This window comes from Struthio camelus, chromosome 9 (assembly GCF_040807025.1).
Source record: "Struthio camelus isolate bStrCam1 chromosome 9, bStrCam1.hap1, whole genome shotgun sequence".
NCBI lineage: Eukaryota > Metazoa > Chordata > Aves > Struthioniformes > Struthionidae > Struthio > Struthio camelus.
Window position 1 is genome coordinate 25,311,016 of NC_090950.1, and position 60,948 is coordinate 25,371,963.

The 60,948-nt window shown below is 45.1% G+C and overlaps 1 long non-coding RNA gene across 2 annotated transcripts; it reads right to left on the reverse strand.

Annotated features, from left to right (window-relative positions):
* Positions 1–28,423: 28,423 nt before the first annotated feature.
* Positions 28,424–55,405, reverse strand: LOC138068183 (uncharacterized). 2 transcript variants are annotated; one of them, XR_011142845.1, is made up of 4 exons: positions 55,267–55,405; positions 50,982–51,028; positions 29,248–29,476; positions 28,424–28,951 (listed from the first exon to the last, which is right to left on the reverse strand). It is a non-coding gene; the product is annotated as an uncharacterized lncRNA (long non-coding RNA). The 2 variants fall into 2 exon arrangements; XR_011142844.1 differs by having other exon boundaries at positions 55,199–55,383.
* Positions 55,406–60,948: the final 5,543 nt, after the last annotated feature.

Genomic DNA, 60,948 nt, shown 5'->3' on the forward strand with positions numbered 1-60,948 from the left:
CTACCTCCAACCCCGGTCAAGAAGATGAGAGATGGGCTTGGCCCCGTTTAGTGCAAGGAGTGAAGATGTCATAGCATACTGCGGGGGTGGAATGGGGGGTTAAAAAGACAAGAAATGTCTTTATTGGGTGGTCAGGTTCAGCTACAGGAAAACAGCAGTACGGCAAGGCACGAGGAGTGGTGAAGACGCATGAGCAAGCAGCTCTGAAGCACAGTGGATTGGGGCGCAGGCCGTCTCGTGGGGGTGCGCCAGGAGCTGTTTCTGGGTCCTGGGCTGTGGGCAGCCCGAGGAAGGCACGCGCCGCTCGCTGTGAGTAACCATGGCGGAATATGTGGCTCTGACTCACGTCAGCGAGTATTGGCCATCAGGCTTGCAGAACTATGCCTTGTTGTAATTAGTGGTCATGTAAGAGTACAGGATAGACCTTTAAAGTGCTAACGGTAGATTTTTTAATTAGGTATGTTTGCACCTGCAGGGTTTTTTCTTTCCATATAGAGGGACTAAGCATTCTGCCCCCTTTCATGACCATAAAAGAGAAATACTAACAAGGGGTGAGGAGGTGGCAGGACCCCAGGCAAGTGTTTGCCACTTGCTCACCGGTGGGAGAAAGAGGTGAGTGTGCAGTGGAAAGAGAAGGGAGACGGGAACCTAATTAAAAGGTTAGCGAGGCACTCTCTGCCTTGCTCCCTCCCTGACCTCTGCTGATGAAGTGGCATTCTTTACAGCATAACCTGTCAGAATATGAAAGCAATATATTGGCCTGGATGTGGCAAGTATCACCACAGAGAGAAAACCGTCACTCTGACGCCCACCAGGCTCCACGAAGCAGCTAATTGCAGCTCTTGAGTCATCTCTACACTTTTCAGTACACATATTTTATTCCAGTCCAGCTGCCAGTTAGTTTTTTTATTTATTTTGTCTCACATCGTTAGGATGTGATTATTGTGTTGCCAAGTGTATTTTCACGGTCTGGAATGATAGTCTGGTGTTGTGAGAGGTGAACAGCTGCAGATCTTGCATGGTCTTAGGTTAAAAGCTCATTATCTGCCTACCACTGCAGGGCCTTATATTTATACTTGAGGTTTCAGAAAACTGACACAGTATAGAGCAATAGTAATAGTAAAATAATAATGAATGTTGAAGCCAGAGTGTCCAGACTATGAGAAGACAAATTGCTTATGAATTGCCCAAAAGACAGAGGCAGATGGGGAAAGGTGGAGACATTTCTTTTGACGTTGGTATGTTAGAAGCAGTATAGAGATCTCAAATATTTATTGAGTAACATTTTTTATCCAAAACCTTGCATAGATTTCATACCGGCCCTTTCTGCTCAGATTTCCTTCAAAGACTGATATATTTCCAATAGGGCTACAGGAAAAAGATTTTGTTAAAATTCACATTGAGATTATTGCAGTTCAGTTCTGAGTATTCTTTTTTTTCATTGCTAGTTCAAACAAACAGGCCATTGCTCTAGATATTTTTCATAGTGAGGCATGTGAAATACACTTTTGGTCATGTAAAATTTCTGGAAAATTTGGGAGCACTCCCGCAGCAGGCTGGTGCTGCCCTGAGAGATTTAGGGAAGTTTTCCAGAATTCTTCCTCCCTCCAGGTCTGTAGCTCACCTCCAGATTTACTGGCAGGTTTTGTAACGAGAGAGAAAGGCTGGCAGGAGGGAGAGTGGAAACAGTGCCATAAAAGCAGTGTTTGTCTTCGCAACCTGTCCAAAAACGGGATGCTCTTCATCTCCCTCAGTCCAGAGAGCTCATTCACCAAAGCGTTGTGAGGAAAAAAAGCATCCTGATACGATGATTTAGAGAACTAAATAATTAAAATAGTATTTTCTGTCATGTTCCTATGTTTTTTTTCTTAGTGTCCCTTATGAAAAACACTGCACATTATGGTGCTGTAAATCCTTATTATCTACATCTTCACAACCAGAAGCTTCCCATTATCCAAAAGAAGGGTGATTCCCATGAGACATGTTAATAGCATTGAAAACTCCTTCTGTTATCTTAAACCTTGATTAATCAACCTTATTCAATACATGATAGCAGGATAATTGAAGCTGTCCCTGTATTAAAAAAGGCAGTAAGTACTTCAGCATCTGTAGCGCCATTTCCTTATTACATAGTTATTGATGCTTCCTGGAAAATTCAGTGAAATCCTCTGTTTTGGGATAATTCTACTGATCTATATTTTCAGGGCATGTTAGTAGGGGGTTCCTGTTTCTAGCACCTTTAGCAAGAGAGCAGGACTGCTGCTTCTTGCAAACCCATCTGTTCCTGCTGCTCATTCACAACCTGGAACCACAGTCTCCTGTCATCTTGCTGTCGTTTCCAAAAGTACTAATTGTGGGAGGACAATATAATGGATTGTTCACTGGCGTATTTCTATATATGAAAAGTACAATTTGAGGATTGGTTCCAGAAAAACAGCAAATTATTTTTATGAATTTAACATAATCATAAACAAATTAAGCCTGATTCTGATCTCACTTTTCTCCAGATTGACTTAAAACTTAACAGAGCTGACTGATATTTTTGGAGCATTAAGTCTCCCGTGACATTTTTCAGCACAAAGGTAATCTGGAGTGAAGAGTTCTGTAAATCTTTTGTTTTTTCCTGCTTCCTTTCTGGGTCTTTTACTTATTTTAGTGGACCTACACAAAAAAATCTTCCAAGACTTTTGCACAAAGAGAATAGCATTATGCTGTTTTTTGAGGGCATGTTGTCCAGCAATAGAGGAACAAAACAGTGGTAGTTCAGGCCAGGATATTTGTTGCCCAGACACTTTTATTTCTGCTCAAGTCATCTTTGTCCTCTGAATCTTCAAGGTCCAGTAGATTCTACTGCACCAATTGACTACCAAGGAAAGCTGCTAGAAGTGTGGCCAGTAATTATTTGCATGTTAAAAATAGATTTCCAGCAATTATTATTTAAAAATAGGTTTTGGCCAAAATATTCAGAAAAAAATTAGACTGCTGCTGAAATATAACTCAGAGGGGAAAGCATCCTGTTTCTTTCCCATTGTATATTTTTTCCACTACAAAAAGAACAAAATGCTTTCTCCTTTTTTCTCACACTTTTTTTCTCTTTTGAGTAAAGAAATGAAAGAATGAAGGAGGAAAAAAGCCCCCTTTCCAAATTGCTGAGGCCTTTCCAGATGTTTTCCAGTTAACATCATTTGAGAATGCCTTCTAAGGCTTGAGGAAATACAGTGATAGCACAAGCAGGATCAGTGACCCCATCTTCGCCACTGCTGGACTCCTCGGCAGATGATTTTTAACATCAAAATGCTAGTAGCACAGGCCTAAACATATGCAACCGAAGTGATCTCCAGGAGCTGACGCAGCTGTAACTAAGGCCAGAAGTTAGGCCATACAACCCACCCGGAAAGCGTTCCTTTCAGAGCGTTTTGAACATGTCAGTAGCGTATCAGAGCGACAGCTTAACCTGGGTGAAGAAAATCCATTTCTGGTGATGTGACGTGCCACTGGCTCAGGTGGGTTCTACTGAAGACAAGTCAAATGTGGCCAGTCCCCTTCCTTTGCTATTTTTTCTCTCTTATTATTAGAAATAAGAATGTTGATTTCAAAGTTTCCTGTCCATTTCCGGCACACTCCAGGGAGGCAGGATATGACCTCCAGCTCATATCATATTTTGGGAATGGCCCAAATCAAAGGTTCAGTGACAATTCACACAGGTTAACAGCAATGGGATAATATCCATTTCTGAAGTGTAGGGTGGCTGCAGCTCCCTGAAAGCTGGCAGAGTGCTCAGGCCATTCATCCCTGTTATTTGTATTTGTGGTGATTTATGTTCCCGTGATCATCACAGCCTGCTGTGTTATGTATGATGAATTTTACTGGAAAAAATACTTTAGCACTTAATAAATATATTGTTTTTGGCTAAGTGTATGGGTAGTGGGGATAGAAAACAACCAGAATATGCCAAGAGTTTTGCCATATCTGAGGTCTTCAAGTTGAGGACAAAAAGAAAGCAGCATCGTGAGAGCTTAGTTCTAAATGATAACTTGAGCCAATTATATGTGCCTCATTTATCTTTCAGATAAGAAGCAATGAGAAATGGTTTTTCTATTTCCATAATCATGCCACTAACTAGACAAAACGTAGTAATCCATAATGAACTAGAAAGAGAATTAAATAAGGAACAGGGTCTTTTGATGACTTGCCAGTTTTCTCTAGCATCATTCATACAGGTTATTGACATAGGTCCAATTTTTCATCCTTGCTTTAATAGGACTTCTATTATTACAGCTGAAAAATGGCAGGCACTAATGTTTGCAGGCACATTTTGGTACCTTAATTTAAGATTTCCTCTGGTTTACATGTCCTTAATTGTACCCACAAGCCAGGTACCCAGCAAATAATGTCACGTACAAGCAGCTGAAAATATTGCTTCTGCAAAACTGGAAGCTGATATCCAACCCTGGCTCTTGATAACCACAAAGTGGATTTTCCTCCCCTCCGAACACACTCAGGTTGTCACCTCTATTGACCAGCAGTGAACTGGAAGTAAATGTATAAGCCACCAGTTCCATATAATATTCTGAGGCAGTTTTTGCAAAACAGCTGGAAACAGAAAATGTCTGTGGAAAATCCATCCTGTCTGTCACACTGGGTGTCTGGAGATAGAAGTTTTGGCCTGTCACAGAGTACAGATCCACTAAATAAAGCACATCATTACCTTGTGCCTCATGCACGAGCGGTGTGCTTGAGAGGTAGCCCCAAGCCACCACAGAAAGCTACCTGACTCTGCTTTGAGGAATTCAGCTGGAGAAGGTAAGAGTATGCCCCATAAATCCTTTGTGCGAATGGGCATTGATGATGGGGAAACAAGAATTTGAAAAGGGCATCGGTTGCATTCGCAAGCAAATTCTTCGCGTTACCTATGGGTGCCTGAATCGCTGCTTGCCCTGCGTGCAGCCCCAGAACGGATAGCGCAGGTGATGCAAGCTCCAGCAGGAACAGGCATGGCCCATCCTGACACTGCTGGAAAAAATAAGCTGCCAGGAGGACAAGGCGGGGAAGGAAACCGCTTTCCTTCAGTCTGACCTCTCGACTCCAGCAGCCGGGCCATGGCCCTAACGGGCTTTAGAGTTATTCCAGTGCTGTGTACTGGGTAGCTGAGTTGTGTCTGACACAGGGCAAAGAGTTCAAGAGAGGTCTCCTTTTCATCGGTCGCTGCTGAGCTAAAGAAAAACCAAAGGGTCCAGAGGAAGAATAAGATCAAGATGTCTGCAGGGATGAATTTCAATGGTTTCTGACAGTGGCATCCCGCACTGAAAAAGGAAAGAGCTGAGTTTGCACCAGCAATATAAATACAGGCTCTCACCCTCTGGAGGGAGCGGGGCAGGGCCAATCCCACTGGGAAAGAAAGGAGGGGGGTAGGCAATGAGATCTGCAATCGTATTAAACTAGGCGACTCCAGTAGTAGCTGAACCAGGTGGCATATGTGCTGCCATCCAGCTGTGTCCTGTTGCCCCCTTCTGTGTATAGCTATATGGTCAGGGGTGGAGCAAAATATATTCTAATCTGACTTTTCTAAAGCTTTGGAAAAGACTTACTTAAAACTACTGTCACTTCTGGGGTTAGTGGGAGAATAGGCAAGCTGGCCTGAGCAAACTTGGTGTTTTCAGCTCTGCGTAGAGTAGTGTGCGCCTTGGCCATCACAAAAAGACTTTCAGCTTTCCATTCCCCCAGCTCCTTTCTCTCAACCCAGACATGTCTGCAACCTCAACAGGCCGACAGAGGAAATCTATTACCGTATGTTGAATAGCATGTTGCCAACTCAAAAGATTTTATCACTTTCTCAGAAGACTAGGCCTTTTTCTGATAAAATATCAATCTCACTTTAAAAAAAATTTCTGGCCCCTGCATTCATGGAAAAAAGCTTGCTTTAAGGAAGAACCCCAATTTATTATTTCCAGTAAACTTCTTGCATTTCTTTTAAAGTGTATTTTCCTCTGGATGCGGACGAGCTCCATGATGGGCCACGCAGTGAAGGATACCTCCGTGGACATCGGGTCCTGTGGCAGTGAGGGGCCCTAGTGCTAAGCTGTAGCTGGGGAATGGTGATTTCCGGCAGAGTTTGCTTCAGTGCTCACTTTCTGCAGAGTAAAAAACTCCTTAGCAGTAGCTCAGCCTCAGGGTTTTTTTGCACACAATACACAGACATATCTGCTAGCCATGGTGGCACGTGGGCTCATGGAAACTGTGGCGCTGTAAGGCATAAATGCGTGACCTATAGCATCTCCTCCTGCTGGCAACATGAGCGTGGAGGCAAGCGCAAGAGTGTCCTTGTAAGATTTAGCGTCTCTTCATGCTTCTTCAGCCAAATCTCAGCTTCTTAGGTCACCTGATTTGAGTTTGGGGTGGACAATGTAGTAAATGTAACAGCAACAAAAAAAGGGATCAGGTTTTTTAAGTCTTTTCTTCGTTATTGCTTATTGATTGCCTTACAGAAAATTCCTGTGGGACTAAAGGGAGAACAGAAAGTCCTTCTGTGGAGTATGAATTTCTTTTTTTTCTTTTTGAGAGCTTTGGTTGGACTTTGCTGCTCTTTCTGAGGGAGAAGCTGCAGGGGGAGAGTTTTCCTACATCAGCTATCTCAGCTAGAACCGTTAAGAGATGGTGTAAAGGGGAAAAAGACTTTTTAAATTATCTATTTTTGACTGAAGTTTCCCTCTCCTTTCCCCAGCACTGAAGTTTTTGGGAGGCCAGGCTTTCTGGGCTGTGCACAAATTGAACTTTGCATGTCTGCACGTGCACATCAGACACAACCAGATCAGCAGTAATTTCACAGTTCTGCCTGCAGTTTGTACAAAACAATGCAACATCACAAGAAAATTCATTATAGTGCCTTCCCTGGAAAAGTATACCAAAGTGCTCTGCAAATAAAACACAGTAAAATGCAATGTGCAGGAGTGCTCTCCACCTGATGACAAACATTAAGCCTCAAGAAAGAGAGAATTTTTATGCTTGAGCCTGTATGCATTTGTTGACTTGTGATTTCCACCCTGACTATGGTTAAAATCCAGATTCAAAGAACAACTTCACAGCGAAGGGGATATCCGTAGACCTGCAGCGTATACTTCAGTTAGACACAGGAGCACACACACACACACACACACACACACACACACAAATGCCTTTGAGGATTTTGAGCAAAAACTGCACCCTGGCAGCAGCACAAACGTCTCGGGTAGACATACGAGTCTCCAGATTATGTGCTCTTTTATAATGTTAACAAAACAATTTTAAAGGCAGTTTAGTGTTTAAAGGGAAGCAGAGTTACTCTGTAGGGACCAGTGTCACACACCAACTCTGCTTTGCAGCTACATGCTGTAGCCATTGGGAGACAGCGCTTTCTCAGGGACACCATAAAGCACTGTCCTTGAAATGGCCTCATCTACTGATTTAAAAAAACAAGCAAAGCAGAGCAATAAATAGATCAAAAACGGTAACAAAAATGCAGAGCAGGAGATAAGGCGGGAGCCTGACAAAGTTCATGGCCGGCGTCGGGTGGGCATTTCCTTCATCTGAAAGGCAAAAGTCAGTCCTGACGTGGTCTGTCCCCAGGCAGCCCCGGGAAGCCGCCTCTCCGCAGAAGCGTGCTGCTGTCTTGCGGGATCCAGTTTGAGAGGGTCTGGGGCGGTGAGAAATGGGACAGCATGTAGCCAAGTCCCAACGTGGGGTGAACGCCCAGCCCCGCACCATGTAGGAGAGCACCTTTGCCTACTCGTTTTTTCCATGAGCATGTTCAAAGCCTCAGCCTCATCACTATGCAGAGCAGTTATTGCTTTTTAATCTTGAAAGATTGTGTGGGATGGCGAAACCATTTCGCAGCCAAATCTTGCAGCGAGGAATAAGGAGGAATAACCTTCCCTTTTCAAGCTGCAGACCTGGGAACTTACTCGTTCCCAACATTGCAGCAGAGGCGTGCAAAATTCGGGTTCTGCTTCTGCATCACTCCGCTAAACCCATCATAGCAATCGCCCCTGGGACCCTCAGACTGACTCATAGGAGACGGGCTCTGAGCCCTGAGCCTTCCACCTATATGCACCCTGTGGTGGGAGATGCACCATGGGTATCACATTGCTTGACCACATAGAAGACTTTGGGGCAGGTTCCATGCTACCTCTGAAAAAAATCAGTAATTCTATGATTATCCTAAATAAAATGTTTGCAAAATATTTTGCGCTCAGGTCTCTAAGCAAGTGCTATCAGGTCTCGTTATAATGCCTTGCTAACTATTCCCCTCCAAGCCTCATCAAAAGTCCTCAACTTTAAAAATAATGACATTTCTCTTTTAATTCATTTGGCGTTACTCAACCACTAAATAGACAGTACGTGGGGATGAAAGAACAGGATGGAGAAGAAACTGAAAAAAATCAGGAAGAAAACTTCTGAATATGTTTCCCCTCCCCCCCCTTAAAAACCTGATCTCCAAACCTTCCATTTCATCTGTGGAATGAAATCACTGCCATTTTGGGTGTGCAAATCAGCCGCTTCTGCCATGGAGCCAGCAGAGATTTAGCACCATCATTTAGCAAACTACTCGTAGATTAAAGGGGCTTGTCCTTTTCACTTTGCCTTATTTATGATTTTCAAATAATAAAACATTCAGGCAGAAATTATGGCTCTGTTAAGCTATAGATATGTCCAAGTTCATCTCCTGTAAATGCACCTGAGGGTTAGAAGTTCATTGGTTTGACTTCAGGAATGAATCTGAACTGAAGCCAAGCAAACATTGGATCTAGACCAGCCTGGGTTTATATCAGGTTTACAATAAATCCCTTTGCTTTGAAAGTTCAGGCAACATGCAGCTCAAACGCAGTCCCTTCTGTGTTTTGCTCTAGGCTTCACAGAATCCAGAATTGCCCAAATGTTTACAGAATTTTAGTAAAAGCTCCAAATTCAACACTGTAATGTGGTAACTAGACCAAACTAAGAGTAATCAGTCTGGAGAAGAGGTAACTGTATCTGGGATCTTTATTAAGGTGCCATTAAGCACCTGAAGAACATCATTTTCATCCTGAGAACAGGCCAGAACAGGCCAAAAACATCAATTTGAGCTGCCAGTTGATCAGGTTGGAGCCGACGTGCAGAGCAGAAGGAAAGGCTGTAACTCAAGAAGGACTCAAGAAGAGAAATGGGTGGAAGGGGTAAGTGTAATCAAAGCAGCCATCTCAAGTCTGTTCTGGCTGCAGGACTGACAACAGCCTGTCTGGAAAAATACAGCCTCTTGCGAGTAGCACTGGGAGGAGGACCCAGGGGTGAAAGCAGATAGTAAATTATAGTAGGTGCTTTCAGTACTGCGCAAAAGCAAACAGGGAAATGTCCCCAGCGTAATCATGGGCCGTATATAAAGCGGAACCGCAGCGAGGGGGCAGTACGTGTCTGGTTGGCATTGATGAGATACCAAAGATATTTATAACACAGCCTAGGTCACCACATCCTGCCAGAAACACTGTGGGAGGCAGGATAAAATTCACCCAGCGGACGTCCCCCACGGCCGGCCCCCAGGGAGTCAACGCAAACAGCTTGCCTGGCCCCCGCGTGGTGCACAGCGAGCGGGGTGGTCTCTGGCACGGCGGTCGGTGGGGACCTGCCAGGGAGCCCTGCGGTTAGCATTGCCCGCTGCCCTCGTCCCGTGGCGAGCATGAAACATGCTGCTGCCTCCGCTGCCGGGGCCTCTCCCTCTGCCCGGCGTGGCCCTGGGGCTGCGGGGAAGGCATTACTCCCTCCTGGCCTGCTTTCTCATCAGTTTGCTAGGTTGGTATACCCGTCCTTGCCTTCCCCACCCTCGCCAAGAGGGTCTGCCTCTTATTACATGACTCTGCCGCAGCTAGCGCCTGGGTCCTCCATCTGGACGGGGTTTCCAGTACTGCTGTTGAGTGCCTCTTACCACGGCACTAGGGCTTTGCCAGCTGTTGATCAGCAAATGCTGCGCTCTCTGGTTAGTCCTAAACCAAGGTTACTTGGTTAATTTTTCCTGAGGCCACGGGGTCAGACCTCAAGGAGTACCGACACAGGCTGCTCCCCCGGCTGGGCACGGCAAAGACGGGCTGCGGCTGCTGGCTGGGGCGCTCGGCAGAGCGTGCCAAGGACGCAGGACACAGCATGGGCTCTGCTACAGGGGCAGGAGTCTGGGGACCTCAGGGTGGCCTGGGCAAGAACATGCTCATGGTTGGACCTGGAGGGGAGCCCGCTGTTCGAGTGGTCCTGCTCCGGGCTATTTTGCAGCCGGCCTCAGCTTGTATGAAGCTCAGGAAGCTGGCGAGGGCTGCAAGGGGTCAGAGCCAGGAGAGAGGATCCCTCAGCCTGGTGAGTGGGGGCCAGCCCAGAGAGCCCAGCATCCCCGGGGCAGGGGGCTTGCACCGGGCAAGCTGCAGGCGATGCTGTGCCGCTGCCTTTCGGAGAATTGAGGGTAGCTGGGTTTTTTTTTTCCGTCTCTGAACTGTTGTATCACCAGCCTGGCTGGTTTTTCACTTTGCCTTCACATACGGGCTCAGTCCCCATCTGCAGCTGCTGGGGCCTCAGTCCTCCTCCTGCTCACGCTGACCGCGTTTGCTCCATGCAGCACAGCGTGGCGGGCAGCCTCTGCAGGGCCAGCTATTTGCAGCAGCACAGAGGCTTCTTATCTGCCAGGCACGCAGCCAGCCTGCCTAGCCCTCTTTCCCTCCCTCTCTGGGTAAGTTTAATTATTCCCAAGGCTCTGGGGGGAGGGGGGAGGGAAGGAAAGAAAAGAAAAGGGCAGTGTGTGCTTGAAAAGAGTCTCTCAATAGCTCCCCAAACTGCAGAGTTTATGTGAGTGTTTGTTTACATACATGGGTCTCCATGGAAAAGCTGCATGATTCATGCATGGAGGAGAGCCCTGGACCTACGGCAGCGTGAGCTGCTGCAGGAGGGACCACCTGAAGGAAACACACTAGCTTCTGGCTCTGCACCTTATCCAATGGCTCAAATTATTCTGCTTGTTCATCCCAACACCTGCCTTTGCTTCTTTCAGCTATTAAAGCTCCATGCTTTGCCATAGCACAGATCACACGGAAGTTAAAGGGACTGCAGCTATCCTGGGGCAAAGTGTCAATTGATAAAAAGAAATAGCACCCCAGCCCGGAGTTAGCTGCTCTGCAAAGACCCAGTGTCCCACAGCGCATGGGGAACTGAGGGCACATCTCATCTGGCGGAGCTGAAATGCATTCAAGATGACTTTGTTCTTATGCTGTATAAGGACAGTCACGCGTGAGAACATGTTGGTTAATCCTGCACTGGTCTGGCATAGAGCACACGTAATGGTTAACACATTTCAAAACATGACTCTCCTTGCCCAGAATAAGGATGACATGGGGTTTAGTATCATTTTAATTAACATGGATTTGTTTACAGTTTTATTCAACTCAGACAAGCCCTTGTGCTACTTAACTGAGTTGCCACGATGCAGTCCCACACAGAGGGAAACCCATCATCTCCAGCCCAGGTATCTCCAGCCCAGTTCCTAGGAAAAGGAACTGCAATTTGGCTGAGATGGTGTTGTGAAGAGCAGGACATGAGGAAAATGCACTGTGACACAGGAGGAAAGGAGATGAGAAAACTGACTGAGTGTATTTCAAGGGTGAGCACAAAATGGGAGCACCACAACTTCCAAGTTTCCTAGTGTCTAAATCCAATGATTAGCAGGGTAACGAGGTTCTCTCAAGGGAATTACATCCCTCAGTTATGCCTAAAACCTCCTAAGCAAATTATTTTCTGTTACTAGAAACATTTACCTTTCCAGAAAGGTGATATCAGGCTACTCTGAAAAAGGCCTAGGTGAAATCACCACCATTTGTTATGGTAGACCCCACATCCCTTTGCCAAGAGTGACAGCAGACATCAGGCTGATCCCTGAGGCTTCTGGAAAGGTGTGAGAGAAGCTGAAAACCCATTTACTGCTGCCAGTGTCCCCCCCAGCCAATAGCTTGCCTCTCAGGAGACTTTACATATGACCGGTCCAATGCAAGGAAATCTCCCACCTCGGTCGCGTTTATATATTTGCAGCAATGTGTCAGAGGTCCTGCTCTCCCTTCACCACCAGGAGCGGGAGTGCAAAGCTGCTGCACCGACTGGCGTTTGAAGCAGCAGCCCGGTGGAGGCGTGCATTGTGGGGAGATGTGCTCCTGAGAGATTGGGTCCAAGTCAGCTCTCCACCAACCCAGGGACTCCCATACAGGGGAGCTCACTGCGCCCCACACAGCTGCTGGACCAGGGTCCCAAGGTCACGGTGAATAAGCCCCAGGAATGGGTGAGCATTGCAGCAAACAGCACTGCTGAGAGAGCAAAGGTCAGGGCACTACTATTTGATACACTCTTGCTGGAGGCTAGAAAGTTTTCTCTTGGTGACTGCCATGCACTTTGCCCCCGTCCACTCTCCTTTGCCAGCCCCGGAGAGGCAGATACGAGACCATGTGCCTATACAGCTCCTGGCGACCGGTCTCCAGAGTAGGGAAAGGGGAGCAAGGGGGTCCTTCGTCTTTCAGCGTTGGGCGCTGTGGGTAGTATAAGGCTATTTTTTTTCTATTTTCCTTCTGTGAACGGGATGAATACCCCACCTCCCGGGAGAGCAGGAAGGAACCACTCTGGAACCATTTCCCTTGATGCAATTCCCTTCAAAATTAGAAATAAACAATAAACTGCCCCTTTCCATTCCCTCAGTAAAGGGGGCCAGCCCAGATGCCGTGATACAATCCATAACAGACCTCTGCACCAAATTAATGAGGCCTTTTCAAATGAGTTCTTTGTCCCTTTGGCATTTGCCTTAAATAACCCAGATTATAATGAATGCAGCTGAACTCCTGGCATCACAAATGGGCCTTCTTGAGATGAAGCTCAACGGGCTGATGAGGGATGCTTTGGACAAGCTCCAGAGACATCATTCGTCAAGCAGTGTGCAGGGTCCTGTTGGCATCCCTCGTACAACCCTCCAAAAGAAAGAGTATCTGGGCCATTCTACATAGACATCGACTGAACTGAACCTAATCGTGCCAAGCCAATGATCAACCATAAGAGCCATAAGATCAACCACCTTGTACTTGTTTATACCCCACAAGGTAGATATAAGAAAGTTGTTACCATTTCCATAATTAGTTGTGTCTAGCGGCCAAGGTTTGCACTGGCGACCTGAGGGATTCCCCTTCCTTTGTGTTTGCAGCTTTGTCTCAGAAGGTGCTAGGAGTCTCCCCAATCCCCTTGACTGATATTTAGGTGTGATATTCTCAGTATCCCTCAGGTCAGGCTTTTGGAACAGGTATTTTGTTCAATTTATTCCTATCAAGCTACTGCAGTGGAAGTTTGGAGTTGTCAGTGAACATTATGGGCTGGACTCTGTCCTGCTTTTTGACGGCTCCAGTGGAAGAGGAGGAGAGCAGAGAGCAATTCCCATTGCCCAGCTCAAGGAATGACCCTCTCCATTGACATTCGCAATTGATTTTGATGATATCTTTCATCAGCCCTAATTGTGCGAGCTATCATTCCCTATTTCTTTCTGGCTTAACATCCTACCTGGAAGCAGAGTCTCTTAGGAAAGACTTGTATCGTCTTCCAAGCCTGCCTACACTTACAGGGTGCCCCCACAGCGGAAAGGGTGAGTATGTGCCAAGAGGGTGTCTGATTAAGTGTTTCACACACTGGAAATTGTAATGAAGTAGTTTGACAGGGACAGTGTGATGTTTACCCAGAGAGGCTGGGCAATCCTCATCCTCAGAGGCTTGCAAGACCTGGATAAAGCTGGATAAAACTCTGAGCAACCTGGCCTGACCTCAGTGCTGACCCGCTTTGAGCAAGGCTAGCTGACCTCCTGTAGCCCCTTCCAACCTGAATTATCTTGTGCCCCTGTGACCCCACGTTCTCCACAGAGCACACTCTGGGAACCCCTGTTCAATCCTATGTAAATAAGGGTTAAGCGCTTAATTATTTTTCAGGGATGGGCCAGCCCTGATTCCCAGTGCCTGCCTCTCATTGCCAGATGACACTCACTTCCCACTTTTGCCAGGGATAACACCATGCCCTTTGTGTGCTTAGTTCCATCGCTAGAAGCCTATTACCTTAGACATGGTGTATCTGTCAGAAATAATAAAAATAAATACTGCCATAGGTTAAAAATGATTAGATGATGGCAGGAGTCATTTTGTTCAAACAAGCCCATCAACTGGAGCAGGAACCTGAATATGCAAACAGCAAATAGCCCTAAATATCCTAACGTATTTTAGAGTGGTCATTTCAAATTAGCACTTGAATCCAATACCCTACTTAGCCTAATTAGAGACAAAGCAAAAGGCGTGTTTGAGCACACAGGTGTATTGAATATGCAGGCTCTCTGGCGCTGAGCGCTGCTGTTCTCTGAACAGCAACAGCAAGCGAAGGGTCTCAGCATCCAGCGCTGATATAAACTGGTCCCATGGAGCCAGGGTGCTGAAAATCTCCAGGTGCGTAAAACTCCACTAAGATGCTTTGCGTTTGAAGCTGAAGGGTTATGATGAGAGTTGTCCTACTGGGAGAAAAGAAGGCACGCTGACAGTTTAGGAGCTTTTTTAAATTTATTTTTGCACAAAACTGATTCGAGCACGCAGGTATCTATTTCAGCGCTGGTGACACTAGGGTTAAAAGCACCACGTGGCTTTGCAAAGCTGCCAGGCAAGACAAAACAGGCATAATTTTCAAACCTTCCTTTTTTAAGACAAAGGGGGCACACCCCCGCACATGCGTGAGGCATGGAGCAAACGCCGAGAAAACATTTGGCTGCATTTGTACATGCCTCATTTTCCGAGATCGATTTAGCAAAGCGCTTCGAGGATTTCATTGTGAATGAAGAGAATTGGTGCTATCGGCTCCATGGAAACCGGCAAGCGGCTGCGATTGGGCGGGCGGTATCCAGGCTCGGCAGCGATACCTCCGAAAGTACAAGTACTGTTAATATTTAACACAGCACAGGGACGTGGTAAAACCTAGCAACCCCACAGCAGTTGTTATGCAATTCTCCATTAATAGCTCAAAGGGATTCAGCATCATCTTAACGTTTTCTCCCCCCTCTACATTTCTATATGAGATTTCTTTTTTTTTCTTCCCTGTTGTTAAACCTTAAAGTGGGAGGACACAAAGAAAGTGGGTATTACATAATATAGATTTATAGGCAAATCGTAGTCCTGCTGTTTTGAAACTGTTGGGGGGGGGGGCCTGAGTAGAAAGCTAAGAGACATGTGATAGGATGATTTTTTTTTTCTTCTCCTTTCTTCCATTTTGTAACTTAACACCTAAATACATTAATTTGCTTCAAGATCTGTTGGAGCTCATCTATTCCTGAGCCATTAAGTAAGCAGGATCTTTGGCAGCTATAATTATATTGTACAGGTCTAACAGGCTATAAAAAGTAGGATTATGCACTGTCATGATCACTCCATTTGAAGACCGTTTTTTAGTTAAGACATCCCACCGGTTTTCCGTGCCCTAGATCAGCACTGGGAGTAATGGTGATCCCCTCAGCATCTGTTTACAGGGATGTAGGATAACCCCAGCAGTGGCCTGGATCTGGGATATGCTCAGCATTGGCATGGACCTAGGCTACAGTGAGAGTATTGACAACCCAGAGCCCTTACAATGCCTCAGAGCAGCCTCCAGGGCCGGGGATGGCTGGATTGTGGTAATGCTTTGCACAGAGGCTGAAAACTCCTGGGTTACAGTGCTCTTGCTCTACTATTTTTTCTCACATTTGATAGTGCAACATAACAGAGATAGGATGACTAAAAATTATGCCACAATATTTCTCAGGAAAGATCTACTGCCTTTATGTTCTTTTTATGTTCTTAAATACAGCTTTGAGTATCTTACCTAAGCAGAGGACAACCCAAGGAGCTAGCTGACCCTCAAGTGTGGCCAGAATCTAGATAAAATTTATCTGCAAAGTTAGTATTACTGTAGTCAGCTTAGTCAGCTGACTGTCCCATGTAAAAATAGGGGAAATTGAGGACCACGTGCACCTTATCAGAGATGCAACATTTCACAAGATGAGTCGTAAGCTCTGGTTTAAAGCGTTGGTTTAGCCCAGTGAAAGGGGACATGACAACTCTGGTTACGGGGAGGAAGGATGTGTTCCTAGCTAAGGGGTTAGACTAGGACCTTGGAAGTGGGGTGCTACAGTGGTGCCTGGAAGAACATCACCTGTTTACGGCCATCCCACACAGTTCTTCAATGCAGGAGGATCCATGCTCTGTCTTTCCCGGAGCAAGCCCTCATGTGTCTCTCCATGCCTCTGTTCTAGGGCTGTAAGATGGAACCAGTATTTCCTTATCTCTTAGCGCTGTTGCAAGGATAAATACAGGCCTATTAGACACTCAGTGTGTAATCACATCTAAAGTTCCTGAAAAAAAAAAACAAATTTAAGGTTCCTCCAAAAAGCAGTCTTCAGCTCCCCGGGAATGCAATTGCACTTTCCTCGCTACTTTCTTACATGGAAGAGGGGCCTTCCATTGGCCTCTGAGCCAAAATTCTTGGGAAGGTCTTAAACCAAGATAACGTATGTTGTCTGGATCCTTTTTTCTTTTTTATGTCAGCAAGCCAACCACCCTAGGAAAACAAGCCATAAATCAATTGAAAGCCTAACCTACAGTTTGCCAATCTGAAAAGCAGACTCTGCCCCAGGAATGCAACTGTAGCTTGCTAAAACAACAGGGATAAAAAAAGACATTCTGTCTTGCACTTTGTAATTCAGCAGAGCTGCAGAGACAGCAGACATACAGCAATCCCCTACAAGCTTCACCATCACCTTAAACCACTGTCTCCTCCTAAATGGTAAACATGCCAACAGCTCCACTTGCCAGGTGCAGTCAGGTTGCAGCCTCTAGCCCAGCTGGAGAGAATTAGGGTAACTCAGGCTCCTATAAAGGGAATGATAGTCCCTCACAGGAGTTTTTTGCAGTTTTCTGCTCTTGTCTTTTAGCAGAATTAGGGCTTTTCTTGCCTTTGCTTAAGGAGGCACTGTTATGTTTTGCTTTTAAGGGGATTAAGGCATTGTGGGTGCTTGCTTCTAACAAGAAAAGAAAGCATGGGGGTTGTGGACTGGTTTGGTGAGTGTGGTACAGAAGATGGTGCAAGCTCTACTGGGGCTCCTGGTTCTTAGGGCTTGGCTGCAGGAGGCCAGGGGCATCCAAATGTGTCTTAGGTGAGTTTCAGCACTCGTGTTAGCACTGCCAGAGCGAGTAGTAAGATCATCTAGGTCAGTGATGGGGAGGAGGTGGGTGATCAGAAAGCTGTGGCTGTAGGGCAGGGTGTTAGATCCAGTAAGTAAGCATATTTAATGTTATGATTGCATGAGCTTTGGCTTCAAGAAGGTTGGAAGTCAGTGCTGTGGATCACTATGCTGTCTTGCTGCATCCTTGGAGGAAGAACTGCCCACTAGGGGCACAAAAGGGAGGAGGAGGTAGGGAAAAGGTGCTCTTCAGAGACTCATCTTTATTCAGACAGCTAAACTTTTAAGGGCTATGAACCTCTAGTTCCTCTGCAACCCTTGTAGCACTTGCATGAGCAACACAGCAATGAGGAAGAAAACTACTGTCCTGTTTTCAAATGTAACAGTGTCCTCAGTGAGGTTAAGGTTCATCAAGTTAGGACAAGTCTTCAGAATAAAACCTTGCCCTAGAAGCCCAAAAATGGGGAAAGTGGAGAAAGAAGCTAAACAAGGTCACAAACCCTAACTGTATCAAAGGGATCTGACTACAAAGCAGTGTGGAAAAGCAGCGGGAGACTTGTTAACAGTTTGCAGTTCTTAATGGGTGACTAAGAGACCAAGTTTGCTACCAAGAAATGCTGGTATTGCTTCAGGACTCCTGACTCTTTTAATTGGGGATCTGAGCTCCTTGTAAAGTGCCGCAAGCTGTGGGATACCTGTTCTTGCATCTAGCTAACAGGAAACTAGGCCAAAGCCAAGAAGCTCACTGGATTGAGGGTTGCTGGGACTGCTGAAAGAGCTATCTGAAGGAAGCAATTATGGCTAACGCTGCAGGTTGCTCCAGGGAGCCCTGTCATTATTTAAATATAAGAAAAAAAACACCCCCTTCTCCTGTCACTTGGACTAAAACTAGCCCCCGGTTAGCCAGAGAAACAGCTTGTATTTTTAATACCTTTTTTGCACTTCATTAGCGAAGGCCTTGAGCATACTATATCATCGGTGATGACATAACGAATAGAAGTAGTTACAGGGCGCTATAAGCAAAGGGGAAATTAAGCTATTTAACACATAGTCAGGAGATGTGCATTTGGGTAGGGGCAGGATTTTTTTTTTTTAATTAAAAACTGGAGAAAAGTGCCTTGCCTCTAATGGAATAAATGCCAAGGTAACTTTCTCTGGCCCTTTGGCTTGTGAGCGCATGAAGGGGAAATGTGCCTCCTTCTCTGATACTGCTGTGTGCTATAATAAAAGCATGAGTGGCTAGAGTTAGGTTGTCATGTAGAGAGTGTTAAGTTAGACCTGCCCCAGAGCTGCAAAGTGACCGGACACTGAAGTACAGCCGGTTTTGTGTCTTTTCTGAAGTGCAGTCCAAATGTGCTATTGTTATCTTCAACTGCACCCATTTCTCTATCCCTTTCCAGCCTAATTGCTTTGTATTCTTGACTTCTGGTTATGGAAAGGGTTAAATAGTTTGTTAGACTGTAAATTGTTCGATTTACAGAAAATAAGTTTAGACTTTTTTGTGTTGTTTGTGACTGGAAAAGCAATCCTGATTTCTGTTACAGTGGTTAATATTTGGAAATAATCTTTAATCATTTATGCAAATAGACCTTACCCTATCCTTTCCTGGGAATTGCTCATTTCCTGTATGTAACATACACTTAATTACTGTCCTATGACTTGTCACCTGCATCTTGGGCTTTTTCCTCTGTTTTTATGGCTGGGTAATGGAAAGTTTTTACAAGGCAAGTAAGGTAGTAGAGAGAGTATAACAAATGCCATGGGCTAATGTGAAATTAAGGATGATTTTTCATTCCTTGGTCTTTTTCTGCTTATAGACATTTTCAAAAATAAATCAAGAACAGGCTTAAGAAAAACTCACAGACGCATGAATGTGCTTCCCATTCCTGTTGAGGAGCAAAGTAACCTGACCACACTGAAGAGTGAAAACATGTTCTCAGCTGGTTGCGCTCATTATTCCCAACTGGAACTGGTGACGCCAGTCTGTGAGCAAACCATAGTAAGAAAAATCTTTTTTTCCACACATTCATTGCAACTTGCCTTTTCTTTGGAGGCAGTGCCAGTGCTCTGCATATAGACTAGAGATCTCTTGATGTTTTAAATAACGCAGTATGCTGTGGAATGTAGCGCTGCATTGCATTTGCCTGCTGAGGTGCAAGAAAGACCCTTCTCCACTATTTATTTTAAAGGATGGGATATGAAGACTAGATGAAAATTTCCTATGCGTTTAGTTAAAGATTTGGAAAATAGCAGATGCTTCTAGCATGCTTTGAGCTAGCCCATTTCATGTTATTCTATACTGTACTTTCCAGCTAAAAGGATGCAGTTCTCAAAAATGGCATCTGAAAGCTTTTATAAATCCTTCCAACTGCCATCTTGGAAGATGCAGAAAGCCACAAGGTAGAATGGAAAAGTTAGAGGTCAGTTAAAACTTTCTGTAACAGACTGCTGTAACCTGGCACTGAGACACTGAAGGACTACTGCTCATTTCAAAGCAGAATGTGAACAGCATATTCCCTGTATCTCTGTCTCAATTTGTCTGCCAGCCTAATAACTCTTTAGACCTAAATATTGTAGCATGATGGTAATTAAGCCTCCAAGTCTGAGTGTGGTTAGCTTTGAATGTTGCTTAGAAATCTGATGGAGTGGCAGAGATCAGAAATCAGTTGTAGGTTCAGCAGAGACTGATCTTAGCCTCCTTCAGGAAAGAGAAGGGCATGAACATGTAGCTCTTACACTGGTTAGCATAAAGATATTAATAAGATCAGTGTGAAGGGCCATTTATATCCTGTTTTTATTCAATGGCCTGTGCTGGGGCACTAGGGAAGAGTATTAGAACAAGAAAAAAGCAGTGGGACACCATCTTTCCAGCTGCCAGTAATCTGTGGCACTCGATTTTAATGTTTCTCAGTGAGCTTTTCTTCGGTGAATTGCATAGCTTTTTGAAATCATTTATACTTCTGGTGTCCATAACACCTTGTGGCAATCGTGAACTGTTTACAAAGGATTAACGCGTGAGAATAGAGATATAGGCCAACTGCGTTTAGATAACATGGAGCAAGTTCTCGCAAAAACTTTCTTCTCCACCTTAACAGGAGAACAGACGTCAAATGGTATCTGGCTTGATTCCAAAACAAATAAATGATGCTCATGTTCAAAAAGGAAATGCTGTTGTCCTGAAATAGTCAAGCATTGTTCTCAAACTTCCTGCAATAATCTGTGCCTTTTTACCCAAAAAGATTCTTGACTGTGTAGATCCTAAGACATCAGCAATTCCTGAGATTTCTCTGATGTCTATCAGCTATATATTTGTAATGCTTACGATTTTTTTTTAATCCCTGTTTTCTTTGAGTAATCCTGTGTCTCATATACAGTGCTCAAGCATATAGTGTCATGTGGCATTTGAGAGTATGAAGTGGGTATTCTGTATAACCACCTGGTTGAAATATCCAAAAGGTGATGTTTTTCTGTAAAGCTTCTGCTTGCCAGTCTGCTTAGCATCAGGGAGAAGTACGAACTAGAGAGAAGCTACTCTGGTGATGAGGGTGGGAATTTGTTAAGATGGAATTATCCAGATCCTCTTTTTTCCTATGCCTTGTTGGGGTGGAAAATATTGCAGGAGGAAATGGAGGGCTACAGGCGAAACTGTCAAGCCTACAGATCAGTCAAAGCAGGTCAAAAAAGAATATAATATGGTAAAGTAAATAGTTTGAAAGCTGAGGCACATGAGGAAAGGTATGGTAATGTCAAGAGTGAACAAAGAAACGATGTGAGTAATTGGGAACTGCATTGTTTAGCTAGTCGTGTCTGGGGGCACACAGTCTCTCAGAAAGGTAACTGGAGGGAAAATTATGGTGGCAAAACCCAGTGAAAGAAAAGTGTGACTGAGAAGGCAGAATGGCCCAGAAACACATGGTATGGTGTCCAGCATGCTACCTAGCTTTGACTGGTGGTGATCTGAAACAGCTGCTCAGAAGCTTCAGAGTAGAACAAAATAGAGAAAATAGTGTAGTAAAGGGGAAGGAGGGGGGCCGATATGTCTCAAGCCTAATGGAAAGCTATTGTTCAGTTCAGCACTGTCCCTCTGCAACGCAGGAGGCTGAGTAATGGCAGGAAACATCATCACGTAGGATAATTACATGTGATCCATGACCACCCGCAAGTCCATACTGGAATGAGAATGCAACACCACAAGACATGGACACGCGCCAAAAGCGTTGGTTATTGTCTCGAACTGGAAGTAAGAGTAGAGCAATAACCTTTAGCCCATAGAGCATGAATCCTGATGGCAGCAGCTCATTTTGTCTACTGCTATTTATTACTCTAAGCGCTCATTGCGTACAAACCAGGGATAAACACAGTTCGGGAGCTCACAGGCACAAGGAAAGAAGGACACGTGGGAAACCTGCATTCGACCCTGGCATCTATTTTATCTTCTAGGAGGTGGTGCTTTTTTCTTTAATTATCCTCCTCCCTTCTAGCTTTTACTCTTCTGTAAATAAGTTAGTGACTAGTGTAAAGAAGGTATGTGACAGATCCACCCTGATCAACCTTTGCCTGCGATTTGCTTTTACATGGCTCCTCTTCAGGTTTAGATCCATGCTGTGCTTGGGTGCCTGCAGGGAGATCATTTTCCCAGAGCCTAGCCAACTTACTAATTAAACCTGTGTGAGGCTGCCCTTGGAGGCCCAGGCCAGGAATTACAGCATAGCGCCGCAGCATCTCATCTTTTGATGAAGGAGGGCTCGATCCTGCTTTTGTTCTTTGCTCAGGAATATTGGCCCAGGCCAACTCTGCTGTGGGAAGTCGGCTGCTTTGCCCGGCTGTTTCCCTGACTCTTCAAAGAAAGTACTTCCAGATCCTCGAGCGCTGTTAACTAATATGGTCCTGTGTTCCTGCAGCGGCCAATGACAATGCTTGTGTGTCACTAATAAATTGAAGCATATGCAGCCAAAATATATTACAGGATTTGGAGGTTAATTTGACATCCTTGCTGAGGGGTAGCCCAATCCGCATATCTTATTTAAGTTATGCTTACAAATATACCATGACCTATGAACACTTCTATAATGGATTTGAGCCAGGAATGAGTTTTGCTTCACTGAAGTAATTATTTAGTCATTTAATAGGGACTCATGGTTTTGCTCAGCTGGGAACTATGTATAATTAAAACCATGGTCCCTGCCCCAAGAGGTTTCCAGTCTGAAAGATGAAGCAAGGGCTGTGCCAGAAGAAGTTGCGGGAATCCCATGTGCCCAGATCAGATGTTCAGAAAATTACATTTTTCAAACTGTGAGCTCTTTGTATACAATAGGAGGCACTGGCAGTTTGAGGCTAGTATATATTTAACACAGGAATTCTGCTTAACGTGAGGCCATGCATTGCATATAACTACCCGAGCCAGGCGTTCACTCCAGTCACCCCATAGAGATGGCCACGGCCTGACCACCAAACGATACATGCTTGCAGTCCCTCACAGGGCATTTTAAAAGCTGTTCTTGATTAGGTAGTAAATGGTGGATTTCTTCTCTCTGTCCTGCTTGCAAACATGTGGCTTTTGCTACCTTCTCCTTGGCAGCAGCCGAGCCTGTCCTGCACGCCTCGACCCCGCTGTCTGCCTTGGCTGATTACGTGTTCCTCAAACTCTTTGAGCCCCCAAAGCATTTGCTCAGCCCTACCAGAAAGCGCACCTACTGCAAACCCGCTTTACCTCGTGTGAGGAAACTGAGCACCAGCCAGCAGCAAAAAACTGGTGGTAAGCATGGGAACGGTCATTAATGTTGCAGCCAGAGCTCTTTGCCTGGTTTCTGAAAACATCTCCGGCAGATGCTGGTAGGCCAATGAGCCTCCCCCAGCGCAGCACGAGGCGGATCCAGGAATTGCCGTTTATTCTCTTTTTGCAGATGACTCAGTGGCCAGTGCTGCTGCTGGGCAGCGTGCCGAAGGGGACCAAAAAGTGCTGAGCCAGAGCTTCCTCCCTCAGCAGCCTCACAAGCCCGCGGCCGGTCCCCTTGACGGGCAGAGGAAACACACAGCTGCTGTTACTGAACACAGACTCCAAAAAAGGGTTTATTCCACTGTGAAGTTACGATGGCCTTGACCTGCTTTGCAGCCACCGCGACGCTCTGCCAGGCTGCCAAATCGAGTGATACCAAACAGCCAAATCCACCCAATGGCAGCAAAGCAAAGGCACGGGTTCCCGTGGGACCGGCTGTGCTTCCTGCCTCGGAGCAACGTCAGGTCGCGGCTTCCTCCTGATCCTGGCTGGGCTGCAGCAGCTGCTCCCCTGGGCCAGCTCTGCCCAGCCTTGGAGAAAACAGCACCCAGGACAGACAGACCTCCGAATGCTCTTAACCCTGCCCAAATCAGAGCAGCAATGAGCAGAGAGAGCGTGAGTTTAGTGAGCTTCCCCAAATACATATGCTTTGCAGCTGCACAGCCGAGGAACGGTTGTGTCTTCTTGGACATGTTGAAGGACTTGTATGCCTGAAAGCCTGGCTGTTATTTGTCTAATTATATAATTTGGCTTAATAAAAGCTATTACCTCTCCATACAAATACTGTGTCTCTTTGAATAGGTTGGTGTTTTTCCTAACAGAACGAGGATGCTTCTTAAACAGAAGTTTGGTCATTATTGTTATTAAAATAGAAAAGGAAATGGAGGCTCATTCACAATGAGTGATATTTATTGCTCAATTTAATTGCTTAATGTAAAGCGCATGACTGGGAATCCAAAGGGACAGATTTGCAGTTAGGGCACCCTCCAAAGCAAAGCCACACATGGTGAAATTGTATGTTGAAACTCAAGGTTGGAAATGGCCCAGGCAGATGTGAGAGGGATATCAGCCATTAATGAAGGGCCTGGGAAATCCTGGCTGGAGAGTTTTGTCCTGGAAACCTGGGCCTGTGAGCTGAGGCACCAGTATTGGGGACGGCCACTGTGTCTGCGGGAAGTCGTCCACCCCATGAGCACAACGGAGCCTGGCAGCGATGCTGCTCTGGGCGGGCTGGCCGAGACCTTTCCAACCCAGGCAAAATTTCCAGGTGGGGGAAAGGAGCTGTGGAGGGAAGCCAGGCAGGTGGTGGCCCCATCCTGGCCACGGGAGTCGATGGTGTGCGCCCAGCTCAGTGTCACATTTCTGCTCCCCTGTACCCTCACATTTGGAGGGTCTGCTGCTGCTCCAGCCCTGATAGCTTAGGCAGTGGGACACATACACACAGGTTTTGCAGCCTGAAGATGAACATGAGATAGTTTAAACAAGTATTTGTTGCCCTGCCCCTCCCCAGTGAGCGATGAATCCAACATTTCCTGCAAATGATTCAGCAACATCTGAGGGAACTTGGAGCTGCCTTGCTCCTAGGCCTGTCCATAATAAATCCAGCCACAATGGCAACGAACTGATTTTTAGCATGCCTGGAAAGCTGCTTTTATCAGTGGCAATACCTATGATGTGGCTTCAGACTGTGCCCAGCTTTTGCATGTTGAATCAGGAGGTGCATGTGACAGCTTTGCTGCTGACTGGTCTTCTCCAGCATCGCTGCAAGCCTAGGCAGTTGTCAGAGCACTGCTATGTAGACCAGGAAATTGGAGAATTCATGTCAGGTTCTTCAAGAAACTGGAGGAGATCCCCATGCCATGGTCTGCCAGCTACCAACAGAGATACCTCACCAACCCTGAACCTGCCTTCTTCAAAGAAAAATCCGTCCAAAGTCCTTTCCGCGCAAGTGAGGACTTTCTCTTATGACACCCTGAAAAGTGCCCTTTCATGATTAGGTAGTAATCGTGACAACCCTAACAAGGGTCTCCCAGGTGTTCGTCCTTGGCTGCATGCCCACAGCCCCCAAAAAAGGCGATTGGACCCCCAAGAGCCTCCTGACAGCAATGTATTCAGTTTTAAGTGGAGTCTTGTTTTTCCTAATGTAACCATGAAGCTCTGAGCTATTCCCATTGCTCTCTTAATAATCAGCTGTGGTATGTTGAAAGGCATATTTGTCATGTCTCAGCCAGTCTGTTGGAGAAACAGTCACAGGTCAGGTTAGTTACCTAATTTATGTGTCAGGGGCTGCAGGAATGAATCAACAGCATTTTTTTTGCATTTTTCCAGACAGTAGCTTGATATTCCCGGCATGTTGAGCCCTAGGAGTTCCCTTGCTTTTGTGATCATTTGCAATCCCTCCCTATTTGGCTGATGTTACAGCAATTCAAGCAGAAAAAAAAGTGCTGCCAGCACAGAAAGCCAACGTCTCTGTTGCAGATGACCCTTTTTAAGCTGGCTCGCTTGCACAGAGCCTACTGGCAGTGGGTGAAACCAATGCACGAGGCACATCCAGAGCTATCAAAGCAACGCACACCTCCAGGTGGGCTAGCCGTTTCAGTGGTGGGGGCAAAACACCAATATGGGGTGGTCCCATGGGCCGGGCTGCATGGGCAGTGCCTGACACAAGGGCACCGGAAGTAGATGCGGGCATTGCTGTGGCCATGGGTGTATGTGACTTCATGAGCGCACTACACTGCTGCATACACAAATATGCATGTACACCATCACATTACATGCAGTTCCTTCAATGTAAATGCACTGCATGTGCATGCAAAAGGGTGGGAAATTTTACCCAGGTAAAACATAGCTTGCCAGATTCAGACCACCCAGGCTTTCCTTGTCCCATTACAGCTGGCGAGAGCTGGCTCACATGAAAACTGAGACCCAGGGAGCACTGATTCCAAGCTAACCCATCCCCAGGAGCAGGATTAGAGGCTGCCCAGCACGGCGGCATGGATAGTCTCATTGGGACCGAAAACAATCACATCCTGGAAATTTCAGGCAGAGCTTTTCCAGCATATGAATCTATGTTTGTTTATTTATGTCCTGCCATATGTGTTTCTGGAGATGGATAGGAAACCATTCATGAGGGAAGCAATATCTGAAACAAAAAACAGTAGGCTGTGCAATTCCCTAAACTCTACCGGCTCTGTTTGAAAACACCTCCTGTGTAACACTCGGTAAAGCAGGTGCAGTAGCCTGGCTGCCAAGGAGAGCCCTGCAGAAAGGGAGCCCTCACTGTATGTGTGCAAAAGAGAGAGCAAAGCACCTTGACGCTCTCATTTCTTGAAAAGGTTTGCTTGGGGATTCGCAGGGGGCTGCCAGGGTAACCAAGGTTTTAGCATGCGTCTTTGCAAGGGTGCCTCTGCATTAGGTGTAATGCAGGGAAAGGGTTCAGTCCCTGCTTTTCCTGGAGGGGTGTGAGGACGCGCTGTGCCGAGAAGGGGAGCTGTGCAGGGCATCGGCGGGCTTGGAAACACAAATCACTGTGGCCCTCAAACAGGAAACATAAAGCAGAGACAAAGTGAAAGACATTTTACAAAGCGCAGTCCAGCGGGGGGGATAAAACCCAATGTGTGTAGAGAGAAGCGGTCTGAGCCCCCCAATCAGCCGTGGAAAAAAGGATAAAGTGGATAGGAAAGAAAATAAACCCTGAGAGGCAGAGTTTGCTATCGTGAGGAAACACAGAGGAGCAAATTATTAGCTTGTTTTTTGCGAGATGAAATATGGGCCATTAGTTGCCTCTGGAAAATACTTTCCAATCCCTTCTGTGCTGCAGTTGTTTTGCGAAAGGGCTCTCCCACCACTCTGCCCTTTAACGGGCTGGGGGAAGGGAAACGCCCTGCGGCCCAAACCGAAGAGGTTTGAACTCGAACTCGTTTATTTAGATTTGACTTTTCTCTTGTTGGAATCCCTGGACCTAGCCCAAACCTCAAAAGTAAGTTATAGCCAAATATTTTTAAGGTTGGTAATGAGATACCAAAGCATTGCTTAAAAAAAGAGCCCTATCCCAAATCCCCCTGTAGTGTGCAAGTCAGACATTCAATTAGCACAGCAAAACAGTGCTTTGGAGGTTGTGCTGGCTCCCTGCAAGCGAAGGACTGTGCGCATGTTCAGGAGTGTTGCCCCGTTTCTCAAGAACACAGCTCGGTACGGCCCGTGGAACGAAGTTCTCGTTTTATTCATAGTAAAACAAATGTTTGAAAATGTCTGTCATTCATTGCATATCCTTAACTCAGGGTTAATTGCAAGAGATGATGTCTCTCCACACCCTAAATTCCTGTTTGGCTGCTGAAGGCTCCCACTTTCCAACATCCTAAAAACCCGATGTGACCTAAATAAGATCTCTCAGGCTGTGTTCTCACACCAGCACTACAGCCGGCTCAATGATTACTTCTAGGCTGCGCACAGAAAAGTTACCCTAGGGACAGAGGACCCCCCCCCCCCAGGAGGACCTGGTGGATTGAGTGGACCCCAAGGGCAGGTCTGTGCTCTCTTGCGCGTTGAGTATGGCACAGGCCTGGGGTTGCTAGAAATTGTCATTCTGCTCCCAAAATGATCTGCTGTTACCTGAGGCCGGGAGGCTTTGGCTACGCTGTCTCCAGGGTGCTTCTCCCTGCCAGAGAAACATAATCTCATCCAACCCATCTGCTGCGCTCGCAGATCAAGATCTGGCCATACGTTGCTTTCTCTGAATAGCCATATTGCCTTTGTGTTGGGCTTCCTCGCTCGCCTATTTTTGCATTGTATTTTAATGGAATCCAGCAACTCTGAAAGTACCGACAAATGTTCGGAGATCTTCAGACTGTGGTGCAAAGCAGTATGACAAAAATTTGCAACCTTCCTAGGAAAATGGGCAATACTATATTTGAAGCACACCTCAGCAAGGGAAAGGGTTAAGTGCTTTGGTTTCCCTTGGTATTTATGGCTCATGCCAATCAGATCCGGAATGATCAGAATAAAATATGATTGAAACTTCTGGCTCTTCAAAAAAACCTATGTTTTAATTAAATTGAGAACTAGCTGGTTAATCAGCACAAGTACTAATGGTCTGATTAGCAGGAAATGCTTGTGGAAAAATAGAATATCTCACTGAGTTGGGCTAGAGGGAAAAGAAATGAGATTTTGGGACACAGCCCTGGGTTCAGGGGAGCTCTGGGCACTTTCCAAGGGGTATCTAGTCCTCGGCGATGGCCTCCCCCGAACCTGTAACTGTCCCGTAAGAGCTGGCCAGCTCCAGGTCAGAAATGGTCTCTCTTCCTTCAGGTCCTTGGCCACAGCTGTCCCCAGGGTGGTGGCAGCAGCGGAGGGGTGCCCAGGGCCACAGCAAGGGGGAAACTCTGTACAGAGAGCCTGTGAGGGGAAAAAACGAAACCTTTCAGTGCAATTACCTTTGGGAGGGAGAGCACGAGGATGGGGGAGAGAGATTGCAAAATCAATTTGAAATTTATTGTGTCAAGGAAAAAAACCCAAGAAATAAACTTTTAAAATTAAAAAATCAATGAAGAAATGTCCTTCTCACAGCCCCTTCCCCCACCCTGCATAAAGCACACACTTCCTTTTGATTAAAGCTCAGCCTGGAGCAGTTTCGGTGGCAGGAGGCCAGAAGAAAGCTTAAGGTGCTCCCTGCAATTTAAGGTGGAGCTGCTTCCATCGCCTCTGCCAGCAGCGTGGGGTCCTTGGCCGCCGAGCCCTGGCCACGCAGCATCCCCCCCGCATTAACCCGCTGAAGTGCATCTCTCCCGCGGGATTTGCTCTGCTTTGTGCCCCTGGCAGGGGACAACCAGGCCCTCCGGTGGCAGCCCCCAGCTCGCCGGCCGATGAACCTTTGCGGCGCTTCATCTCGTTTGCAGCTGCCTTTGTCGGGTTTTCACCAGCTCGCCGGGATCCTGGAAGGAAAATTTCCTAATTTGTTCCCTCGTTATACCAATCTAACCCCAAGCTTCTCTGCTAGGGATGTTTATAGTTCACAGACATTTGCTGACACTATTTGCGCTGCTGTAACTCAGAGCTGGCTTGGCCTAATAGTGTTTCACAGTCTTTTAGCTCATAAAGTGGAAAAGGCAGTCTGTGTATTTCTTTTAAAAACAAACCCATATACGCGCACCAAATGTAAAATGGGTATAATATTAAGATGGAAAAGGTGCTGCCTTTCAGAGTAACAACTTTTTATTAGGATACTTACTGTGCATTTAGTATTATGGAGCAATAAAGCTGTTAATGCCTATTCGCATCTCATCCTCCATAATAGCTTGGATGAAAAAGCTGCAGCCGCAGTCGGAGCTCGAGCCTGCTGAAGCCACTGGGAGCGTTTCCACCGACTTCAGCTGGCTTTGGGGCAGGCAAAACCTGTGGCCCACTGGAAACCGGACCCGAAAGGAAGCTGTGGCGTGGCGCGTGCTGATTTCTGTGGGCTGATAGGGAGCAGGAGTGCAGCGAGGTTAAGAAATAGCGTGCGAGAACAACCCAAATACCAGGAAGGTTTAAAAAAGGAGCCAGCCCCAGCAATGAGCCTTCTAAAAAGCAAAAACTCAATCCATTTCTTTCAAAAGTTCGGCACAACCCATCAGGCATACCCTGAAGTTGGAGGTTTTGTGCAGTTTTAAGAGGACCCAAGCATGGATCCAGGATTGCCAATATTATACACACTTAATATTAACTAAAAAGCTGAAGTCTTTTTGCAGCCTAAATGGCTTTCCAAATGATTTAATCTTCCCTAATACAAGGGACACTGTTAAAACATTGATGTTTGTTGTTTCACTATGCCTGCAGAGCTGCGGCACCTCCTGTTTGAATCTCAGTGTGGGAGATTTCATAGCTAATCAGGTTATAAGATGGTATATATTGAATTTTTAAATTGCGTCTACTATTTCTGGAGGTTTTATTTAAAAGTTTTTTCTGGAACCAGGTGAAAACCACTGAACCGCTCTCAAAAAGCCCAGAATCCCTCTGCTTGGAGCCATCGTTTGAGACTGGAGAGTTGCCAAGTGCAAAATCTATAAATCATGAATCATGCCCCTCTTCCCATCCCTAAATCACAATTGTTTTAAAAAGAAATAAGGCACATTAGTTCTTTTAATTTGCCTTTTGAAGTCTGTGCCTTTAGGCACGTTTTCCAGTTTTTTTAAAACATAAGGACTAGAAACTTCCTTTCATTTCTAGGTGAAAGCCGACATTCTCTCTTAATTACTTGACTCTGAGAACTGCAGCTTTATGAAAAATTCCAAATATTGTACGATTGCTAATAAAATCACAAGGGCTGGCAACACTAAGACTCTGGTTAGATGTAGACTATTCGTTTTATAAGTATCCAAGAAGAGTGTGTGCTACTGGGATACTGGTCTGCCACGAGAGTAACAACTATAATGAGTTCCGGTGAAGTGATGTAGAAAAAGACTTAAGTAAATGTTCTTTGTCCAGGGCGTTCACACTGTCGCTTAGATTGCATTGCTTTTCAGTTAGGCAGTAACTGTGTCAGCAGTAGTATACACAAGAATTTAATTGGGAAAGGGGCAAAGGTATCTGGCACTTAGGCAAGCTTTTCAACAATTGCACCTGGCGAAGGAAAATGTGAAAAAGGTAGGTGCCAAGTCGAATTTATAGTTAATAAACCCCTTCAGGAAGAATGCTGAGGCTCAGCCAGCCCATTATAGAAACGGCCTGGTAAAATTATACGGTATTTGAGACCATGTCTTGTTTCGGTCCCAACTTCCAGCCGTATCAAGCCAGTTTTGTTGTTACGGGATGGTTTCCAGGCCATTAGGTTTAATATTGCAGTCTGTCCTGGAAGCGTGCTCCGGCCACAGGCAGCACAAGCCCGTTGCGAGGAGGCCGGGAGTCCTGCTGCACTGCGGGGTTTCGGGGTGTGCAAGCGGTGCCTGTTCCCCCCAGGCTTGCCTGGAGCACCAGCATCCTCCCAGCTAGGGCTCTGCACCCCCGTGGCACCAGCGCTCCAAATCGGGGTGCAGAGCCTCTGGCCGGGGCCCTCTGCCTCCCCGCAGCCCAGACACTCCTGATTTCAGCACAGGATCACCATCGCCCTTACTGGACCCTAAAGCAAATGCTAATTTAGGGGGAAAACAGAGAAATCAGAAAAGGGCTCACCTGCCAAAAAGGTCACCAATTGTCCCTTTTCTTCCTGGCCTGGCCAAGAAGCCCCCACCTTCAATAACTCCCGCAGGAAAAAATTTGCACTTTCTACATTATGCTATTTAAGGCATTGCTCTGAAGCAGGCAGGGCTGGAATCACTATTAAACTGCATGCCAGCCACCACCTTCCCCATGGCCCAAGGCTCGGGGAGCCGCTGTCCCCCGGCACCCGTCTGGGCCCGGGGCATCGGTCCCGCTGCAACCTCTCGCTTGCAGGTTTTGTGACAGTTCGGCTTCCCTGCGCCAGAGCAACACCGTCCTCAGGCGACTGTGTAAGCGGGTACTGTGACGGCTATCTTTGCCTTTGCAGGGAACATCTTTTGTCACTATTCATGGAAATGATGAGATAATGACCTGAAATCTTGTTCCTTTAATATAATTGGGAATGGAGCTAAACTGTGACTCTAAAAAGGAAGTCTAAATTAGGTTGCAGGAGAGAAAAGGATATTTGACAGCAGGAGCAGGCTCTGGAAATGCAGTCATTGTTTCTGCTTATGGGTTTTGAAATGTAAATAATTTAACACCCAGCTAAGCAGAGGAAAATCTGCTATTTTTGGTTTATTCTGAACAAAGACAGCTGTATATTCCAAAACATATGGTTAAGCATTAGAAAAATAACACAGAAATAATGCCTGTGAGAATGTCTTTAGGTCATTTTAAGTGCCAGCACTGGGTTCTGGGTTGGCTGTGCCTTGTAATTACCTTTGCAGGAATCAGAGTCTTACCAGGTCATTGCAATAAGCCCATAAATAAATATTTTGGATGGGTGAATTCTAAGGATTTATTAGAAATTTCAGCTGAAGGATAAAAGCAGAGAGAGGTTGAAAAGGGCAACATTTAGGTTGAAAAAGGACTGACGTAGAGTCCACGTTTCCAGGCTAACTGCAGGTTACGCATTAGATTCGGATTCAAAGCAAGATAGATCCCCTACTCTAATTAGTGAGATTCCCATGGCAGCAGCTGCTGCTGTGAGGCACCAGCTGTGTTAAACCCAAAGTAGCACGGGGAACCGGATTGAGATTCACATTCAGGTTCACACAATGAGAGCTACTCCAGACGCACAGACATGTCTCTGGCATATGAAGCTTCCTCCTTCAGAGACCTCAACTGAGTTATTGTGTTTTTTGTAATTAGTGCAATTAGGCCTGATTGGGTTTGTTGCTCTGTCAGCTCTCTAGAGCACATGTTTTCTTAATACCCTGCTGAGAGAAAGGGTTAAATATCTCACAGCTGTATAAAATCTCCAGTAAATGCCACTGCCTTTCCAGCCATGCTTGCTGTCTGCTCACAGATCTGGTAATGTTTTTGAGGGGATTTTGGTGAGGTTTTGCTCTTGTTTTTCTACTTGTTGAAACCTGGCACAAAAATGAAACTGCATTAATAACCATCCACTGCAACAGTAACTAGTGAAAAGTAAGCACTGCTCCTTTTTCTTTACCGGGGTCCATCCGCCTCAGGCAGGGAGTATTGGGCAGAGGCTCCTGGGCTAGCAGAAAGCTGGTAGGGAAATTGCGGCTTAATGCACAGGCTTTACCTTGGGGTTGGTTCCTCCCTGGTCTGGCCTCCTTCAGGAGGCCTGGAAGGGCAGGGAGGTTTTTCCTGGTTTGGCAGCCCGTTTGCCTGTGCTGAGGAGATCTGTGGCTTTGAGGGCTGGTGCAAATGGGTCTGCCCCTGCTCCCGCGCGGGAGGGCAGGCCCTGCTCCGAGCTGCGGCTTGCTGCCCATGGTGCAATCGACTCCTGCCCTGGTGGTGCAGCTGCATCTCTCAGCTGGCTGTGCACATCTGAGACAAGCTGTGTGGCATCTTTTCTGCCCTGTGTGGATAGTTAGATAATTTCCTTTACAAATATATACATACATATATATACACACATAGGGTGGCCAGTGTTTCCTCCAGTTGGAATAGAAACTCTTCCGGCTGTTGCCAAGTTGCCTGGTGGTAAATGCATTATTGAGCTGGAGAGCAAAACACTTTGATGCTGAGTCTTCCTGGAAAATCTGGCCCTGGATGTGCACAGCACCTGGAAATCTTCCTCCAAGCTCCTATGTAAATGCAGCCCTACAGACCCAACCAAAGCTCATTGAAATTCAGGGAGAGTCCGCCCATTGAGTTCAGCTGACTTTGAATAAGGTCATTTTTTTCTCTTAAGTTTTTTTTTTTTTTTAAACCTGTGCTCACTCTGAGGGAAAAATGTATTTAAACACAGAATTGCTGTGTTTGCATCCCACTTTGTTGTTGTCTTCCCACAGGCAATGCAGTTTTATGGAAAAGGATTTGTTCCCACAGGGAGAAGATTAAAGTGGGCTAGCCCCTGCTGTAAAGATGGCTGAGCCCATTTTGCCTCTCTCCGAACCTGCTCAGATATTATGGGTTCAGCTGTATTGACATGGATTCAAGTATTGCACAGCTTGTTTTTCTTTTACAAGTCAGACTGAAGAGGATTGCGAGAGAGAGTGGAAAAGATGGAATAGCACTCAGAGGATTAAAGTTTCCTTGGTTTGGGCTTTGCTCTGAGCACCTTTCTATGTGTGCTTTTTATTTGTGTATAATAATCGCTAGCTCCTACAAAAAGTGCCTTATCCAAGGGTCTCAAAGCACTGCACGGGGAAAAGTAGTTGTTCCAAATTTATGGATGGAAATGAGACTTGTCCAGGGCCATACAAAGAATCAGTGGCTGCGCCAGGAAGATTAATTGTGTTCCTGTGCTTGCTGCTCAGTACTTGGATCCCCAGGACCACCATGTCACCTGATTACTGGTGCTGCTAATCCGTGTAAATGCTGTGAGCAGGGGGATGGAGGCCTTGGACAGCGTCTTTCTAAAACTCTGACACCCTTTTGTTCTCGACCATCTCAGTTTTCACTTGAGTCTCGTGGCTTTAATGGGGTAATCTTTGGTTTTGATGACAGTGAATCATAGTTTGACTCTTGTGAGCCAAGGAAATGGGTGAGAAAGCTGCAGCTCTGGGTGCTGGGAGCTCCCTAGCTTGCCCCAAGCAGGACTGAGCGGAGCCAAGCTTTGGAGCCTGGCTCTCAAACCAGCGGCATTTGCTCAAATGGCCTGAAGATAGCCTCTCATAGCCTGCCTGGTAATACCCACGTGGCCACACGTGGGGCACACACGAAGCCCTAGGAGCGTTACAATGTCAGGGCATGGAGAAAAAGCACGGGGCACAACACTAGCATGCAGTTGCCTCATCAGTACCTGTGTGTTCAGCAACTTGTGCAATTAATTTTTGCAGGAGAACAGCAGCAGCAGCAATGTTACTTTCCCCTGTAGACAGCTTTTATGAACCTTGCTTGTTTTGCTCTGAGAGCTGTTTAGACTAAACAAGCCAACTTTGAGTATTTGCTACTTTTTTTTTCTTCTACTGAGTGTCTCCTGTTTCTGCTCATCTTCTTGCTGCCTTGCAAAGACAATGGCAAATGAGTCGGCCACTTGCAGTGCACAGGGAACACCAAGTTCTGTAAATATGAAGCAGATGGGATTCAAAAGTTTGTACCAAACTGTCTTTTTTAGTTCATAGAAACTCTTTTAAAAACCCCAAGACTACTCTCCGTTGTCTTTGCAGCAGTGAAAATGAAAATGTTCCTTTGCAATCCAGGATTTTGTAGTATCAGCCATAGGGTGTGTATAGCCCATGTTTATTAACAAGTTGAATGTCGCAAACTGTCTCCTGTGCGTGTGGGCTTAAATATTGGAATTAATTCACTGGGCAAATTTCACTCCTTTTTTAGTGCTCCACCTTTCTGTGAATGTTCATAGTGTATTGTACCAGAATTAACGTCTGCAGAAATTGACTCTTATAACAGGATGGAAATGAATAGAAAATTTCACTGTCTCTTTTCAATCTGAATTGGTTGAATGTTTGGAGCCAAAATAACTATTTTTTTGTGGGTTGAAGAGAAATGGATAATCAAAATTATCTGAAACCTATGTTTTGACACTTAACATCACAGTGAAATGGTCAGATTTTGCAAAATCACAGCATTTCGTGTGACTGTGGATCACAACAGAGGAGTTCTCATTTTCAGTTACTGCTACATTTAGTTAATGTGTTCAGGGCCCTACAGTGCATTTGAGGATCTTGACAGCCAGATGCATTTGTTCCCTCTTTTTCTATGGGGTGGATTATGCCTTTGTCCTATTCTTTGTGATGCTCATTCCTAAATCTCACGTAACATACTGCAGGCTAAAATTTTGGATTTTGCAATTACACTTCTTGATTGGAAAAATATAGTTTAATAGAAAAATCCCAAACAACTCTTGTGATGTTCACAGAAACACACATGAGCGTTCAGGGAAAGTACTTTTTAAGCGTACGCTAGTCCTTATTCCTTTTAGCCATATTTTGGCACTTCAGCCAGGAGATAAATCCAGCATCCTGCAATTAACATCAGCTAACCATCTAGCTCAGAAGAGTAATGGTGAAAAACTAGAATCAATCACAATGAGCATGAAGAGTTAAACATATACTAAACAATGGCCAACCCTGGCAAAGCAACAACCTGCTTGCAGAGATCCCACAAGGAGAAAAAAATCCAAATTCATTGGATAAGTTATTTGTTGCAAATTATTTCTGCAGCTCTAATTAGTAATCTTCATTTTACACAGTAGGCCTCTAATGACCTGCTTGACAACTATGATGCCTGATAGACGTTAGGGATTTGCATGAAAATGAGTTTTGTTGTTCTCCCATCCTAGCCATAAAAGGACAACAAGTAAGGATGCTCTGCTTCACTGTGCAAAAGCGGAATAACCACTCAACCAAGCTCTGGGTGAAAGGAGATAATTCAGCTATATTTGTGAAACAGAAAAACCAGGAGACACTAACTCAAACCAAAATAACAGCACCTAGCATACAAACAAGTCTAATCAGATATGGATGCTAAGTGGAGTCATGCGACTAGCAGATGATAGACCAAAAGCACAAGATACAGCTCTCACTGAAAACGTGGTGACCCAGCTTTAATAGATCTTGCAATGTTGTTCTCTCTGATTAAATTAACTCTTGCCTTTTTATAGTGAGGGTTTTTAAATGTTGGACTTGTTTCAAGTGTGCTATCATATCCTCTTTGTTTGACAGGCTTTGGATCCTTCTTTGGCTTATATATCCAGAATCTAGACAGATCCAGACAGAAGATGATGATCTTGCCAGTCAAGAGCAGCTCAGATGAGATTAAAAAGAGCAGCAGAAAATGATGATATGGCAACAGGCATGATGTCCTTCCTGCAGCTCTTATCCTTTCACTGGGATTTGCACTGTTTGCTGGTGATTTCAGCGATGTTACTCCCAGTCCAGTTCAGCACATCTTGTTCTTTAACAGCTCACTGCATCTGAAAATTGTTAGTTAATAAAAACTGGCAACTTCACTCGCTTTGGAAGATTTTTAGAGTTGGGGCTTTATTCTTACTTGTGTTCTGGACTTTTATACATCACTCCACTGGTGTGAAAGGAAAATAAAGTAGATGTAAATTTCAGACACAAGAAATGCTATGGCACTGCATACTCATGTACGATATGCTTTAAGAGTCTTGATCTGGTGGTACAAAGGGCCTTAGTGCAGCAGAGAAAAAGTTGGTGGCTTATGTTTTTATAGGCAAGCGCTGTGGGCATGCTTACAGTTTGTCACTGGATGAACTGTCGTGGCAGCTGTATCTGTTTATTCATGGGAAAAGTGAACACAGTGGCTTGGAGTGTCATGATAAGTTAGTGATTATTGGTGTAACTCAGATCAGAATCTGACCTCAGTGAAGGGTTTTAGTTCTTTTTTTTTTTTTTTTAATAAAGTTGCCATCACATCAATTTCTGAAGAGAAGGAAACTTTTAGTTTCTAATCATCCCACTCGCTTGACTTGCTTTTAATAATTTGGCAAATGATCTCCCAGCAAAAAAGATGAAAAACACAATAAAGCACCTTCAGAAGCGTTTCTGTGAATTGATCCCTCTCCTTCTTTATGTATTGTTGATCTTCAAATTTAATCACTTGTCCTAAGGGCATACACAATTTTGTAGGAAGTAAAAATGTCACATACAGAAAAGAAAGAAAATGAGAATGAAAATTGCTTCCCTTGCAAGGTTGTATGTCCTTGTAGGGCAAGTAATATCCAGAGAATATTGTCCTAACCCCTTTCCAGCTCCTGGTCTTCCCCTGAGTGCAGGGATTTATTTCCAGAAGGAGGAGTGCTTGGGTTCAATTTCTAGGATAGTCATTATTCAGTATTAGATGGAAGTCACTGCAGGAGGAGAAAAGTGGCTCTTTCAATTCTGCTAGGTTGGCTCCATTTAAAAGGAGTGTCTTTCAGGTGGTCCTTAGCCTGCAGCCAGGGCCCTGTGGAATTTGATTTCCTTCTATATTCTGCCCTGAAAATCATCTTGCCAAGGTCCCTTCCTGGCTATGGAGCAGGCACAGGAGTGAGAAGCAGGGAGAGCTGTGGCAGGGACTCCCTTCTCTGCTGATGGGGAGCCACACTCCAGTCGTCTCCATGGCTCGGCTCAGCCAAGCCCTGCCTGTGCTGGGAAGAGGTGCGCTTGCTCCTCTACCAGCCCTCTTGCCTGCTGGCTTTGCTGCTCCTGTGGCCAAGGAACACTTGAGAGTGCTAAGTCTTTAAACTGGAGCCAGCCTAACCTCTCTATCTGAGCATCTGCCTGGGATGGAGCAATTGCATGTTCACATCTTCCCCAAGGTGCAACCCTGTGAGGCGACAGCTGGGGTCTGCCACGGTCTCCAACACTGCCTGGGAATGGAGAGCCGCATTGCAGAGAGGAGAAAGATTTTGGCCAGCAAGATACAACCTGGAGGGTTGTAGGTTTCCAAATCAAATATTTTTGGTACTCTAGGTGGAGGTGAAATGTGTCATCAAAGTCATTTCATCTTCCTGTAATACTTTTGGTTAGATCTGTAAGGCATTTTCTCAACTAGAGAATGTGTGTCTTTTGTGCGTACAATTACTTAGTTCTGCCCAGATGAATCCTCGAGTAACAGATCAGCTATATGGTCTCTGGTTTTTTTCAAAGTACAGATTTTGGCACACGATTTCTCCAGGGTCTGCTTTCCTATCTGTGATAAAAAGCTGTGAGAATGATAGCACCGGTCAGGCACAAGGAAACAGGAGGAAAGGTGGAGAGAAAGCCCTAAAAGCAACATCTTAGCCATTTTTGTGAAAAATGGGCAAGGATTTCATTTGCAGCCTTATGGTGGTACAGAGGGGTAAAAAGGAGTCTGCCCTTCTCCATTGCCAGGGTTTTTCAAGTGAGGGGCATGGATCAAATCCAAAAGAAACTTTTCCTTTGCGACTTGCACAGGACCGGTGCAAACAGTTAGAAAATAGTCCCAAGAGTGGCAGAAATGGTGAAAACCCCTTCAGTGTGACTTCTCGTGTCATTAGGTTGGATTTTTGAAGCTTTGCTTGTGGAAGAGACGTTCTGCACCTCCCCTGCAGAGATTCCCTTGTTTCCCTGCAGCTTTTCCCGGAGCTGGAGCATATCTGGGGTCCTTCTTTGTAACCTGTCTGTGCCCAGGAACCCTGTAAGCTTGGAGGACACTTACCTCTTCATTAGTATCACTGAACTTGGCCAGGGGATACATAAATCCTTTGCGGGTAGACAAACAGGCAGATGTTCATACATACGTGTAGCCAGCATGGCTGCACAAGTTTTATTTTACTGGAAAACCAACCCCAAAATAACCGTACCTCCTAGTCTGAGCAGGGTGGTGAGGGCATGGAGCGTAACTCGGGTGCGTGGGGATCTCGCCAAGGAATCCCGACTTGGTCGGGGAGCCTGTTAGCAGGTGAGCTTTTCCTGCTCCTGTTCACAGAGCCAAAACAAAAGCAATTTTCGGAACGCTCGAATCTAAAAGAAAGTCTTTGTAGTGCTGGTTCAAAGGGGCAACAATTGGCCTAAGGCAGCCATAGTTTGCAATGTTTAGCTGGTTGGCAATGGCAACCTCTGGCTTTCATGTATCTGATAACGCAGAAGTGGAAGGATTAGACATGGCTGTGCTTGTGGATGCAGCACTTTAATGATTTATTGAATTCTTTTGTTGTTTTTAGGGTTAGGAGTTGCCATTTTAAAAAGCTCTGTGAAAACCAGATGTGTAAATCTATTAGCTTTTAAAGTGTGTTTTTATGAGTCGGGGGGGGGGGGGGGAACAACCCTGCTCAGCCTCCGTGAGGCTCCCTGACACCAGGCCAAACCCACGGCTCTGACTCTAGCTCCGAGCAGATGTTCAGCCCTTCAAAGCCCAGTTGCCTCCTCCCTCTCTGAAACTCGGCGGCTTTTATGGGAACTCCGCTTTCCTCCGTGGGGCTTTGCGGAGGATTCACCTGGAGGCCGTTTGAACGGCGAGGGTGAAACTGTGTGTTTGTGGCCGAGCCAGATGAGCAGATTGCTGGAAGGGGAAGTCCTGTTGCTCCTTGCCATCGCCCTCCGCTGCGCCAGCCCTGCTGCTTGCCTGGTCACACGGCCAACTCCTGCAGCATAATAAAACTGCGCCTTTTTCCCCTTAGGCTTTCCGCTGTTTCAATGAGCTGAACTGGCTCATGCGCTTTGGAGAGCTTTTGAAGTTGTGGGGCAGGTGACGGTGGGATGGCACTGCTGGGGATGAAGTGGTGCACAGGGGGTGGAGCAGGCACAACCTGGACCTTTGCTTTGGGGCAACAGCGAGCTTCTTGTCAGCTCAAGCTGTCTCTCAAAACCATGCGCTCAGAGGGGTAGGGGGACCAGAAAGGCTTTATTTCTGCAGTTAATTTCCCCAGGGACCCTCTGCCAAGGGATTAAAGATTAGTATCTCAGGAAGAGGAAAAGATGTGTGGTGTGCAGGCAACTTCTGCAAATGTCTATGGAGGGGAACAGCTATGGAGTGGCAGAGTAAAGGATGGAGAGCTGCAAAATACAGCAGTTCGGGTCAGATGGTGCAGTGGGACTAGTGGCAGAGAGAAGCCACCTTCTAGGGACCTTCAGTGAACTTCTGAGACATGTAATGCCAAGCCTGGAGGCATGACTGCAGTGCTACATTAAGACCACGTCTAAACCTGCTTGTGATCTGCCGCAGGCTTATCCAGGCAGATCCACACTGCAGCATCTGACACTGCTCTGCCAGCATGCTGCCTTCCTACAGCCAGCAGAAATAGCATATGTGAGGGGCTGGTCCGTGCCCGCAGGGATGTGCAATGGGCTCTCCAAACCTGGGGCGGCTCTGCATCTCCTTCATTTGCCCCACATCTCCCAAGCAGCTACTGGCCCACAGTTAGCAAGGCCGCCTGTCCGCTGACCAAAACAGCTGTGTGTGCCTCAGAAGTTATCATTGCTGGGGTTTGAACCTGGCTCCTTGCACTTTGTAGCATGTCTCCTGTGGTTTAAAAAAAGAAACAGAATACGACTGCAGGCCAAATCCTCTATTGGCATGAACAGCCACAGTCCTGCTATGCAGAGTTCAGGCTATTTATACCAGTGAAGAATTTGACCCATAAGATAAATTCTGGACTTCTCTTGGGCTCTCTAAGTTTCTGCTCCTTAGAGCCACAGTACAGGGTATCCATAGAAAGTAATATTAAAGGATTTTTTTTCATGAAAATTGTTTTGTAAAAGTTTCCAATATACTGAAAATCAAGCTTTACGTAGAAATACACCCACCTTGATTGAAAACTTCGAAACAGTTTCCAAGCCTTCTCAAACCATAAAATCTTTCCTCAGCAAAATTTGCACCCCGCAGTAGCAAATAGCTCAGATTTCAGGCCATGCTGAGCACCAGGGATGTAAAAAAAAATTCAGGAGGCAAGAAATCCAAATTCCAGTTCTTGTTCTGCTTGTGGGACTTTTACCACCAGGAAAGTATCTTGGTAAAGGGCTATCTGCTAGTCCCAGGTGTTTCTCTCACTGGGAGGGTTGAGAGGGGTTTTAGTTTTGGCTGTTCGTTTTATAAAAGCTTTGAAAAACTTTGGCTTCCTCTCCAATTCAAGGGAAGGGTTGCAAAATCTCACAGAAAACCTCATGGGTTTTGAAAGCTCTTTCCTGCCCTCTTCCAGTAAGGGGTTGTTAATTGTAGAGCATTTCATCTGCAGAAAGTCTACCTATTGAGTAGAAGAGTCTTTTTGAGTCTAACCAGCTGTGTGGCGCTTGCTCTTCTATGTTCCTCTCGACATAGCAGAAGCTCAATATAGTTAGCATTGCTCAAAAATTGTATTGCCATTGGTTGTAAATACATTCATATGCATATTTCATAGCAAAGACCCCTACAAGCATCTAGGAACCAAAACTTCCCTTCCACACCCCTGCCACCAAAATTAGATTATATACTGATTGCATAATTACTGTATAACAAGGTTTGCTCAGCCTCTCAGTGCACAATGCCTGTTTTCATAGCATTTTAATACGAGCAACATAATAGGCACCAGCTTGAATAGGCGCATGCCAACGAGGCATTGCATTCTCCAAACCAGCTTGAGTTTGTAAAATCTGGTCCAGCTGCTCAGCGCACAGAAGGGTGACAAGCAAGCTCCTTCCAACGCACTGGGCTGAGAATGTAAAAGTGCACAAGAAAATGTTCCTGTTCCCCATCCTGAGGTGGTCTGGCTGACAAATAGCACTACCTGGGTTATTTGTTGGGTCTACTAAAAGCCAATTACATTAATACTCTGTCCTTTGCATATGTGTTGCCTGCACCAGCTTTTGCAGATCTATACCAGTTCGCTCCCACTACTATTTCTCTGGCAGCTGCTTCTCTTCTGAGCTTTCGTCTTTGCTCTGAGAGGATGATTTTAAAATGGCTCATGTCCTGCACGAGGCTGGTTTGTCCAATAAGTCAGGCAGCAAATTTGTTCGTGTATTCCGTTCCAGCTTCGTTCTGAGTGGTGTGGAACTGGGATAACCCATAAACAGCAATTTGCTAATCTTTTAAGCTTTATTGTTTCGGCAATGGGTTTTATTTAGATGGTTTAAGACCAACCCCCTCTTTGCATAAAATGTTTTACCAGCTCCAACAATAACTGCAACCTGTTCATGCTGCTTTGCCTTTATTTGCAATTAGAATAAATGGACCAAATGCTACCGGATGAAACGAACATGACGTTTCTTGTCGACTTATCTGTAGTTCCAACAGGTCCCCTTGGCTGGAGGTTACTGCATGTCTTTCTGGCCCGTGCTGTGATGCTAACCCTTTTCCTCTTGTTTCATAAAGCACTTGCTTAGTCTTCATGGACTTACTGGATCTTGTTCTCAGTGCGTCTCTGGAAGGAGCTTGCTGACCACACATAGTTATTATTGGACGGTGGTCCTCAATTCTGCACACACTGGTTTAGTGTGGGTAGGCTTGCTCAAAAGCAGGGCTGGGGCCTGTGTACAAGTATCTTTGTGATGGCAGAGTTAATAAGCGTTAAGCTATTCAAAGAGACTGGGCTGCTTATAGCAGGGTGATATTATAGGCCTGGGTTTATTTAAGGTGATATTTTAAGAGCAGACACAATAAAAACACACTATCTGGGAGAGGAAAAAGAAAAAAGAAGAATTTTGAGAAACTTTCAGATACTTCAGTAGCAGATGCATATAATTTGGGGCAAGAGTTTTTCCCATTTTCAGCCTTTCATTTTCCTCTAGCTACTCTGACACATTGTTCAAAGTCAGTTGGATATTTTCGCTTGTTCTGTGGCCCTGCGGTGCTGCGACTTGTCTCTTTGGTTTGGCAAATGCCTGGGGAAGCGCCCAGGAATAGCTGCTGTTCACAATGCTCCAGCCAGGCCAACAGCTGAGAAAAGTCAGGGCATGACAAATTCAGGATGATACATACACCCATGTGCGTGCATGCAAGAGAAACCCATCTTCCTCCCCTGGAGCTGTATTCTGTTTGTGATATAACTAGCAGAGAGCTATTCAAAGAAAGGCTTTTTAAATCTGATGCGTACTAAGGAAGGCATTCAGGCTATTAGGAAGCTAGTGCCCTCGCTAAAGTTACTGCATTACTTTCTCTTAATAGGCTAAAGTGCTGCTGTTAACTCTGCAATAATGGCCAATATGGACACACTCTGCAGCCAGGTCCTTTACCCCTCTGTGATATCGAAATGCATTTTACTGCAGAAGTTTCACGGATGGCAACAGGACTGCTCAGTGCATGTTAGTAATGCAGCAGAGCTGGAAATAATCAACTCCTCTGAGCAGAGGGGACACAAGAGGGAAAGTGGATGAAGTACTTCCCATAAATTTTGTCATGCGCTCACAAGGCAGGCTGCAGCAGCCCATCAGACCAGTTAGACCATGCTTTATACTCCAAGTACCATCCTGCCTTTTACTCTTCTAGCTGTTTAATCAAGTTTTTGCATCTTTCTTCCTCACTCTGCTTCTACGCTTTGGTGTTTGACTCACTGCTCTGTGAAAATTAATTAAACAGATTTTTCATGCACAGAAAATCTGAAAAAGAAAAGAACCCTAGTCATAAAAATTGCTAATTGTGGGTAAAGGGAATTAATTCTTGCACACCCCTGGGGAAAGAAATGACTGGCATGATGAGGAGACAAATGACTTTTTGAAAAAGTTTGCCTACCTTCCTTATCGAGATTATGCTATTTTTAAATGTGGAAGGAAAGATTTTATTTTATGGAAACATCCCAACAGACAATGATGATTATACCTGGCTCTCTGAGGAGACATTAATTTGCATGCTGCAATGGCATGTGTTTTTAGAGCAGAATTCATTTATTATCACTGAACTTTGCGTGACAGTGTTGTATTGTGCGCACTATTTCCTAAAGAGTCAGAGGATATAGTTTCTTCAGAAAGTCTAGGTTTCTGATTAAGAAGGACTTTAGATAGACCGAAGGTCAGTTTCTCTACCTTATAGATGCTGGCTGTTTAAAAAAAAAAAAAAACAAAAATCTGTCCTCCAATGATCCCTTTTTATTATTTGACCATATGACCTTTTTCCCAGAAGACTCCCCCCCCTCATTCAAGACACAGAAGCAATGTTAGGGGATAAAATTCAACTTGCACAAGCAAATGTAAATCTGACATACCCTTAACTTTCAGTTCTGCAATCAAAAAAAATGTCATTTAATGGCATTCAATATGGCACAGTAACGTTGTGGTCCTAATTGGGATCCGAGGCCTCCTGGACAGATACAGAGGAAAAGCCACGTCTTGCCTCCAGAGGGGACAAGGAGGGAGCTGCAGCCCTGCACAGAGACACCTCCACCAGCTTCTAACATGTTTGCAAACTTATTTTGAAGTACAGCAAACAGATCAAGTAAGCCTCTGGCTGCATCTATTTGCACAGATTGCCTCACAAAATCTCAGTGTTCGTGCACTTGGCTGCTTCCTCGCTGCATCCTGGGGTCCCTTCTGACCCTGAACATCTCCTAGCACTCTCAAATATCAAAGAAGACTTTCTGTTGACTCGAGGGCCTTTGCTTCATGTTCTTCTGATGGGAGGCATAACCAGCTAGAGGGGTTTGTCCTTTATTACTGATTAAGAGGGAGCCTGGACAACTCTGAACGCCAGCAGTTCTGTTTGCTAAGACGCCAGTTCACGGGAAACGGGCCACTGCTCTTCCTTGACCTGATGAGGCTGGTGTGAGGGTTTTGTCTGTATGAAAATCAAAGTAGCATTTCCAACAGCACTTCTGAATGTTTCGTTGCCCTGAGATAAACCTTTTGGGGGAGGTGTACCATGTCTGCAAGGGCTCTAAAGCATACCCTGAGCAGCTGTGCTGCTTAGCCCACTCTGGGGGCCACCCATGGCACTCCCAGCCCTGCCATCACCTCCAGTGGCAGCTGGGTGCTCGTCTGCGCGCAGGGCTAGAGACTAGGGCCGTGCAGGGGCAAAGCTGTTGTGTCGGTTAACTAACTGGCTGGATATTTTTTGTTTTCCTAGAATGAAATTAACCTCAGCTCAAAAGGAAGCTGTGGTCAGAGCTCTGAAACAAGCTGCAGCCTTTGCTGTTGCAGCAGTTGATGTCTGAAGATCTGGAAGAAGGAGTTAAATCTAATTGCACTACTACTTCCCTGTTTCCTGTGCTCTTTGGAGTCTATTAATGAACGCAAGTCTTCTTGCCTGGGAAAGGCAGCCCCTGAGTTTCCTTTGCATGCCAGAGGGGTTAAGCATGTGATCATGGTGAATCTGGCAGGGAACAACTGTTTTTATTCTTTATTGTAAACTTCCTGACTGTTCTGTTGCATAGCAAGGGGCTACATTATTTAGAAATAAGCTGAACTTCCAGGTCACATAGTACATTTCAAAAGTTATTGTATCCTATTCCTGAACAGCAGCTCCCCTTCTCCTGGCTTAGTGGTAATCTAAGAGCCCAGTTTTCAGATGTCAAAGCCAGGAAGTTCCTTCTCTTATTGTATGTCCCACTGCATTTTGCTTATTGCAGTTAGCAAGATATGGGAGATCACAGAGAATAATCCAGCCTCATACTGGGGTCTTCATCAATCATCAGCACAAGCAAGGGACTGGTAGATGAAAGTGAGACGCTATTTGAAACCCTTTTGGTTATGCGTTGAAGGCTATCCCGGGTCAGAGCAGAAGCTTCTGAGGACGTAAGGAGACATTCAGCTGGGCCAGGCTGGCAGTTGCCATAGATGGTCTCCTCTTATGTCAATAAACTGGCTGTCTCAAAGGCTTTTAAGAGTTAATTGATCTGGAAGATCACAAATTTGTCCAAAGCTTATACAAATTTGCAAAATAATGCAAGTTTGGTAAAGCTATATTCTAGCCCTGGAGAAAAATTTTGGTTATCTTTCTCCCTTGTGCATTGTTTCACCTGCATAGTTCCCTAGTGCAAAAACAGTAGTCCTTTGATCTATAGGTTTTTGGGACGTCTCTCTGCATCTATAGCAATAAAAATGTACTATTTCTCAAACTGCTCCAAGGTCAAGGACTACCAATATCTGGTAGTTCAAGTCCTTTTAGCGTAAAAAAATTTCTTCAACATCATGACTCTGAGCTGAGGACTAAACTATCCAGCTATAATTGATTAACAGCTTTAATGGAAAGGAAAGCATTTTATGAGCTGCACGCTATATATGTAACTGCAATGTGCCACTTTGGGCTGGAGAGCAGCAGACAGACAGACAGTCAGCAAACACGTGGGCCTGGAGAGGAAATGCCAGGGATTCCAAGGCAAACTCCTACTCTTGCCAAATACGCCATCATGACTTTAATATCCCCGCAGAGCAATATTTTTAAGGTCTTTGGTAGGCCTAAAAAAAAAATCAGGTTTTTAAACTCTAGCTGGAAAGATGTACTGAGCAGAAGATGAGCGTGTTCCTTTGTGCCAGCGGCCAGCAGACCTGCCTCTGTCCCATTGGGGTGCAGACGTAACGCGTCACCAGGACGATGTGGTCCTAAACAAGCAGAATATTATAGGAAGGAGTGGTCACAATGTTTTCAACTTCATGTATTTTTATCAAAGCCTGCGGGTTATGCTGGGCAGAAGTGCTGATGCATTTGGCACACTGACATGTCCCCCTGGGAATTGCTCTCAGCTACGCACATACGTTGCAGCCTGATCCCCTGGGCTCTCCCCTGGCAGTGCCGTACCGGTGCTGCCACCAGCAACTCCACGCTGCTGATCCTGAGACGCAGGGCTGCTGCTCCGCTTCTCGGAGAAGAGGGCAGGGAAAGAAGACCTGCATGGAAATCAGGATCTTTCTGATCAGAAAATGGACATTCTAACACAGTTCCATTTCGCATTAGAAATGTTTTGGTTTAATTTCCTCTGTAGAACATAAACAGATTTTGAAACCTCTGAAGTTGCCATGAAACAAAACTGTTGTTCCCTGGCCAGCTCTAATTATGGGTCATGACCAGTCCTTGCATAAGCCTACTGAAGTCCAGAATTACACAGGGGAAGACTCTGGCTCTGCACTGATTTGTGTGGAAAAATGTGATCTGTCATTATCATTTTAAGTAAACTTAACTCTTAGAATTAAGTCTTTTTAATGGTGTTCTCTGACCCTCATTTCTACAAGCAAACACCTACAAAAGATGTTATATTTAAACATGCCATGTGATAATAGGAAGGGTTGAAGTTAAAATAAGCCATTAAAGACACAGCTTTAGATTAAGATATTATTTTACCTTGGAACGAGCCTGCTGAGCTGCAGCAGGCTGACATGTGAGATCCCATTGTGGTCCATGTCTAGGAAGAATTGAGTCTTTACTCCCTCAGGCTAAACCTGGCATCAGCACAGTCCATTTCCATTTTTTTACACAACTAAACATTTAAAACCCTTAAACTGCCTCCCCTAGGCTCCCTAGCCTTCTTTGAAGATGTCAAAGAGATGATTCTCAAATTGGGATGTTTCTGTGTCTGGGCACCTTTTGTATCCTCCAGATCTGAGGCTGCAGCCTTGCAGGCTGTTTAAATTTCAGCAACAATCTTTTGCCTTATCTGCAAACCTTTCCAGCTGCCTTCAGCTGCTCTTCCCCTTGCCAGGATGTGCTGGCAGAGTCCTCAGAAGACAGGTTGTACTGTTGTCATTCTCCACAACAGTACTTAAAAAATCCTCCCTTAGTTGTGCTTCTGAACTGTACCCTGGCCTACCAAGGGTCTGGAGCAGAGAAGACACTTTGGGGGGTTGTTTGAATGTATTTTCCTCAGCCAGAAGCGCAGCTACACTGAGAGGGCAGCTATTGCCAGGCAGAGCGCGCATTACCACCACGCTTCCCTGCAGCTTTCACACTAATGCAGTCACAGGGATTAAGCCCAGCAATGCACTCTTTTCTCTAGTTGTAATTACCAAGAGTGCCAGGATCGAAGTGTTGAAGGGGATTAACTTTTCCTGCATGCCAGCAGCTACGCTTCGCAAGCAGGGTACCTTGCGCCCCTAGAGCTGTGCAGAGCGATAATATCTCATTCCTCATTCCACTTCGTTCCCCCAGGTCTCCATTGCCTATACCACAGGCTGAGACTTTCGAAATTGTCTCAGAGATTTTAGTACTAGCAGCAAAAAAAAAAAAAAAGGGGGGGGGTGGAGGGAGGAAGTGAGGCATCCAGTTCCCATCCATCTTTTTTTTTCTGAGCATCTCATAAGCTCAGAAGTGCTGACAAACTGGACAAAATTAGACGAGCAAGAAAAATGATGAAGTGTTTGGGAAGATGGGCTTGGCCAAGGTGGGAGAAGGATCTGAGGACTGCGGGAAGGTGCTCGAAGAGTGAAATTACCGGGAGGAAAGCAGTGAGGCTGGTCAGACGGCGATCGCTAACTGCTGCGGAACGAAGCTGAGCGAAACTGAATGTGGCAGCGCACCAGGAAACGTTTCCTCATTGCAAACGTCACTGAATTTTGAAATCTTCCCTCCAGGGGAAGTAGCGGAAACCCCAGAGTTTGTCTCAATTATAACGGGGTTGGCCACCTCCCCGTAGACTGCTCTGTAAGGACACATCCTGCATTGTCACAGCAATGAAATGCAGCTCTAGGTAGAGCTGGTTTACTTTGAACGTAACGCCCCAGGCTCTTCTGATTTTTCTGATCACATCAAACCGGCTCATACTGTAGGTCTCAATAAAACAAGTGACATGATTAGCAGTCAGATTTTGCAGAGCGAGGACAGGAAAAGCCAATTTTGTAAATGATTGCTTGAGTTACAACAGACATAGGCATAAACCTACTGAATTCTAGTGTGCTAAATTTACAGGCCTACATTTTTTTTTCAGGATCAGGATTTCATCTAAGAGAAAAATCATCATTTTGCTATCTGATACAAGAGAGCTGATGACTAGCATAGCCAAAGAAATTCAAAAATAGGACTTTTTTCAAAATAATCGTTGCTGATCTTGACCTGAATTCAGGCTGGTAGATTTTTTTTATCCTTTCTAATCATGATTTTATTTTATCATCATGGCGACTTTATAGATTTTCTACAATGACTAATTGCAAAGACAGTAAGCCTGGTGCTAAAAAAAGCACCAGAAATCTATGGTTATCAAGTATAATAGGTGCCAAAGACACAAATCTTACAGCTCTGTGAGGGGGAAAAAAAAAGACAGCCATCAGAATATAGAAGTGTTTGCATCCCACCTTTGTCTTACTGCTTCCAGAAAGGAAAAATATTTCTTTTCTTTTGTTAAATGTCTAAAGAGTAACGATCATAAAACAAAAAACTTCTATAGTTCCTGTTAAATTTCCTTTGTGGTATCTGTAGCAAGACCTCAAAAGAGTTAGCTCTGAGTATTTCTTAATTTCTCAGGGATAACACAGGAAATGATTGCAACTGTGTTTGGTAAGTACACAGCTTGCTTTTTCAATGAATTTGTTTCAGGCAAGTCTGAATTCTTTCTGTATTTAATCTCAATTAATACTTCTGTATTTTGTTGCACAAAGACAAATATTTCTGGTAGGAGCAAAAGAAGCACTGAATTTTTTCATCAGAATCAATACTTTGAATACGATAAACCAACTCTAAAGTTGGCTTTAAAATGAGGGTCATCTTTTGAGGGAAAAATTGCCTATCTTTTCCATATTTTCCAAACATAATGTATCAAATGTAAATTCTCATTAATATTTAGAAGTCCAAAAGTGCTTATCCATAGCTTGCACTGCAGTGCTCATCTGCTCAATCATTCAGGAAGGAAAAGCAGTGTTATATGATGTATCAGGCCAGTCATGACTCATCCCACGTATCTGAAATAATCTGAAAAATCATTGCAGATCATTTTTATTGCAAGAAAAAATGGGATTCTTCTCTGACACAGGATAAATAAAGCTATCATGTTTTGCCCACGGAAAATCTTTAAACAGGGAAAGAAAAGATCACATTCCTCTGATAATTTCTTCGTGTGTCATTAATTGCTATGATAATCCCACTGCCAAATCTTTTTGTATCTACAAGTCTTTAGAATTGTCATCTCTAAAGTCATAAACCGGAGGCTTGCTTCTAGTTCAACCCTCGGTATGAGCCCTGCCTGCTTTTACACTTAGCTTGACACATTTGCGAGGATTTCGGGAGTTTCCAGCCTGGTTGCTGACGGAGCTTGGAGTGCTGGCAGAACCGAGTGCCTACGTTTGTTAGTCTAAGGGCAGATGCTTTCAAAATGTAGTGGGAGCTGGTCACACATGTTTCTAATTACTGTATAAGAAAAAAAATTTTAGGAGTTTCCAGATTTAGGCCTAAGTGTTTATAAAACCAGTTTCGGCTTTTAAAAATGTGCTTTCTGGCTTTGAAGCCAACAGGAGCCTCCCAGCTTCACAGGTCTTTGGATGAGGTCCCTAATGGTTGCTGGAGACTGAGCGTTCGAATGGTTCAGTGCAGAAGCTGATCCCGACAACGGCTCAGTCCTCAGCACCGCTTCCCCAGCTCTTCATGCAACTCAGACCAAGCTGAGCTTCCTCCAGCATCTTTCAGACCATCCACTGACAAGACTAGTAAAGCCAGAGTGCACTCAGCAGAACAAGGAGTAAGAATTATTAAAATGATGCTGGGCATATTACTGCGTGTCCCCAGCTTTTCCTTGCACGGCAGAGTTTTGTGGTGAAACTGCAGCTGAATCTGTCGTGAAAAAAGAAATCTTTTCCAAGTTGGTTTTAATTTCAAATAAGTAACAGAAATAATTTTGAGGAAACATGAATGATAGCTTGGTAACATCAGCCTATCAGAAATAATTCCCTCTCTCTTCTGTTCGGTAACATGCATGTTGAAATGTTCAGACTCTAATGCACTGGTTTCTGCTTCACATTTAGGGGAAAAGTACTGATAATGAACATTTTATAAAAGCATAGAGACCTTTATCAAGGGAAAAGATGTATAATGCATTTTGAGAGTTATTACGGTGCTTACCTTTACACAATTGTTATCTGATGCTTTGGCGTGCTTGAGAGGAACATCTGAAAAAAATATGCTAAATCAAATCCAGTGCTTTTAAAAGGCACTTAATGAATTTTTCTTGCAGTATTTATATTTAGAGGTTATTTATTTGTAAATTATCTATCATTTTTGTGCAATGTTTTTTTTTTAATTCTGTTAATAATATTACTTGTGAAATGGGTATAGGTTCTCCCATCAAGGCAATACTGCAAAAGCTCCAAAGGACTCATTCACTCTCCTCACTCATGCTGGTTTAGTGATTATGAAACAGGCGTATTTGGCCTCCCTAGAGACTAGTTTTCTCTTTATCAGTGGAACAGATAACGCCCTCATTGTACATCCACCCAGCATGCATGGAGATTGCAGCCCCCAACCCCTCCCCTTAGACTGCCTGTAAATTGAGGGATTTGGTGATGCCCACTGCAAACTGGATTTTCTAGCTCTTCCATCTACCAGGATCTTTTAAGATGAACCCACTGTGGTTACAGAAAACCTGGTCTATGAAATACCTGTCATCAGAGATGCAGGGAACAAGATGCTGCTTTTTCCAAGAAATGTTAAAATTCAGTCTGTGGAGGAATAAATGCCTTCTTTTCCTTTCCTTTCCTTTCCTTTCCTTTCCTTTCCTTTCCTTTCCTTTCCTTTCCTTTCCTTTCCTTTCCTTTCCTTTCCTTTCCTTTCCTTTCCTTTCCTTTCCTTTCCTTTCCTTTCCTTTCCTTTCCTTTCCTTTCCTTTCCTTTCCTTTCCTTTCCTTTCCTTTCCTTTCCTTTCCTTTCCTTTCCTTTCCTTTCCTTTCCTTTCCTTTCCTTTCCTTTCCTTTCCTTTCCTTTCCTTTCCTTTCCTTTCCTTTCCTTTCCTTTCCTTTCCTTTCTTTTCTTTTTTCTTTTCTTTTCTTTTCTGTTTGCAAATTTTGAAGCAAGATTTCCCCTCTAAAATTTCCTGAGAATTTCCTGAAAAATTTCCTGAGAAATTATATACTGGGAGGAAAGAATCGTTACGAGTCAATTTACATACTCGATCTCAGTAATATTGCAAATTTTCATTCCGACGTCAACCTGATCATTTTTACAGCATACCAAAAAAAAAAAAAAGGGGAACAAAGGCAATTACATGAACAATTGTTTTCAGGGAGAAAACTTCAGTGCCGCATTCTGAGAATAAGGCGATGCAATATTTAGGCAATAGCATATATATATATATATTTAGGCTGGGGCGCGGAGCCGGCGTGGAGCCCTGGAGGAGACACCAGCCCCGTGCCCCGTCCCTCCACGCGGGCCGCCTCCACGGGTTAGCGCGAGCGCCTCTGCTCGGCCCCGGCCCCGGCCCCGGCCCCGGCCCCGGCGGGACTGCAACCCGAGGGGGAACCTTGCGTCGCCCTCCCGCTGCCCAAGGGCACGGCGGCTCTCGCCTCGGCTCGCGGTGCAGCTGGCCCGCGTCTATCAGGGCCGGGCGATTACCAGGAATAACGCTGTGACAGGCGGATCGTTTTTCATCGGCAGATTCAATTCAAGCTCCGTCTACATCACCCTGGCAGTTTAGTTTAATCGACAGAACATTAAACTATGTCACATTAGTATTAAAAATAAATGGTGGAGACATCTGAAAATCGGGAAGGGGGAAGGATTATTTTTTCCTCCCTGTGTCTCTTTTAACTCGGCTATGCAAAAACCTGTCAGGGCGAAAGCAGCGGAGTAACACAGAAAACGTCACTTCAAATTGAAGAGTTTATCACTGCTACTTTTATTTCTCTTTCTCTCTTGGCTAGTTGGCTTCTGTCAGCTCAACGCAATCTCTCATTAGTGACAAGGAAAGGTACACAGGGAATAGTTAGGCTGTCTGACAGTTTAGGCCCTGATTTTTACAGATTGCCTTTAGCAGCTGAACTTGTCAGACGTCTTGGGTAGAAAGAGCAGAAATGAGTAATGGGAGGTGTCTGATTATAGCCGTAAAAATCATTTCATTCAAATAGGATGCACAGCTGCTCCAAAAACTCCAAGCAGATATTTTAACTTATTAGTGGACTTTGGGGCTGATGAGGTTGTTGACGGAGCAGTAATAAACTTTGGAGATTCGATCTCGGCATATAGCCAGTACCCAGTAGTTTGTTTTATTTGGGGGAGGCATGGAGGGCAGAAATTCCTTTTGTTTTTTTTTTTTTTATTCCAAGCGTCAGCGTCTGCATAGAAACCAAATGATATTCAGGGTTGTTTTTTAAATCTTAATTTTATCACCATTCCCTTGGGCAATCAGCATGAGTGAGGTTTTCTGCACTCTTTGTAGTTTCTCTTTGCGGGGACGAATATGTTTTGCAATTCCCATGTCATTGGGGCAACTGTACGAGTTATTCATTGCATAATCACAGTAGCAGATAAAGCACCTAAAACTGTGCCTTCATCAAACAGAATGAGTAACGGAGGACGCTGGAATGGGGAGAGAGATGGGGGCTGATGTGGAGCAGGGAAAAACTAATAGCTTTTACTGCTTCTTATTTATTTTTTTCCCAGTTACTTAAAATACCTTCTTTCAAGGTTTTTGTTTTCTTGTCTGCTGTTATGGTAATTGCCTTTGATTGTTTCAAATGAGACAAAACAGAAAACTAATTTTTAACATTAAGAAGTAAAGCGTGTTTATTTCTTTCCAATATTTTTCACGGATGTTTTCATTCAAATCCATTCAATGAATTCAACCTGAAGTAGTTATCTGACTAGGCAGTTTTTAGGAAGTAAAAGTAAAGAAGGGAAGACAGTCATGATTTTGCTGCTGCTCACTAACAAATGCTGTGTAACATCTGTAACCTGTATTTCATACATTCGAAGGCTGCCAGAACTGCTCTGTGATCCAGAAATTTCTTTAAGCCGTTCTCAGAAGCTTTTCGCTCAACGAGCGACAAAGATGTTTCCAGGTGATCAGTGTAAAACTTGAGGAACCCCTTCTTTCATTACCTCATACCACTACTTTTTGACAATAATAGGGGATGGCCCCAAATAATTAGCAGTTACTGTAGCTACGCTCCTCCTAGCCCATTTATCTGACAATACCTGATGACATTAACAACAGCAGAACAATACGAGTTAGTCTGCCTTATTTTATACGCGGTTATAGAAGAGGCAGTGCACCATCAGCTGCTACCTAAATGGACGTGTGAGCGATCAGCGCGGGAGCTCCAGGCCCTTTCGATATGTTTCACCACTGCTGCACTACCAGAATTCACTGACAAAAATCTTCACTGCCTCTGATCAAAGGGAAATGTGAGGAGCCATTTCGCTTGATCTTAAGAAAGCTTTTGACACACTTAACTGCAGGATATTAATTAACAAACTTCAATAGCCGAGGCTCCTCTGATATAGCTCTTAAATGGTTTCAAAGCTACCTTACAGAAGGAGGAAGGGGGGGGGTGATTGCAGCGCATGAGAAAGGGATGCTGAGATTGATCTTTGATGTACAGGAGGGCAAACGCCAGCGCTGGCTTTGAGTCCTTTGCCATCGGCAAGACACACGGCTCAGTCGGATAATAACTAGCGACAGCACAGCTGAGTTTATCTGAGCCGCTCTGCCTGATAAAGGACCTCTCTGCCCTTTCCCAGTGCTCCCTGCATAGTCCCCATGCTTCAGTCTTTGTCCTCTCCCCGAGGCACCCTCTGCGCTGCTGTCTGCCCCAGCCCCCTTTCCTGTGGGCAGCTCCGCACCAAGGGCTCTGCACCAAGGGGGCGGAGGTGGTGGAGCTGGGGCACCCAGGCTCCCAGCAGCCCAGGTGAACGTGCCCATGCATTAACCCACAGCTGCAATAACGTGGTTTTCAACCACAGTTTGGGTCTGGAAAGATAGCATGCAAGGAATTAGGAAAACTATGGTCAGAACTATTCATTTACCAAACACCTTCTGGATCATTTCCCAGCCCTGGGGGGCTGCCCAGCTTCCCACAGCCCCAGGCCTCACCCTGGCCACACTTTGTGTTCAGACCCAGTGGCTCCAACAGACCTGTGCTCATGCTGAAACCTGAATGAAGTAAAAATGGGGCCGACACATAATAGAAATGTCATCAAGGCGCAACTGTACAGGGAGCAGACCACAGAAAGCAAGTCAACTTCTTCTTCCCTTGCCCTGGTGCAAATCAGCAATTCTTTGGTGATGCCAAGTAGAGTTAAAACAGTGCAAGCAAGATCAAAAGTAGGTCAAGCAGATGCACAGACCTTTTTATATAGAGATATAACCTCCTTCTTCCTTCATATTACAGTACAGTCAAGTAGGTCAGAAATACCTCCTGTTATGCAGCTGGATCCACCAAGTTAGCCCGGAAATGTTCTCCAAAAGAACAGCAAATCAGGCAAATGAATCCCTTGCACCCTTCCTTCTCACACTGCAACCTCTCCTCTAGCCTGTCTGAGCGTAGGTCTGTATCCTGTCATCAGTGATTGCAAAAAGCCCTTCCGATGAATTTCACCAGGCATTCACTCCTTTGTGTATAGCCTAACTCACATAGGTCAGCACTACCCAGGCTGGACTCTGGACCTGATTCTGCTCTCCTTGCATAGGAATAAGCAGACCTGGGTCACACCGGGAGGCATCCTTTGCCACACATCATCTCAGCCCCGCCAGGGCACAGGAAGAGGAGGATGAATGAGGAGGACTAAAGCACCTTTATTTCTCACTCCACCATAAAGCTAGGTCTGAGCTTAACTACAGCTAAGGTAAACCTCAGCTCTAAATATCCCAGCTATAGCGCTCATCTTCTGGGAGGTGTTTTGCCCTTGTGTGCTGTGTTCTCAGGCTGCCCCTCGCAGAGAATATTACAGCTGTGGTGGGCTACAGCAACCTCTCTGCAGATCTGCACTGCTGAAATGTGGGCCTTGGGTGATTTCATGCATTTCTTGCTACTGCAGAGATCTGCAGGCTTCCAGAGTTGCTGGTGTTAGGGTGCATTTTCCTTCTTCAGACTCTAGGAGTTACAGCTTCTCAGAGGCTTTCAGTTGGCATCTTCCCCTGAAGCAAAGCAGCACACTAAGCTGAGTTCAGCATGCAGTGGTATTACAAGCTGGAAGCTGCTGCCTCTTGCAAATGCATTTCCAATAATGCCGTGGCTCTGAGGTTGCAGCTAGAAGCAGCACAGCTAAGTGTTGGTCAAAATCTGCTCCATGTCTTCACTATCCAGGCTGTGATGTTGATGTCCCCCCCATCATTCTGCCTCCCCCCGTGTTGGATGCAGTAAGTCCAAATCCAGTCACAAAGGAGATAAAGTTATTAAAAATACAAATAGCTCGTGGAATCCCACAAGCACTTTTACCAATCTGAGCTGTGGGGATGAGGAGATGATCAGATACTCCTAGCAGGTGAATGCAGTCCCTAAGGATAGAGCTTCAAAAATTGCCCCCATGAGGAGGCACTAATATTATACCACGTACCAGCGTAAGTAGCACAAAAGCAACGAATACCTCCCAACCCTGAAAAGCACAAGGTAGCCCTGGATATGCCCAGTTGGGCCCAGGAGCCCAACTCTCCTTCGAAGAGCACTTTGTCAGCAACCAGGAGATGGAGCACATTCAATGTCCCTTATCCAACAGTTTAAACCCACCCCAGCCTGAGGCTTCCTACCACCCCTCCCACTGTGAGAAGTACATTTTACTGGTGAGGGCTGCCCAAGTGGGAGTATGGCCCAGTGGTCAGCGCCAGGAAGATGGCTTGCTGGTGGGGAAATGGCTGACTTGGTGCCTCTCTGCAGGAGAGACCTGGTGGGCCTCATTTTCCTGTTATAGCAGTCACGTACGTTATTTCCTGCTGCAATTTGCCACCTCCTCACTGCGAGTGTTCCTCAAACTACCTCCCGGCTCTGCTGTTTTCCCAGCTAAAGCTCTGCAAATGTGTGCCATGTGGCATGAGCAACCTGCTCCAGCGCACTGTCTGACCCTACTCTGTGGGCTACTGGTGACAAGGGTGGCCCAAGTTCTTCCTCGTCTGAGGACAGCAAAGCCAGCAGCCTGGCTTCCTACTGCACATAGCATTTGTGCAACATGTGAAGTATCTTGCAACACACAAGGAAGAACCCCATGACTTGACCCAGGGCTTTTGCTTAAGAAGTGTCTATTTCTGTACAGAATTCTCTAAAACACAAGACTTCCCAACCTCCGTAGACCATGTTCAAGTCTATTTGTCAGTAGCAGTGGCAGCCACACAGGGTCTGCTTGGGCTTCACAGCTAACTCCTCGCGATGAGTCCCATCCACAGCAGAGACGAGTAAGTAGCTAGAAGTGGAGTCTGCAGCGAACCAAGGCTTAACATAATTGATGAGTTTCTAAAGACCCTAGCTCTTTTGCATATTGAGCCAAGGCAGCCAAGCACAAGCGATCACTAAATGATCCCAACATGTTTTACATGCCTTGAACCAGTGAGACCAAAACAACTGCTTAACACCCACTGAAAAAGAAGCATAATTGAAACAAACTGGAAGTAAGATTATTAGTGAAGCAATCCAGCTTCCTATTTTCATTCAGTGGGAGCTGTGCCAGGAGGTAATTCTGAACTTGGAGAAACTCTGCGGAGAACTGTCATGGAGTCAGCAGAGCAGCACATGAAGTACTAATGGGGGTGAAAAATGGTCTTGAATCACTGACACGTTGTTCAAGCTATAATGATTTTGTGATTCTGACTGAGAAATTTCTGCTTGAATCATAAAATAAATAAGGGTCCTGGAGCACCATGGGTTCGTGTCAGCAGCCAAGTAGATGAAATCATGAGACTCTGAAATCTGGAGCTGCTCTCAAGTTTGGCAGCTCCCCTCCATGGTAAGGAATGAAAGCACTGTGCCAAATCAGTCACAAATTATAAACAATCCCAGAAACTGCAATTTCTTTTTTCCCTAGCCTGTTTCAGTCTTCTCTTACTCTTTTCTTAAATTACTCTCTGTCTTGTGTTTGCCTTATCTCTTACATAAGTGGAGTCTCTAGCTTGTCCTCAGATCATCTGTAATAGGTGACTAACAAGTGTTATCACTGTTTCTTCCCATTGGCTGCGTATGGAGCCAGGGTGTGACAGAACTGGATAATGAGAGGTCTGAATTGCTTATCACATTTAGATATTATTGTAGTCACACCTACAAGAGACAGCTATAGGAGCAGTTAGAATTTGGTCCAACAGCAATAAAAATGAATAATACTGATTTCTGCAATTATTTACCACTTGCAAGCAACTTAGTCATCTCTTTACCATACCTGAAAAAGTAGATGCCACAAAATACCTTCAGTGCCATCTAGCTACTAAGCTACACAAAGAGAGAAAATTGCAACTAGCATTAATTGCCGTAAGGTGCATCAATGGAGTGATGTCCTATTACACCAGCTGATGGTCTGCCTTCAGGGGTCTAATCAGGATGGCAATGAAAGCCACAAAGATAATTTGCAACTGTAAAAAAACCTCCGGTTTAACATGCATGTTTGTCCAAAGTACTGCAAAGTGAGTTTCTTAATATGAAGGCTAAATAGGTAAATAAATCCGAAACATACAGGATATTTCCTTCAGCTTGTAAAGCGACTTCAGTATTACATGCCTCTTTGAACATTGCCAAGAAGGAACAACAGCACATTTTGGCTATAACTTTTGTTTCGTAAAGACAAAAAGGAGCTGTGAAAAATATCCCCTTTACTATATACTTTGTCTTGCTTTTCATACCATATCCATCATGGGAGTACTTGAGTGCTCTGGCCCCCAGATTGTCTTCAGGACTGCTGGCCTTTTATAGAAAATACAGTATTCTTCGAAATTAGAGTGGACTAGTTTTACTGATGGTGACTTTACTGACAATCTATGATGACATATGCTTATATCACAACTAAATCCCCAAGAGACATGTAATTTCTGCTGGGCTGGTGATAGGCTGAGAAATGGGTGAATACCAAGTGATACATTCAACACGCAGATTTTTCTGGATAACTCACAATGAAACACTACTGCGTGGAATCAAAAATTATGGCGAGCAATCAGTCATGTGAAACATGCCGAAAACGGGAACGCTAACTAACAGCATTAGTGCAGAGTACAGCTGGATCTGTGTGAGTCAAGTTCCCGGCATGATGAGAAGCGCGTGTGAGAGGCAGAGAAGAATTAGCTTGTGTTTCCCTTCCTCCTCCCTTCGATCCAGACCGTGGATTCTTGTCACAGAGTCCGGTGTGTCCTGGACCATGCAAAAAGCTAAGAAAAGAAAAATACAATTACTTTCAAAAAGAGGTTGTTTTTATGACATACTGTATCTTGGCGCGATTATCCAGTGTAAAGTGTAATTGGTCCAGATAAAACCTAGATAGAAATGACCTTATGGTCTGGGTACGATGGTGTTAGAGTATATATGCGTACTCATGTTCTCCGAACGTCGAACAGCAACGCTCTGCCAAGGCTCAGCGCCGCACATGTCGCTGGGGAAGTGCCCCTGCCCGCTCTGCAGGTCCGATCCTGCTCTAGATGCGCATTATGGAGCAGGTAAAATAAGTGCTGTCAATGGGGGCACCAGGATAGTCCCAGACTGTCACTACAGTGCACATCTGGCAGCAATAGCAAACCTGCTGACAACAGTGAGACATACGACATAAGGAATCTGTAAAAGTCAGCGCATGGTGAGGAGACTGTCTCCTGTTTGGCATTCATTACCATCATAATGACTGTAAGTTTATACAGGCGAGGCTGGATTATCTCTGGGAGCAAACTAGGATAGCGCTGGCAATTTCAGGGTGCCTAGGCCAACTTATACCAGCTGAAAATCTGTCCATAGTATTGAAGTCAGTGGAAAAGATTTGGGAGCGTATGAAAAATTGGAATTAATATTAACACCAGCTAAACATTCTTTGGACGTGCTGTCATGCTATCCGATAGATCTGAATGCCGTTTGATACAGGGGAGCATTCACTGCAGGCGCCTGGAAAGCCAAGCAGGCCACTGAGACAAGGTTAAAAATCTTTTCACCTTGAAGATGCTGGTCCAAATCTGGTGTAGGTTGCTGGCAGCTGAAACCATTTACCGTATGACAAAATGGTTATTCATTTTCATATTCTTGGGCCTCAGCAACATGCAGTGGTTCTTAAAACAGAGATATCCTCTTATTGCTATTATTATTAACAATAATAATAATAAATTAGCCTTACCCAGATGGCTGCTTTTTTCTTTACTTAGGGCACTAAATAAAGAGCCACATGGACTAATGGCCCAAGGCATTTCAAAACCATACTCCCAGGCTCAGCCAGCTGGTGGGCAAAACCAGCTCAGTCTGATGGGAGCCAGCGAGTGGCACTTTTCCAGCTCTTCCAGCCCCATCTAAAATCACTCAGGCCACCTCTCCGCATCTTCTCTGTAGCCGAGGGCCCACGGGAGAGCATGTAGCAGCTGAGGACAGGTAGAAACTCAGGTTTGCTTCCTCCCAACCATCACCACTTCCTATGGCGCTCAAGTAGCATCGACAGGCAGACTTTTAAATCGATACTTAAAGCTTTCACCCTGAAAGGTAGTACCTATGGTGGCAAATACTGACACTTTGAGCCGAGAAAGGCTGGAGCCCTCAGGTGTTTCTCTGAGCTGGAATTACCATATAAACACTTAAATAAAAATGAGACTGGCACTCAAATCTGACACCACATCTCAATCCAAGCTTTGTTGATTTACACCAGCCAAAAAGAGATCTGACCTATAGGGCCAAATCTGGCCTAGGGGTATATCCACGCAGATGCAATGATTTAAAGGCTCTGTCAGTGTCAGTCACCAATGGGTCTTATTGAAAGCCAGATTTATCTTGTAATCTGCACTAGGAGGCGTAAACTGCTACTGCTGTTCCAATTCAAAATAAATCAGCCAAGCACAGCTGAAATCTGGTAACTACGCAAGTCAGCCCTCGCTCTCTTTTCTCCTTGATTTATACGTTCTTATACTAAAGTCAGCATTGGCCAAACTCCAGCAAAGTCCTATCCAT